Source organism: Lithobates pipiens, unplaced genomic scaffold (genome assembly GCF_037356315.1).
Source record: "Lithobates pipiens isolate NorthernLeopardFrog02 unplaced genomic scaffold, aLitPip1_a1.2 Scaffold_22, whole genome shotgun sequence".
Classification (NCBI taxonomy): Eukaryota; Metazoa; Chordata; class Amphibia; order Anura; family Ranidae; genus Lithobates; species Lithobates pipiens.
Window position 1 is genome coordinate 235,118,470 of NW_027507784.1, and position 72,089 is coordinate 235,190,558.

Consider the following 72,089-nt stretch of genomic DNA (forward strand, 5'->3'; position numbering starts at 1 on the left):
TGGGTACTAATGAAAATGTGGAGCGGCATGAGAATCCTCAATATATGGATCGTTTGTTCCTGATTGGCAAAGTGTTTGGTGAAGGCGAGAAGCTGTCAGTGGTTTGAGATCATAAACGCTCCTTGTGCTTTTACCGTCTGGTAAGCGCATTTATTTGTCGGTGGCTGGGCACAGTAGTGACAAGGAAGTTTGGAATCATTGTGGTGTGATCGCTCTTCTTTCCTCAATAACATAAACTCTCCATGGACTTTTTCTTGTAGTTTTGATCTATTGATTTGTTTTTTATTTGGCGCAGCTCCTTTTTTCCATTTTTTGTCTATTTCCATGTGTGTGTATCCCACAGTGGAGCAGTAGCCTTACATCTTTTGAATATTCATCTGTAAAAAAAAATTTCAATTATTTGTGTTTGTCTTTAAGATTAAGTTTTTATTTATTCATCTAAAAATACTTTTTCTTATTTGATAAGTAGGAAAAAAAACATTTGGGTCTCAGCGCGGTTTTATTTCTTTTGCTACTTTAACGTGGTGATGAGCCTCTGCCTGCTGATATAAGGGGACAGCCAAGCCAGCAGACGGTGGGTCCATCATCCGGAGATAATTCCTGAAATCATCAGGATTATTCTCCCGGATCTCACGAAGCAAAGCCATGTGCGAGAACTGGTCACACTGGAGCAACAAATTTTTGGTCCACGAACTCCTCCTCACCCTGTTCATGGACCGGGCTTGTGTCAAAGCTAAAAGCCCAACACCAAGCCCCTGCACAGCACAAACTCTATTACGAGTACGTACACGAAACATGGCTTAAAACGGTCGGCTGGTCAGAACGGACAACAGAAGGCACCGATAAACAGCAAGGCCTGAAAGAACGAACTGAAAACCAGAAACAAGCGTACAATAAGCACTGAAAATCAAAGTGTACTATATACCAAGATATAGTCCACAATGACCAACAAATGCTAACTAACTACACGCACTGATAAGCAGATACGCACCAACAAGCACAAACTGAACAGCAGTAATGATCTGAAGCATAAATCTGAAAAGAGCAAATCGTCTCTAACCAAACTTCTACTAACACACGATAAACACGAGATCAGCAGAAGGAGCCCAAAGGGTGCCGTACATGGTGCTGAACTTCCCTTTTCTAGTCCCGTTGTACGCGGCTTACGTCACCGCATTCTTGGCAACCGGAAATTCCGACAACTTTGTCCAACCGTGTGTATGCAACACCACTTCCGGACCACTTCTGGACTAAATCCGTCGGAATTTATTTTGTTGTCGGAATATCCGACCGTGTGTGCAAGGGCTAAGTCAACCAATACCAATACTCTATCTGCTGACTTTGCCAAACCCATACAATCTATACCTACCTCTTTTGTGCTCATATTTGTGGATGAATTCACCATAGCATATAGTGCAAGGACCCGCCTGAACACTTTTAAATGGTACTGTTTAAAGTGGTGTTCTCCTACTATCTTGATAGGTAATTGCAGAATGTAAAAATATGCTTCAATTTGGACAGTGTGTATTCATATTTTTGTATTATGACACTTCTTACCTGTCCAGTGGGTTGCCAATAGTGTAAGTAAGGAGGGGCTGGCCAAAGTAAAACACATTATTTATGCATTCATCTTTCAATGACGTGGAGAGGGTTACCTGTCCAAAACATCTCCCCCCACCTTAAAATTTTTACAATGGGCCATCAGAGTGGGTGACAACGAACGGGACTCTGGAGCATGTACTGAAATGAGGCCGAAAAATACCTGGGGCCGTCCGAACGAATCGATGCACGGGGATGCGACCGGATTCGAACTGAACGTACTATGTGACAATGAAATGTTTCCCATGATAGAGCTACGAATCGGAGAGGACGCAACCTGCGACCGTCAACGAACGGGCTCTAGAGCATGTACCAAAATGAGGCCAACGCAACTGGGACACGTCGATCGAACCTGTGCGTTTTGAGAAAAGCGACTGGTTTCGATTCGAACGTAATAGGTGAGGTGAAATGACTCCCATGACAGAGACCCGGGTCATTTTAACAACGAGCGGGCTCTGGAGCATGTACCGAAATGAGGCTGAGCAAGTAGGGGCACACCAGAACGAAACGGCGCATTTAGCGGATGCGACTGGATTCGAATCGGAGCGCCGTGCGTGACAGAAATGAGTGAAATGATGAAATGACCTACGTGAGCCAGCTATGGCAGAGGTACGAGTCGTTGTGCCGTGAGACACGACTGGCAACGATTTTGACTGTGGAACACGGTAACGAGACTATATAACAAGTACTAAAACAGTGCAGTTTTTTCCTACCAGCAATATCTACCGAAATGACGCCCGTGAAATGAAGGGTGCTGCAAAATTAGAGCGTATTGAGTGATAACAACCGGTATCATAACGAACGATTCGATATTTCAGGTTTTAACGACACTAAAAATAGTACAGGAAGGTCAATCGAGACCCTTACCTGCGGCAGTCGAGCTGGCGACGTTGTACAGAGCCGGCGACGTTGTACAAAACGAACGGGAAAGAAAACCACGAGAGAGACGTTTGTCAGAATGGAAACGAAACACGAGCCGTCGGCCTAGTGACGTAGTGACGCGCACCGGAAACCGACAAAGACCACAGGCGAGCGGGCTGGTTAAATACCCTCCGGGCTCCTCCCATAAATTCAGGCCACCATACTGGCCTTCCTACATATATATATATATATATATATATATATATATATGATATACAAAACAAAAAATACATCATATATAAAGTGAATAAGAATACCCTAAATAGGGCATAAATTCGTGAACCCAATTCCCTTAGCTATGCTAACCATATGCACCATATGCACACATATTATAATTACCCCCATATAAATAAATGCAGCAAAAAAGACCCAGGGTATAGCGGGTAAAGGGATTTTCAATTTAAGTTCCAAGCCCTGGTCTGATTCGGAAAAGCAGATTCTCGATAAGGGTTTGAAATTTGCACCCCCAAGGGGGCTAAATAAATTCCATACCTTTATGGATATACATAGATTTGTAAGGAAACTTAATATAAAGAGATATATGATTAACAACTCAGGATCAGATATAAGAAATGGAAACATTAGGAATACCAATGAAGATAATGGGGAAGACAATAGGACCACTGAGGTTGTCCACTCAGGGCTTGCGAATGTTTCCCTTTTTAATCCTCCAGGAACACTCGCACCTTCATTGCGAGTGTTCAGAGATTTGGTTCTGAAAGATTTGGATCTTTTAGAAAGTAAAAAGGTTAGAATGAACAAAACATTACAGGAAGGCCTAGAGTCTCTCTGTGACAGGAGAGATCTGGTCATCAGGCCCGCCGATAAAGGGGAGGGGGGGGCTATTGTTGTGTTAGATAGAGTGGAAATGAAGAGAATTGTTAGTGATCAGGACAGTTATATTGTTCTACCTTCTGACTCAAAGATCCAATATGTTAATAAATTGGAAAAAATAGTTATGGAGGGGTACACAGCAGGGATTCTTAATACTAAGGAAAGGTTATATTTGATTCCAAAAGCCCCACGCACTCCTGTGCTATACTATTTGCCTAAAGGGCATAAGGATCCTGGCTGCCCCCCGGGACGCCCTATAGTAAGTGGAATTGATTCCATCACATCCCGGGTGGGCAGATATATTGATTTCTACTTAGAGCCCCTTGTGGGTAAGATGCCCTCTTTTATTAAAGACTCCAGGCACGTGATTAACATTTTGGCTGGGATTTCTGCTAAACCGGGTGTATGGATGGTAACAGCAGATGTTGCCTCCTTGTACATGGTTATTCCACATGAATTGGGTATGGAAGCTATCCAGGGATATTTGGATCATGATTCTAATCTCCCTGAGGAACAAATAGTTTTCCTTATGACTTTACTTAGATTTGCAGCTTCCCATAACTACTTCAGGTTTAATCAAAAAATGTATAGACAGGTTAGGGGAGTGGCTATGGAAGCCAAATATGCCCTGAGCCTGGCAAATTTGTTTATGGCCAGGTGGGAGGAGGATGTCATCTATGCCCAGGAGGTCCCACAGTTGGTCCTATGGGCAAGATACATAGATGACATCCTTCTCCTTTGGGAAGGTAATTTGTGTGATCTTTCTAACTTTTTACAATCCCTTAATAACAACCAGAGGGGTATTCAACTGAACTATGAGATGAGTCAGGTCAGAATTAATTTTCTTGACCTGAACATCTCTGTAAAAGATGGGGTTTTTGTGACCTCTACCTTCTTTAAAGAGACAGACAGAAATTCTTTTATCCCTACAGATAGTTGTCATCATGTCCCCTGGCTCAGAGCAGTTCCGAAAAGCCAATATATGCGGCTGAGGCGTAACTGCTCTGACCCAGGGGAATTCTGTATTCAAGCAGATGCCCTTACTTCTAGATTTTTGGAAAAAGGGTACGAACGGGATTTTTTGGCCACTACCTTGGAAAGTGTCCTTAACCTTGACAGAGCAGATTTGCTGAGGGAAAGGGGCCCCAAAAATGATGATGACTTTCGAGAGAATGTTCCTTTTGTCACCACTTATTCCTTACAACATAGGAGTGTAAAACATTTGGTGGACAAACATTGGCATGTTGTCACGGGTGATGCTGTGTTGGGGACATCTTACCGGTTAGGCCTAAAGTGATCTTTAGGGGTGTCCCTTCTTTGAGACACCAACTGGCTCCCAATGTAATTGATCTGCCTAAGATGGGGAAGGGCTTCTTCGATCAATTAACTGGATATTATAGGTGTGGAAAATGTAGGGTTTGTTCTCTCAATATTTGTATTCAGAGGCGTACCACCGTATTTACTTCTACAGTAACACGAAGGGAACACACTATCAAACCCTGCATTACCTGTTCTACGAAGGGCGTCGTTTACATGCTGCAGTGCCCGTGTGGGCTGCAGTATGTGGGACAAACCAAGCGGCCCTTACAGGTGCGGTTGAATGAGCACATTACAAATATACTTATAGGGTTCCCCAATCGCTCGGTATCTAAACATTATTTGCTCAAATATAATAAAGATCCTTCAAAAACTATTTTTGGGCATAGACAAATTTAAACCACACTGGCGAGGAAGCTCACTGGTTAGAGAAATATCTAAATCTGAAATGTCCTGGATTCATAGTTTGAAATCCTATGTTCCCTACGGACTTAATATAGACACAGATGTGAACGCATTTATAGATAATTCCTAGGTTTATTTATTTATTTATTTATCTATTTGTTAAATTTTTTCTGGTATTAATTTATGTATTTGATTTGTTCTATTTTTATGAGTATTGTATCTTGTAAACTTCTTCTGAGACATGGAGGTTGGCTTTTTTCAGTAGAGGCCCATTTTCAAAATTTTGGGGGGTTTTGGACAAAATAGATGATCCAGTAAATCTATTTTTCATTTATATATTTTTCTTCTTATTATTATTATATTTATTTTTTTTTTTTTTTTTTTTTTATTTATTTATTTTTTTTTATACAAATAGTTCACAATTTTTTGGGGTCTTTTCGGTTTGCTGCTAAAAATGAGATCTATTGGATGGTACTATTTTGGTTAATGGTTATCACAAGTTTATTTATATGGGGGGTAATTATAATATGTGTGCATATGGTTAGCATAGCATATCTAAGGGAATTGGGTTCACGAATTTATGCCCTATTTAGGGTATTCTTATTCACTTTATATATGATGTATTTTTTGTTTTGTATATCATATATATAAACATGTGAAATATAGAAATAATTAAATTTTTTTAATCACAAGTTTTTTTTGGGTTCAGTATAGCTTTAAGATTAGTTTTGTATATTTATTACATTTTTTGACACATAGGGATTAATAGGTAGATATGAGGGTAACATTAGTATTATATCATCATTATCGTTTATGGGATATAATATAAATATAATAGGTTAGAAAATATATATATATATTTTTTGGTCCCTCTAATTAAATTTTAGGTGCTAACATTTGTGGAACAGTCTGGGGAGAGACATCCGCGTTATAACATTCTTCTCATTTTGCCCTCATAATATGTTGGGAGATATAGTTGTTTTACCCACAACTAAGATGTCTTTATCTGCCGGACCTCTATGTCTCAGAACGAGGTCTGGCCCTATTTAATGGTGGTGCATTGCGGTGGGCCCGTTCCCCATTGAAAACGTCACGTATGATGAAACGCATATGAGAGGGCACGCTGTGACGTCATCACGTGTTACGAGAGGAAGACGGGCTCTCGTTTTGCCGGCCGGCTTGTTTTTATGTGCGAATACTCTTGGTTTTATGTAAGTGCATTTCTATTATAATTAAACGAGTACTGAAGTATTTTACACTATGGGAAGCTTCTTTCTTTCTATATTCTGAACGTGCATTTTGGGTACTAATGAAAATGTGGAGCGGCATGAGAATCCTCAATATATGGATCGTTTGTTCCTGATTGGCAAAGTGTTTGGTGAAGGCGAGAAGCTGTCAGTGGTTTGAGATCATAAACGCTCCTTGTGCTTTTACCGTCTGGTAAGCGCATTTATTTGTCGGTGGCTGGGCACAGTAGTGACAAGGAAGTTTGGAATCATTGTGGTGTGATCGCTCTTCTTTCCTCAATAACATAAACTCTCCATGGACTTTTTCTTGTAGTTTTGATCTATTGATTTGTTTTTTATTTGGCGCAGCTCCTTTTTTCCATTTTTTGTCTATTTCCATGTGTGTGTATCCCACAGTGGAGCAGTAGCCTTACATCTTTTGAATATTCATCTGTAAAAAAAAATTTCAATTATTTGTGTTTGTCTTTAAGATTAAGTTTTTATTTATTCATCTAAAAATACTTTTTCTTATTTGATAAGTAGGAAAAAAAACATTTGGGTCTCAGCGCGGTTTTATTTCTTTTGCTACTTTAACGTGGTGATGAGCCTCTGCCTGCTGATATAAGGGGACAGCCAAGCCAGCAGACGGTGGGTCCATCATCCGGAGATAATTCCTGAAATCATCAGGATTATTCTCCCGGATCTCACGAAGCAAAGCCATGTGCGAGAACTGGTCACACTGGAGCAACAAATTTTTGGTCCACGAACTCCTCCTCACCCTGTTCATGGACCGGGCTTGTGTCAAAGCTAAAAGCCCAACACCAAGCCCCTGCACAGCACAAACTCTATTACGAGTACGTACACGAAACATGGCTTAAAACGGTCGGCTGGTCAGAACGGACAACAGAAGGCACCGATAAACAGCAAGGCCTGAAAGAACGAACTGAAAACCAGAAACAAGCGTACAATAAGCACTGAAAATCAAAGTGTACTATATACCAAGATATAGTCCACAATGACCAACAAATGCTAACTAACTACACGCACTGATAAGCAGATACGCACCAACAAGCACAAACTGAACAGCAGTAATGATCTGAAGCATAAATCTGAAAAGAGCAAATCGTCTCTAACCAAACTTCTACTAACACACGATAAACACGAGATCAGCAGAAGGAGCCCAAAGGGTGCCGTACATGGTGCTGAACTTCCCTTTTCTAGTCCCGTTGTACGCGGCTTACGTCACCGCATTCTTGGCAACCGGAAATTCCGACAACTTTGTCCAACCGTGTGTATGCAACACCACTTCCGGACCACTTCTGGACTAAATCCGTCGGAATTTATTTTGTTGTCGGAATATCCGACCGTGTGTGCAAGGGCTAAGTCAACCAATACCAATACTCTATCTGCTGACTTTGCCAAACCCATACAATCTATACCTACCTCTTTTGTGCTCATATTTGTGGATGAATTCACCATAGCATATAGTGCAAGGACCCGCCTGAACACTTTTAAATGGTACTGTTTAAAGTGGTGTTCTCCTACTATCTTGATAGGTAATTGCAGAATGTAAAAATATGCTTCAATTTGGACAGTGTGTATTCATATTTTTGTATTATGACACTTCTTACCTGTCCAGTGGGTTGCCAATAGTGTAAGTAAGGAGGGGCTGGCCAAAGTAAAACACATTATTTATGCATTCATCTTTCAATGACGTGGAGAGGGTTACCTGTCCAAAACATCTCCCCCCACCTTAAAATTTTTACAATGGGCCATCAGAGTGGGTGACAACGAACGGGACTCTGGAGCATGTACTGAAATGAGGCCGAAAAATACCTGGGGCCGTCCGAACGAATCGATGCACGGGGATGCGACCGGATTCGAACTGAACGTACTATGTGACAATGAAATGTTTCCCATGATAGAGCTACGAATCGGAGAGGACGCAACCTGCGACCGTCAACGAACGGGCTCTAGAGCATGTACCAAAATGAGGCCAACGCAACTGGGACACGTCGATCGAACCTGTGCGTTTTGAGAAAAGCGACTGGTTTCGATTCGAACGTAATAGGTGAGGTGAAATGACTCCCATGACAGAGACCCGGGTCGTTTTAACAACGAGCGGGCTCTGGAGCATGTACCGAAATGAGGCTGAGCAAGTAGGGGCACACCAGAACGAAACGGCGCATTTAGCGGATGCGACTGGATTCGAATCGGAGCGCCGTGCGTGACAGAAATGAGTGAAATGATGAAATGACCTACGTGAGCCAGCTATGGCAGAGGTACGAGTCGTTGTGCCGTGAGACACGACTGGCAACGATTTTGACTGTGGAACACGGTAACGAGACTATATAACAAGTACTAAAACAGTGCAGTTTTTTCCTACCAGCAATATCTACCGAAATGACGCCCGTGAAATGAAGGGTGCTGCAAAATTAGAGCGTATTGAGTGATAACAACCGGTATCATAACGAACGATTCGATATTTCAGGTTTTAACGACACTAAAAATAGTACAGGAAGGTCAATCGAGACCCTTACCTGCGGCAGTCGAGCTGGCGACGTTGTACAGAGCCGGCGACGTTGTACAAAACGAACGGGAAAGAAAACCACGAGAGAGACGTTTGTCAGAATGGAAACGAAACACGAGCCGTCGGCCTAGTGACGTAGTGACGCGCACCGGAAACCGACAAAGACCACAGGCGAGCGGGCTGGTTAAATACCCTCCGGGCTCCTCCCATAAATTCAGGCCACCATACTGGCCTTCCTACATATATATATATATATATATATATATATATATATGATATACAAAACAAAAAATACATCATATATAAAGTGAATAAGAATACCCTAAATAGGGCATAAATTCGTGAACCCAATTCCCTTAGCTATGCTAACCATATGCACCATATGCACACATATTATAATTACCCCCATATAAATAAATGCAGCAAAAAAGACCCAGGGTATAGCGGGTAAAGGGATTTTCAATTTAAGTTCCAAGCCCTGGTCTGATTCGGAAAAGCAGATTCTCGATAAGGGTTTGAAATTTGCACCCCCAAGGGGGCTAAATAAATTCCATACCTTTATGGATATACATAGATTTGTAAGGAAACTTAATATAAAGAGATATATGATTAACAACTCAGGATCAGATATAAGAAATGGAAACATTAGGAATACCAATGAAGATAATGGGGAAGACAATAGGACCACTGAGGTTGTCCACTCAGGGCTTGCGAATGTTTCCCTTTTTAATCCTCCAGGAACACTCGCACCTTCATTGCGAGTGTTCAGAGATTTGGTTCTGAAAGATTTGGATCTTTTAGAAAGTAAAAAGGTTAGAATGAACAAAACATTACAGGAAGGCCTAGAGTCTCTCTGTGACAGGAGAGATCTGGTCATCAGGCCCGCCGATAAAGGGGAGGGGGGGGCTATTGTTGTGTTAGATAGAGTGGAAATGAAGAGAATTGTTAGTGATCAGGACAGTTATATTGTTCTACCTTCTGACTCAAAGATCCAATATGTTAATAAATTGGAAAAAATAGTTATGGAGGGGTACACAGCAGGGATTCTTAATACTAAGGAAAGGTTATATTTGATTCCAAAAGCCCCACGCACTCCTGTGCTATACTATTTGCCTAAAGGGCATAAGGATCCTGGCTGCCCCCCGGGACGCCCTATAGTAAGTGGAATTGATTCCATCACATCCCGGGTGGGCAGATATATTGATTTCTACTTAGAGCCCCTTGTGGGTAAGATGCCCTCTTTTATTAAAGACTCCAGGCACGTGATTAACATTTTGGCTGGGATTTCTGCTAAACCGGGTGTATGGATGGTAACAGCAGATGTTGCCTCCTTGTACATGGTTATTCCACATGAATTGGGTATGGAAGCTATCCAGGGATATTTGGATCATGATTCTAATCTCCCTGAGGAACAAATAGTTTTCCTTATGACTTTACTTAGATTTGCAGCTTCCCATAACTACTTCAGGTTTAATCAAAAAATGTATAGACAGGTTAGGGGAGTGGCTATGGAAGCCAAATATGCCCTGAGCCTGGCAAATTTGTTTATGGCCAGGTGGGAGGAGGATGTCATCTATGCCCAGGAGGTCCCACAGTTGGTCCTATGGGCAAGATACATAGATGACATCCTTCTCCTTTGGGAAGGTAATTTGTGTGATCTTTCTAACTTTTTACAATCCCTTAATAACAACCAGAGGGGTATTCAACTGAACTATGAGATGAGTCAGGTCAGAATTAATTTTCTTGACCTGAACATCTCTGTAAAAGATGGGGTTTTTGTGACCTCTACCTTCTTTAAAGAGACAGACAGAAATTCTTTTATCCCTACAGATAGTTGTCATCATGTCCCCTGGCTCAGAGCAGTTCCGAAAAGCCAATATATGCGGCTGAGGCGTAACTGCTCTGACCCAGGGGAATTCTGTATTCAAGCAGATGCCCTTACTTCTAGATTTTTGGAAAAAGGGTACGAACGGGATTTTTTGGCCACTACCTTGGAAAGTGTCCTTAACCTTGACAGAGCAGATTTGCTGAGGGAAAGGGGCCCCAAAAATGATGATGACTTTCGAGAGAATGTTCCTTTTGTCACCACTTATTCCTTACAACATAGGAGTGTAAAACATTTGGTGGACAAACATTGGCATGTTGTCACGGGTGATGCTGTGTTGGGGACATCTTACCGGTTAGGCCTAAAGTGATCTTTAGGGGTGTCCCTTCTTTGAGACACCAACTGGCTCCCAATGTAATTGATCTGCCTAAGATGGGGAAGGGCTTCTTCGATCAATTAACTGGATATTATAGGTGTGGAAAATGTAGGGTTTGTTCTCTCAATATTTGTATTCAGAGGCGTACCACCGTATTTACTTCTACAGTAACACGAAGGGAACACACTATCAAACCCTGCATTACCTGTTCTACGAAGGGCGTCGTTTACATGCTGCAGTGCCCGTGTGGGCTGCAGTATGTGGGACAAACCAAGCGGCCCTTACAGGTGCGGTTGAATGAGCACATTACAAATATACTTATAGGGTTCCCCAATCGCTCGGTATCTAAACATTATTTGCTCAAATATAATAAAGATCCTTCAAAAACTATTTTTGGGCATAGACAAATTTAAACCACACTGGCGAGGAAGCTCACTGGTTAGAGAAATATCTAAATCTGAAATGTCCTGGATTCATAGTTTGAAATCCTATGTTCCCTACGGACTTAATATAGACACAGATGTGAACGCATTTATAGATAATTCCTAGGTTTATTTATTTATTTATTTATCTATTTGTTAAATTTTTTCTGGTATTAATTTATGTATTTGATTTGTTCTATTTTTATGAGTATTGTATCTTGTAAACTTCTTCTGAGACATGGAGGTTGGCTTTTTTCAGTAGAGGCCCATTTTCAAAATTTTGGGGGGTTTTGGACAAAATAGATGATCCAGTAAATCTATTTTTCATTTATATATTTTTCTTCTTATTATTATTATTATTATTTTTTTTTTTTTTTATATACAAATAGTTCACAATTTTTTGGGGTCTTTTCGGTTTGCTGCTAAAAATGAGATCTATTGGATGGTACTATTTTGGTTAATGGTTATCACAAGTTTATTTATATGGGGGGTAATTATAATATGTGTGCATATGGTTAGCATAGCATATCTAAGGGAATTGGGTTCACGAATTTATGCCCTATTTAGGGTATTCTTATTCACTTTATATATGATGTATTTTTTGTTTTGTATATCATATATATAAACATGTGAAATATAGAAATAATTCAATTTTTTTAATCACAAGTTTTTTTTGGGTTCAGTATAGCTTTAAGATTAGTTTTGTATATTTATTACATTTTTTGACACATAGGGATTAATAGGTAGATATGAGGGTAACATTAGTATTATATCATCATTATCGTTTATGGGATATAATATAAATATAATAGGTTAGAAAATATATATATATATTTTTTGGTCCCTCTAATTAAATTTTAGGTGCTAACATTTGTGGAACAGTCTGGGGAGAGACATCCGCGTTATAACATTCTTCTCATTTTGCCCTCATAATATGTTGGGAGATATAGTTGTTTTACCCACAACTAAGATGTCTTTATCTGCCGGACCTCTATGTCTCAGAACGAGGTCTGGCCCTATTTAATGGTGGTGCGTTGCGGTGGGCCCGTTCCCCATTGAAAACGTCACATATGATGAAACGCATATGAGAGGGCACGCTGTGACGTCATCACGTGTTACGAGAGGAAGACGGGCTCTCGTTTTGCCGGCCGGCTTGTTTTTATGTGCGAATACTCTTGGTTTTATGTAAGTGCATTTCTATTATAATTAAACGAGTACTGAAGTATTTTACACTATGGGAAGCTTCTTTCTTTCTATATTCTGAACGTGCATTTTGGGTACTAATGAAAATGTGGAGCGGCATGAGAATCCTCAATATATGGATCGTTTGTTCCTGATTGGCAAAGTGTTTGGTGAAGGCGAGAAGCTGTCAGTGGTTTGAGATCATAAACGCTCCTTGTGCTTTTACCGTCTGGTAAGCGCATTTATTTGTCGGTGGCTGGGCACAGTAGTGACAAGGAAGTTTGGAATCATTGTGGTGTGATCGCTCTTCTTTCCTCAATAACATAAACTCTCCATGGACTTTTTCTTGTAGTTTTGATCTATTGATTTGTTTTTTATTTGGCGCAGCTCCTTTTTTCCATTTTTTGTCTATTTCCATGTGTGTGTATCCCACAGTGGAGCAGTAGCCTTACATCTTTTGAATATTCATCTGTAAAAAAAAATTTCAATTATTTGTGTTTGTCTTTAAGATTAAGTTTTTATTTATTCATCTAAAAATACTTTTTCTTATTTGATAAGTAGGAAAAAAAACATTTGGGTCTCAGCGCGGTTTTATTTCTTTTGCTACTTTAACGTGGTGATGAGCCTCTGCCTGCTGATATAAGGGGACAGCCAAGCCAGCAGACGGTGGGTCCATCATCCGGAGATAATTCCTGAAATCATCAGGATTATTCTCCCGGATCTCACGAAGCAAAGCCATGTGCGAGAACTGGTCACACTGGAGCAACAAATTTTTGGTCCACGAACTCCTCCTCACCCTGTTCATGGACCGGGCTTGTGTCAAAGCTAAAAGCCCAACACCAAGCCCCTGCACAGCACAAACTCTATGACGAGTACGTACACGAAACATGGCTTAAAACGGTCGGCTGGTCAGAACGGACAACAGAAGGCACCGATAAACAGCAAGGCCTGAAAGAACGAACTGAAAACCAGAAACAAGCGTACAATAAGCACTGAAAATCAAAGTGTACTATATACCAAGATATAGTCCACAATGACCAACAAATGCTAACTAACTACACGCACTGATAAGCAGATACGCACCAACAAGCACAAACTGAACAGCAGTAATGATCTGAAGCATAAATCTGAAAAGAGCAAATCGTCTCTAACCAAACTTCTACTAACACACGATAAACACGAGATCAGCAGAAGGAGCCCAAAGGGTGCCGTACATGGTGCTGAACTTCCCTTTTCTAGTCCCGTTGTACGCGGCTTACGTCACCGCATTCTTGGCAACCGGAAATTCCGACAACTTTGTCCAACCGTGTGTATGCAACACCACTTCCGGACCACTTCCGGACTAAATCCGTCGGAATTTATTTTGTTGTCGGAATATCCGACCGTGTGTGCAAGGGCTAAGTCAACCAATACCAATACTCTATCTGCTGACTTTGCCAAACCCATACAATCTATACCTACCTCTTTTGTGCTCATATTTGTGGATGAATTCACCATAGCATATAGTGCAAGGACCCGCCTGAACACTTTTAAATGGTACTGTTTAAAGTGGTGTTCTCCTACTATCTTGATAGGTAATTGCAGAATGTAAAAATATGCTTCAATTTGGACAGTGTGTATTCATATTTTTGTATTATGACACTTCTTACCTGTCCAGTGGGTTGCCAATAGTGTAAGTAAGGAGGGGCTGGCCAAAGTAAAACACATTATTTATGCATTCATCTTTCAATGACGTGGAGAGGGTTACCTGTCCAAAACATCTCCCCCCACCTTAAAATTTTTACAATGGGCCATCAGAGTGGGTGACAACGAACGGGACTCTGGAGCATGTACTGAAATGAGGCCGAAAAATACCTGGGGCCGTCCGAACGAATCGATGCACGGGGATGCGACCGGATTCGAACTGAACGTACTATGTGACAATGAAATGTTTCCCATGATAGAGCTACGAATCGGAGAGGACGCAACCTGCGACCGTCAACGAACGGGCTCTAGAGCATGTACCGAAATGAGGCCAACGCAACTGGGACACGTCGATCGAACCTGTGCGTTTTGAGAAAAGCGACTGGTTTCGATTCGAACGTAATAGGTGAGGTGAAATGACTCCCATGACAGAGACCCGGGTCGTTTTAACAACGAGCGGGCTCTGGAGCATGTACCGAAATGAGGCCGAGCAAGTAGGGGCACACCAGAACGAAACGGCGCATTTAGCGGATGCGACTGGATTAGAATCGGAGCGCCGTGCGTGACAGAAATGAGTGAAATGATGAAATGACCTACGTGAGCCAGCTATGGCAGAGGTACGAGTCGTTGTGCCGTGAGACACGACTGGCAACGATTTTGACTGTGGAACACGGTAACGAGACTATATAACAAGTACTAAAACAGTGCAGTTTTTTCCTACCAGCAATATCTACCGAAATGACGCCCGTAAAATGAAGGGTGCTGCAAAATTAGAGCGTATTGAGTGATAACAACCGGTATCATAACGAACGATTCGATATTTCAGGTTTTAACGACACTAAAAATAGTACAGGAAGGTCAATCGAGACCCTTACCTGCGGCAGTCGAGCTGGCGACGTTGTACAGAGCCGGCGACGTTGTACAAAACGAACGGGAAAGAAAACCACGAGAGAGACGTTTGTCAGAATGGAAACGAAACACGAGCCGTCGGCCTAGTGACGTAGTGACGCGCACCGGAAACCGACAAAGACCACAGGCGAGCGGGCTGGTTAAATACCCTCCGGGCTCCTCCCATAAATTCAGGCCACCATACTGGCCTTCCTACATATATATATATATATATATATATATATATATATATATGATATACAAAACAAAAAATACATCATATATAAAGTGAATAAGAATACCCTAAATAGGGCATAAATTCGTGAACCCAATTCCCTTAGCTATGCTAACCATATGCACCATATGCACACATATTATAATTACCCCCATATAAATAAATGCAGCAAAAAAGACCCAGGGTATAGCGGGTAAAGGGATTTTCAATTTAAGTTCCAAGCCCTTGTCTGATTCGGAAAAGCAGATTCTCGATAAGGGTTTGAAATTTGCACCCCCAAGGGGGCTAAATAAATTCCATACCTTTATGGATATACATAGATTTGTAAGGAAACTTAATATAAAGAGATATATGATTAACAACTCAGGATCAGATATAAGAAATGGAAACATTAGGAATACCAATGAAGATAATAGGGAAGACAATAGGACCACTGAGGTTGTCCACTCAGGGCTTGCGAATGTTTCCCTTTTTAATCCTCCAGGAACACTCGCACCTTCATTGCGAGTGTTCAGAGATTTGGTTCTGAAAGATTTGGATCTTTTAGAAAGTAAAAAGGTTAGAATGAACAAAACATTACAGGAAGGCCTAGAGTCTCTCTGTGACAGGAGAGATCTGGTCATCAGGCCCGCCGATAAAGGGGGGGGGGGCTATTGTTGTGTTAGATAGAGTGGAAATGAAGAGAATTGTTAGTGATCAGGACAGTTATATTGTTCTACCTTCTGACTCAAAGATCCAATATGTTAATAAATTGGAAAAAATAGTTATGGAGGGGTACACAGCAGGGATTCTTAATACTAAGGAAAGGTTATATTTGATTCCAAAAGCCCCACGCACTCCTGTGCTATACTATTTGCCTAAAGGGCATAAGGATCCTGGCTGCCCCCCGGGACGCCCTATAGTAAGTGGAATTGATTCCATCACATCCCGGGTGGGCAGATATATTGATTTCTACTTAGAGCCCCTTGTGGGTAAGATGCCCTCTTTTATTAAAGACTCCAGGCACGTGATTAACATTTTGGCTGGGATTTCTGCTAAACCGGGTGTATGGATGGTAACAGCAGATGTTGCCTCCTTGTACATGGTTATTCCACATGAATTGGGTATGGAAGCTATCCAGGGATATTTGGATCATGATTCTAATCTCCCTGAGGAACAAATAGTTTTCCTTATGACTTTACTTAGATTTGCAGCTTCCCATAACTACTTCAGGTTTAATCAAAAAATTTATAGACAGGTTAGGGGAGTGGCTATGGAAGCCAAATATGCCCTGAGCCTGGCAAATTTGTTTATGGCCAGGTGGGAGGAGGATGTCATCTATGCCCAGGAGGTCCCACAGTTGGTCCTATGGGCAAGATACATAGATGACATCCTTCTCCTTTGGGAAGGTAATTTGTGTGATCTTTCTAACTTTTTACAATCCCTTAATAACAACCAGAGGGGTATTCAACTGAACTATGAGATGAGTCAGGTCAGAATTAATTTTCTTGACCTGAACATCTCTGTAAAAGATGGGGTTTTTGTGACCTCTACCTTCTTTAAAGAGACAGACAGAAATTCTTTTATCCCTACAGATAGTTGTCATCATGTCCCCTGGCTCAGAGCAGTTCCGAAAAGCCAATATATGCGGCTGAGGCGTAACTGCTCTGACCCAGGGGAATTCTGTATTCAAGCAGATGCCCTTACTTCTAGATTTTTGGAAAAAGGGTACGAACGGGATTTTTTGGCCACTACCTTGGAAAGTGTCCTTAACCTTGACAGAGCAGATTTGCTGAGGGAAAGGGGCCCCAAAAATGATGATGACTTTCGAGAGAATGTTCCTTTTGTCACCACTTATTCCTTACAACATAGGAGTGTAAAACATTTGGTGGACAAACATTGGCATGTTGTCACGGGTGATGCTGTGTTGGGGACATCTTACCGGTTAGGCCTAAAGTGATCTTTAGGGGTGTCCCTTCTTTGAGACACCAACTGGCTCCCAATGTAATTGATCTGCCTAAGATGGGGAAGGGCTTCTTCGATCAATTAACTGGATATTATAGGTGTGGAAAATGTAGGGTTTGTTCTCTCAATATTTGTATTCAGAGGCGTACCACCGTATTTACTTCTACAGTAACACGAAGGGAACACACTATCAAACCCTGCATTACCTGTTCTACGAAGGGCGTCGTTTACATGCTGCAGTGCCCGTGTGGGCTGCAGTATGTGGGACAAACCAAGCGGCCCTTACAGGTGCGGTTGAATGAGCACATTACAAATATACTTATAGGGTTCCCCAATCGCTCGGTATCTAAACATTATTTGCTCAAATATAATAAAGATCCTTCAAAAACTATTTTTGGGCATAGACAAATTTAAACCACACTGGCGAGGAAGCTCACTGGTTAGAGAAATATCTAAATCTGAAATGTCCTGGATTCATAGTTTGAAATCCTATGTTCCCTACGGACTTAATATAGACACAGATGTGAACGCATTTATAGATAATTCCTAGGTTTATTTATTTATTTATTTATCTATTTGTTAAATTTTTTCTGGTATTAATTTATGTATTTGATTTGTTCTATTTTTATGAGTATTGTATCTTGTAAACTTCTTCTGAGACATGGAGGTTGGCTTTTTTCAGTAGAGGCCCATTTTCAAAATTTTGGGGGGTTTTGGACAAAATAGATGATCCAGTAAATCTATTTTTCATTTATATATTTTTCTTCTTCTTATTATTATTTTTTTTTTTTTTTTTTTATACAAATAGTTCACAATTTTTTGGGGTCTTTTCGGTTTGCTGCTAAAAATGAGATCTATTGGATGGTACTATTTTGGTTAATGGTTATCACAAGTTTATTTATATGGGGGGTAATTATAATATGTGTGCATATGGTTAGCATAGCATATCTAAGGGAATTGGGTTCACGAATTTATGCCCTATTTAGGGTATTCTTATTCACTTTATATATGATGTACCGTATATACTCGAGTATAGGCCGACCCGAGTATAAGCCGAGGCCCCCAATTTACCCCCAAAAAACTGGGAAACCTATTGACTCGTGTATAAGCCGAGGGTGAGATATGCCTGTCCATCCCTGTGTGTGTCCGTCCATCCCTGTGTGTCCGTCCATCCCTGTGTGTCCGTCCATCCCTGTGTGTGTGTCCATCCATCCATCCCTGTGTGTGTGTCCATCCATCCATCCCTGTGTGTGTGTCCATCCATCCATCCCTGTGTGTGTGTGTGTGCGTCCATCCATCCATCCATCCCTGTGTGTGTGTGTGTGTGTGTGTGTGTGTGTGTGTCCATCCATCCATCCATCCCTGTGTGTGTGTGTGTGTCCATCCATCCATCCATCCCTGTGTGTGTGTGTGTGTCCATCCATCCATCCCTCCCTGTGTGTGTGTGTGTGTGTGTGTCCATCCATCCGTGTGTGTGTGTGTGTGTGTGTGTGTGTGTGTGTGTGTGTGTGTGTGTCCGTGCAGCCTTGTGTGTCCAGCCTACCTGTGTCCCGAGCCTCCGTCCGGTCCCGTCCCGAGCCTCCGTGTCGTCCCGTCCCGAGCCTCCGTGTCGTCCCGTCCCGAGCCTCCGTGTCGTCCCGTCCCGAGCCTCCGTGTCGTCCCATGCCAGGATCGCCGCTCTTCGTCGGCGCCCTGGCGGCCATTCCCCTGTTCAAAAGCCGCGCCTCCGCCTCCGCCTGTGATAGGCGGAACACTCAATTTCCCAGCAGTCTGTGTTCCGCCTATCACGGACATCGTCTCATCCTCGTCCGTAGTACGAGGATGAGCCGATGTCCGTGATAGGCGGAACACTGACTGCTGGGAAATTGAGTGTTCCGCCTATCACAGGCGGAGGCGGAGGCGGAGGCGCGGCTTTTGAAAGGTAGAATGGCCGCTGTCTGTCTGCTCGACACGCTGTTCGGGCAGTCAGACAGCGGTGACTCGAGTATAAGCCGAGGGGGGCACTTTCAGCCTCAAAAAAGAGGCTGAAAATCTCGGCTTATACTCGAGTATATACGGTATTTTTTGTTTTGTATATCATATATATAAACATGTGAAATATAGAAATAATTAAATTTTTTTAATCACAAGTTTTTTTTGGGTTCAGTATAGCTTTAAGATTAGTTTTGTATATTTATTACATTTTTTGACACATAGGGATTAATAGGTAGATATGAGGGTAACATTAGTATTATATCATCATTATCGTTTATGGGATATAATATAAATATAATAGGTTAGAAAATATATATATATATTTTTTGGTCCCTCTAATTAAATTTTAGGTGCTAACATTTGTGGAACAGTCTGGGGAGAGACATCCGCGTTATAACATTCTTCTCATTTTGCCCTCATAATATGTTGGGAGATATAGTTGTTTTACCCACAACTAAGATGTCTTTATCTGCCGGACCTCTATGTCTCAGAACGAGGTCTGGCCCTATTTAATGGTGGTGCGTTGCGGTGGGCCCGTTCCCCATTGAAAACGTCACATATGATGAAACGCATATGAGAGGGCACGCTGTGACGTCATCACGTGTTACGAGAGGAAGACGGGCTCTCGTTTTGCCGGCCGGCTTGTTTTTATGTGCGAATACTCTTGGTTTTATGTAAGTGCATTTCTATTATAATTAAACGAGTACTGAAGTATTTTACACTATGGGAAGCTTCTTTCTTTCTATATTCTGAACGTGCATTTTGGGTACTAATGAAAATGTGGAGCGGCATGAGAATCCTCAATATATGGATCGTTTGTTCCTGATTGGCAAAGTGTTTGGTGAAGGCGAGAAGCTGTCAGTGGTTTGAGATCATAAACGCTCCTTGTGCTTTTACCGTCTGGTAAGCGCATTTATTTGTCGGTGGCTGGGCACAGTAGTGACAAGGAAGTTTGGAATCATTGTGGTGTGATCGCTCTTCTTTCCTCAATAACATAAACTCTCCATGGACTTTTTCTTGTAGTTTTGATCTATTGATTTGTTTTTTATTTGGCGCAGCTCCTTTTTTCCATTTTTTGTCTATTTCCATGTGTGTGTATCCCACAGTGGAGCAGTAGCCTTACATCTTTTGAATATTCATCTGTAAAAAAAAATTTCAATTATTTGTGTTTGTCTTTAAGATTAAGTTTTTATTTATTCATCTAAAAATACTTTTTCTTATTTGATAAGTAGGAAAAAAAACATTTGGGTCTCAGCGCGGTTTTATTTCTTTTGCTACTTTAACGTGGTGATGAGCCTCTGCCTGCTGATATAAGGGGACAGCCAAGCCAGCAGACGGTGGGTCCATCATCCGGAGATAATTCCTGAAATCATCAGGATTATTCTCCCGGATCTCACGAAGCAAAGCCATGTGCGAGAACTGGTCACACTGGAGCAACAAATTTTTGGTCCACGAACTCCTCCTCACCCTGTTCATGGACCGGGCTTGTGTCAAAGCTAAAAGCCCAACACCAAGCCCCTGCACAGCACAAACTCTATGACGAGTACGTACACGAAACATGGCTTAAAACGGTCGGCTGGTCAGAACGGACAACAGAAGGCACCGATAAACAGCAAGGCCTGAAAGAACGAACTGAAAACCAGAAACAAGCGTACAATAAGCACTGAAAATCAAAGTGTACTATATACCAAGATATAGTCCACAATGACCAACAAATGCTAACTAACTACACGCACTGATAAGCAGATACGCACCAACAAGCACAAACTGAACAGCAGTAATGATCTGAAGCATAAATCTGAAAAGAGCAAATCGTCTCTAACCAAACTTCTACTAACACACGATAAACACGAGATCAGCAGAAGGAGCCCAAAGGGTGCCGTACATGGTGCTGAACTTCCCTTTTCTAGTCCCGTTGTACGCGGCTTACGTCACCGCATTCTTGGCAACCGGAAATTCCGACAACTTTGTCCAACCGTGTGTATGCAACACCACTTCCGGACCACTTCCGGACTAAATCCGTCGGAATTTATTTTGTTGTCGGAATATCCGACCGTGTGTGCAAGGGCTAAGTCAACCAATACCAATACTCTATCTGCTGACTTTGCCAAACCCATACAATCTATACCTACCTCTTTTGTGCTCATATTTGTGGATGAATTCACCATAGCATATAGTGCAAGGACCTGCCTGAACACTTTTAAATGGTACTGTTTAAAGTGGTGTTCTCCTACTATCTTGATAGGTAATTGCAGAATGTAAAAATATGCTTCAATTTGGACAGTGTGTATTCATATTTTTGTATTATGACACTTCTTACCTGTCCAGTGGGTTGCCAATAGTGTAAGTAAGGAGGGGCTGGCCAAAGTAAAACACATTATTTATGCATTCATCTTTCAATGACGTGGAGAGGGTTACCTGTCCAAAACATCTCCCCCCACCTTAAAATTTTTACAATGGGCCATCAGAGTGGGTGAATAATCTGATAAGTGGGCCTTATATTTTTTACTTTAAATACTCCTTAAAATAAATGTTCTACTTATGTTGGCCAAGAATGTTTGTGTCTAATCTACTTGCAATGATATGTGCAAAAGTACTAATTTGTTTTTTTCTTGCTTGACTCCACAGTTTCCTTCAAACCCACAGGCACGGCAGACTGTGGCATCCCAGTTTGCCCAGCAGGGGTACTTTCCTAACTGCGGAGGGGCAATCGATGGGAAGCACGTCCACTTCGTCCCACCCCCCAACTCGGGGTCATACTATTATTATTATTATTATTACTATTATTAGAGGTTTAATACTATTGTGCTGTTGGCAGTGGTGTCGTCGACATAGGAGTTCTTGTATGTGGAAATAGGGAAAAATGGATGGATTTCAGATGGTGGAGTCATCACCAAGACGGAGTTCTTCCGTCTTCTCCAGAATGGTGGCTTGGGCTTGCCACACCTGGAAGACAACGTGGCTGGTCTCCCGTTTGTGTTCATCGCTGATGAAGCATTTAGGCTGGGTGATCACCTGATGCGGTTGTTCCCCATGAGGACCCTCACCCCGGATCAGAGGATTTTTATTTATCGGCTGGCCAAAGCCAGAAGAGTCATGGAGAATGCATTTGGAATAATGGCCAGCCGGTTCCACCTATTTCTGACAGCGATCCATATGGTGGAATATAAACTGAATCATATTGTCCTTGCCTGTTGCATTCTCCACAATTTCCTACGGAAAAATGCTATAAACTATGTGGCCTCATTTGGGACTGAGGCCGGCGTACAAAATACAAATTCAACTACCTTGACCACACTTGAACCAGGCCATCCTGGCTTGCCCCCCCAAAGTGCCCACAAAGTTAGACAGAAGTATGTAGAGTACTTTGCGGGTAGGGGGGCCATTGTGTGTGCCAGCCAATGTGTGAAACATTTTTAAAATATTTTTTTGGGTATAAACTGAACTAATATTTCATTTGATTTACCGTTTGTGTTTCTTTTGGCTGTCTCCTAGTTTCTCCAATGTGTTTTTTTTTCTCTTTTCTTTAATAGTGCAAACGTAATTTCTTTGATACATGAGGTGACAATCTCTTCTTCAGCTAACTATTATCTTGTGGGTCTGCTACACATACACACACATTCTTTTTGTTGTTAATGTATGTAATGCATTAATGATACAAATAATCATCCTTTTCAGTTCCATGAATTAATTGCTTTGCGTCCCTAAAGTGGGGTGATTGGAGCACATTTTAGAGCACTGTGGGGGTTATTTACTAAAGGCAACTCCATTTTGCACTACAGGTGCACTGAAAGTGCACTTGTAGTGCAAAATGGATTTGCCTTTGGTAAATACCCCCATTGTCACTGTAAACTATACAAACTTACTCCAAAAACTGGTATTGAGCATTGAAGAAGAAGCCACACATGGTTGAGTACAAAACATTTTACTCTGTGCACATTCCCATGTGTGTTAGAAAAGGTTTTTTTAACAAACCAATATCTTTGGTGTATAACATTTTATATTTGACAGTAGAAATATCTTTTTTTAGGTTAAACGGGCATGTTTAAAACCATCACACAACTCAGGAACTTACAAAGTTCAACTTTGATAAATTGAAGGCAATATCAGACATCAGTATGTACAAACTGTGTTGATCTTGCCTTCATCAGATGGGGTGATCTCACCCATGTAAAAGCCAACTTTTGAAGATGTACAGAAATTGTGACTCAAAAATTTGGATTTCCTGACAGGCTCCATGGCAGCATACGTGTGGGTTAGCCCCGCCTCCATAATTACCCAATAGGACCCCTACTCCCATAAATCTTTGCTCCATGCTGCTATCCGTATTCCTTTTTTGTCCTCCTCCATAGAACAGGTGGCAGCAGTGTTTATGTGTTTTTTCTACCTGTGTCTCTTTCATGTGTGCCCAGCTGGTTCTTGTGCATAGGCGCTGACGATTCCTCGTTCCAGCAGCCTTTCTCCGCCTGTTTCCGGGTCCAGCGCTGCGTTCTGCGCATGCGCGGACCCAATCCAAAGCGAGGCTTAATTCCCGCGCAAGCGCGCAGGCATCTCACGTCTGACGTCGCTGATGACGTCATAAGCGCCATATTTAAAACACAGTGAGAGCTGTCAGAGCCTGGGAATGATTGCAGGAGATTCAGCGACTTCCCGGGGGCCATTTTCTGATTGGTGTAAGGTAGGTTATGGTCTGCTCTGATGTATTGATGCTCCTGTGTTTTGTTTGGCTGCTTATGAGGGTCTATTGTTGTTACAGTCAGCGATCTTTAGTCATGGATGCCTCACTGCCCACTAGTGGCCTGCCCGCTTGTAACAGGTATGTACATGGCTGGATTGCTGTGTATATGTGGAGTATTCTTTAGCATTTGATACCAGTTGGTCTCTATCTTTTTCTCTCTTTTGTACATTTCTTTATAGCCCTTCTAGGTCCGAACCGCAGTACAGTGCGCATAGTCGCAGTGGATCGTCAAAATCGCACCACCGTAAATCATCGTCAAAATCTGGTTACCATAGGTCTTCCAGATCTGAACAACGCAGGGGTCACTCGCACTCAAGCAGAGGACCAGATAATTCATGTTGGGGCTGTAAGATGCCCATTCCATCAGACAAATTGCTCTGTGATCATTGCTTTTCTAAAGCCGCAGATGAAAGAGATGGTGCAGATCAACCCGTGGAGTCTATGGTGAGAAGGGACAGCACAGTGGTGTAGTGGTTAGCACTCTCACCTAGCAGTAAAAAGGGTCGCTGGTTCAAATCCCAACCACGGCACTACCTGCCTGGAGTTTGCATGTTCTCCCTGTGCCTGCATGGGTTTCCTCCGGGTACTCCGGTTTCTTCCCACACTCCAAAGACATGCAGGTAGGTTAATTGGCTTCTGTGCAAAATTGGCCCTAGTATATGAATGGGGACCTTAGATTGTGGGCTCTTTGAGGGTAGAGACCAATGTGAGTGTGCAATGTACAGGGATATGGGTAGACACTCACTCAGGTTGAACTGGATGGACTGGTGTCTTTATTCAACCTTACTAACTATGAAACTATGAAGGGTGGTAAAGGAATCCTTGCAGCAGAGGGAAGTTCATCACTCTATGGAATCCCCTTCAGACCCATTGTGTCCTTCAGGAGGTGAAGGGCTATTATAAGAGACTGGGGAATCTTCTCAACCAAGCCACCACTCTGTTCTCTTGTCTGACAGCGATTCGGATCCAGAGGATCCAGGAGTAGGATTTGATTATGCTTTAGAACCTGCTCTAGTCAAGGCAGTGAAAGAAGCTTTAAAATGGGAAGAATCTACTACTTCCCCCCTCCCCAAACAAAGAAAGTTTTTCAAACAACTCAAAAAGGAACGGCAATATTTTCCTTTCCTATCTGAATTGGGAGAAATCATTACTGAAGGGTGGAGCAAGATTGATAGGAAGAGCTCCATGCAATCGAAAGTGTTTAAACTGTACCCCTTTAAGGAGGATGATGTGAAGCACCTTGAATCAGCTTCTCTGGTAGATGCAGCACTTATGCGTTTAGTCAAATACCTGACTCTCCCTTTGGAAGACACGGTATCTTTCAAAGATCCGTTAGAGAGAAGAATTGACTCAGATCTGAAAATAATTTATCTGACTTCCAGGGATGGCTTGTAAACCAACTTTGGCATTAGCCACAGTTTCAAAGGCTATTGAAACCTGGGCCGACAATGTTGAAGAGTTCTTGAGAGGTATCTCGGTGAATACGGCTAAAGATTCTCCCATTCAGGAGATCAGAATAGCATCAGCCTTTCTGGGGGAGGCATCTATTGACATCACCCGCCTACTGTCTCGGGCTATGTTGGCAGCAGTTTCGGCAAGCCGTGCTTTGTGGCTCCGTCCTTGGTTGGCGGATCCAACATCTAAGCAGGCATGGTGTCGTATTCCATTTGAGGGAACCTCCTTATTTGGTAATAAACTAGATAGCGCCATATCCCGGGCCATGGGTGGGAGGTCTGGGTTCCTCCCTCAAGACAGACGTCTTCAAAACCAAAAACGTCTTCTTCCAAGAAGGCAGACCTCGGATCGCGCTAGGGAAGCGCGCAGTTATAGACCCCGCCGGGAGTTCTCTAGATTTTGGAGGTCCAGACAATCCTCCCTTAAGAAAACCTCAAAAGGGGGTTCTGCAGGTAACCAAGATTCTACTAAATCTTTTTGAAATTGGGCCCGCTCAAACATGTCAGATGGGGGCTCATCTTCTTCACTACCGGCATGTTTGGGCAGCCTCAATTCAAGATTATTGGACCGTCAAGACGGTTTCCTCAGGTCACAAGTGGACTTTCATCAACACTCCGAGGTTAAGGTTCATTCCCACAACAATTCCAGGCTCAGAGGAAAAGAAACAGGTCCTATTGACCTACGTAAGTTGTTTACTGGATCAAGGCACGGCCGTACCCGTGCCGGAAGACGAACGTGGCGAGGGCATGTATTCACCTCTGTTTATGGTTCAGAAAAGAAATGGCACATGGAGGCCGGTGATAGATTTGACCCACCTCAATTCCTTTATTCGCAAAGAAAAGTTCAAGATGGAATCTCTTCTTACGATCCAACAGTCTGTGCATCTGGGGGATTGGTTAATCTCAATCGATTTGAAGGACGCATACTTCCACGTGCCAGTGGCAAGGGATTTCCAGCAGTTTCTCCATTTTGCAGTTGGCGAGCAACACCTACAGTTTAACTGTCTCCCATTCGGGTTAACAACATCTCCTCGGGTCTTCTCCAAGGTTCTCCTAGCTGTAGTAGCTCTTCTCCGAGTCAAAGGAGTTCGTCTCCATCATTATCTGGACGATTTGCTCCTACTATCTCAGGACAGAGACCAGATTCTGGAGCACAAGAGTTTAGTCATATCCACTCTGCAGGCGTTTGGTTGGCTCCTGAACCTGGAGAAGAGCCCTCTGGTTCCAACTCAAGTCATTGTGTTTCTAGGGGCTCAGTTCGACACATTAAAAGGCACTATCTCCCTGCCGGAGGAAAAAATCAGTGTGATTCGAGACAGGATTCACATGGCTTGGGAGTCATCTCATCTTTCGGCTCTACAATGGTTAAAGGTGATTGGCACAATGACAGCCACCATCCCTATGGTGAAGTGGGCCCAGTGGCACACTCGTCCCTTCCAGAAGGGGTTTCTGCAACAGTGGGACTCCCTCCAGTTCCTGTAATCCTGCAGTTTCTTCGAAGGAAAGAGGAGAGAAGGTGGAGATCATTGCGATAATACCATTCTGGCCCAACAGGCCTTGGTTTCCTCTGCTGTTGCTCCTCAGCTATCAGGATCCAGTTCCCCTGCCTCTCAGGCCAGATCTACTGTCCCAGGGCACACTATTACACCCGTGCCCATCCTGTCTACACCTCAGGGCGTGATTCTTGAGAGGGGAAGGCTAGAAGCTCTGGGTTGCCCAAAAGAAGCGATTCCAACACTCCTTAGTGCCAGACGGAAGAGTACCAATAAAGTATACGAACGCATATGGGCCAGGTTTATGGTCCACATGTCTTCTAGGTCAAATTCATATAATTCTCCAGCAGTCCAAGATATTTTGTCCTTCCTTCAGTCAGGGTTAGACTTGTCTCTGGCAGTTAGTTCATTAAGAATACAAGTTTCAGCCATTTCAGCCTTTACAGGAGTTTCGTGGGCAAATCATACCTTAATACGACAATTCTTTAAAGCAGTCATCAGGCTTAGGCCTCAAAAAAGGCCCAGGTTTCCCAAATGGGACCTTCCCTTAGTACTGGACTTTCTTTCTGATCTTGGAAGAAGTATGGACGCTCCCCTGTCTTTAGGAGATCTCACTATCAAGACTGTGTTTTTGGTGGCAATAACTTCAGCCAAAAGAGTGTCGGAAATTAGGAATCTTGGGTCTGTGTAACCATTTCTAACCTTCTTTCCGGACAGAGTGGTCCTGATCCCTATGCTTGGGTCAAATCGGCTACGTCAATATTTAATGAAAATCAGGGATTGTTCTACCTACGTTTAGTATGTCAGACAACCAAGAGATTCACCCTTTGGATGTTGGTCGCACGTTGAAGCAATATTTGGATGCTACAGCTCCGTTCAGACGAACAGACTTTCTTTTTGTTTTTCTCCATGGCAAAAATAAAGGGATGCGAGCATCAGTTAGATAAATCTCATCTTGGGTGGTCCAAGCGATTCAAAGGGCATACAAGGCAAAGGGCCTGGTTCCTCCTGAGGCAGTGACGGCTCATTCGACTCGGGGTATCTCGACCTCTTGGGCAGCAGTTCGACATGTCACACTAGAAGTTATCTGTAGAGCGGCTTCCTGGTCTTCAACTAATACTTTTGTTTCCCATTATTGTGTGGAGCCAGCTGCGCTTTCTTCTGTTAATTTTAGTTTACAAGTATTGTCAGTGGACAATGAAAAATAAAATTCTGGTTTCTTTGCTCAACATTTTTAGCCCACCCGGGTGTGTTTGGCGAGTTATTTCCCACACGTATGCTGCCATTGAGCCTGTCAGGAAAATTGAAAATTTATATCAGATACTTACCGTAATTTTCCTTTCCTGATAGGCTCCATGGCAGCAGGAGTTCCCTCCCAAATGTTGGAGTAGGCTAGTTACGGAACACGGATAGCAGCATGTGCTAGCTCCCATCATGGGGGATCAATGGACGTGTTTTCGGGGGTGCAACCCCTTCCTCTCATCTACTTTAGTTTCGAGGAAGGGGTTGTACCCACAAAACGTGTACATTGATATCCCGTGATGGCAGATAGCACATATTGACACACTGTCTGCATCTTCAAAATTTGGCTTTCAAATTACTTTATAACGTTTTTAAAATAAAAAAATCTAACGACAAACTGTAAAGTATTTTGGGTGTTTTAGATTCTTCCTAAAACATCAATGATGTTGTTGAGTCTTTTTTCTTTTTTTAACATACATTTTTTTTATTTAGTTAACAGAACATAAAATAACAAATAAAGACATTAAGAAAAGTATAACAGGATTCACACTGTAATGGAAATTTGTAGGTTCTGTATATAATTGTATTCTATTTTATATGTATTGCACAATGCCCTCACTGTGCACACAGCACTAACAATGTTTTCAGTACATGTTTTGCATTCTTTCAAGTCATGATTAGAATTAGCCTGCCTATGTAATGCCCCTTGTTACCATAAACGTACAATTTGTAATATTAATGTGATACCTACGTAATCATGTGTATAAAAGACTTCAAATGCGTCATAATAAAGGAGAACGGTTATCTGGAAAGATGCTGAGCGTATCTTTTGTGTCTGTTCCCTACTGCAGTAGTTATTAATTTGGAACCACTAGTCAATATGAGGATAGGAGTTGCCTATCATCAAATTATCCATTTCAGGTGGCGAAGCCAGCCCAGAGGGGTTATCAGGTGACCCTGGGTATCCGAAACGAGGAGCTTGAGACGATCCGGGAATTTCTGATAATCAGCCGGCTGAGGTAAGCCTTTTGCTTACATTTGAGTTATCAGACTTCCTTAATCGGTAAGGCATTTTCGGGACAAAGGGTACCTATTTTACTCCCCTTAATTGAACTGTATTGATTGGTGGTTATATGTTATGTTGTCACTGTCTACTGTCTATCAAAGTGTTATAGAGAAAGAATAGTGCTGTTCACAGGTATATGTAGTACATCTGCTAGTTAAAGTAGTTTAGAGGCAAAAGGGTATAGGCACACGTAGAGAAGACTGGCCAGTCATTATGGGCATTAAATTAAGTAAGGGAATGACGGGTAAGAGACCCTCAAAAATGCCCAGCGCAAGAGGAGCGCTATATATGAACCAAAGGTGCGGTTCTGCCTATACTGAGCCCCTAGATCAGTGATGGCGAACCTTGGCACCCCAGATGTTTTGGAACTACATTTCCCATGATGCTCAACTACACTGCAGAGTGCCAGAGCATCATGGGAAATGTAGTTCCAAAACATCTGGGGTGCCAAGGTTCGCCATCACTGCCCTAGATTAATGGTTAAAGTGGACAGGGATCCAAAAAGGGTAACTGGGTTACCACCAAAGTCCACAGGGACAAAGAATCATGCAGAGTATACAGCTAGAGAAACAGCTATTTATGTGAGCAGGATGGATCAAGAGTGACATTAACACTAGACAGAAAGGGACTTTTTGATGTTAAGTTGTGGGCTGAATTTGGGGTCAGGCACCACAACTAGTAAAGTCAAGAAACAGTAATGAGAGTTAAAACAGAATGCTTTATATGTTGTCAGAGAGGGAAGATGGGATGAGCACTATGGCTGCCCGTCTGATCATAGAAGCTACAGTATGTGAAGTATGGAATTACAATACATTGGATGCAAAGGATATCAGAACAAAATAAAGAAAGCAGAAATTTAAGCAAGGAAGTATTAAAAAGCGTTAAAATAAAGTGAGAGAATGATAGGCATGTGTTGTGTACAAATGGGAATAATGTAAGCGATTTTAGAGATATATTTGAGTATGTTTGTGAATGCTGGAACCTTTAGTTCTATCTCTTGTGTCATGTACGCAGATGTGACCCCCTCCTTTGTGCTCTCCTGAAAGAATGTGGCTGGCATGAGAGGTTGGTGATAAGCTGGAAGGACACCATGTCAATTTCAGTTTTTTAGACAAAACATTTATAACAAAATGTGCCCGGTTAACGAATCTAATGATAAACAATGTGATCACAATTATTTTTGAATCTGTTTTCCAAACATGGTAAAATGAAGGTTACATTTAACTGTGCCTTACACAATTTGAATATCCTTTGATAGTGGAAACGGTGCATTAAAAAAAAAAAAAAAAGAGAGGAATTTAGTAAAATGAAGTAATAAGTCCCCCTTTTTCTGTGCATATATATTAGTGTGTGATATTTTTTATATAGAGAGAAAAAGGAAAAATAGATAATAGTAAAATTTAACACATGTTTAATAATTACAAAAAAGACAAAATACAAAATATCATAAATAAAATCATAATACACCCCAGATTAACATATACAGGTACTCATAACAGAGTTCAATTCTGGTGGCGTATAGGGAAGGTTCCTCTACTAGTTTCGCGGATCATCCGCTTCTTCAGGAGGATGTCTATATAAATGAATAATATACAATTCATTAACAGTCAACAAATTAATATAGATAAAGAAATAGAACATTATTCAGCCAATGATTATATAAAAGTAAGAATAAGGGAAATATGGGGACATTTACTCACCCAGAGGGTCAGAGAAAGGGAAGATAAAAAACAAACTTCGGGTAGGTGGGCCCCTTTTATATTCCCCCTCCGGCGGGCATGGGGGATGGAATGCGTATGGCACTAGTAGATATAAAGTATTTAACTCAATTAGCGGAGAGGAAAAAAAAAAAAAAGGACACACAGCACCACTCCCTACCGTCAAATAACAGTAAGAGCTTACCGGTCACAGAGTATGCAGATATTTGTGGTAACCAAAGTGAGTTATCACACAAAATTTGATGGTATAAGCAGTTAGTGAAAGCAGTTAATGAGACTAGAGGTGATTCAGCATGTTGGATAAAGGTAAGGTATCACTGTGACTGAATCAAAAAATTTGAAAGAAAGGAAAAATATATATATTCCTTTTCTATAGCGGTAGCACATATTTAAACAATCTAGATAGAGTAAACATATTACCTGGCAAATGTGTATAAACAGGGTAAAGCCACCCATCCTATACCATTGCCTGTTCAGTAATTTGACCCGGAAAATGGTTCACCTTCTTGGTTATAAATAAGGCACCGATGTGTCTACATCAGAAATAAAGAGAGACCAGGGAAAGGTATATATGGCCAACTATCCCATATAGTGGTCACCAATATTTGTAAAGATCCAGATAGTGTTCAAAAACATATTACCTGACAATAGCAGATAACTGAAACAGAATCGCCGGTCCTACGCCAACACCAGCCCAAACACAGCGGTCTAAACAGACCACTGCTTTATGGGATCCCCAACGAACGTTCCATCAGGCGTGCCTGCCGGCGAGAATGTCGGCGGCGTCTGACGTCACACCGTCAGCCCCTCCACACTGCGCAGATGCAGCGTAGAGTAACGCCGCACCAGAAGTGCGCAGGAAGGAACAAATAGACAGCGGAAACTCCGGTGTCACTGTCCCAGAACCTGCAAGCCATGGGGGAAGGAAAAAACCGCCCCAAGCCAGGGGGAGCACATGTCCGCCGGAGGGGAAGATACCAAACAGGGATTACACCAACAAATACATAACAGGAGGGAAGTTACACCAGGAAAAAAAAAAGGGGGGGGAGGAGGAAAAACATTTTTTTTTTCTCTAATAGGTCTGGGCAAGGAAAAGTCCCACAATATACAGCAAAGGTTTTAATAACAATTAATATATTTATCATTGATTCAATAGTACAGACATGGTATTACAATAGCATATCTGAATAATCTAAGGCAATGTACATGTAATAATGAAAAGGAAGGGGAAAAATTCCCAAAGAAGAATATTGGAAGGAAAAAAAAAAAAAAGGAAAAAATTCAACCATACTGTCTAAAGGAAATGTTTGTAGGAAATTGTCTTATTAAGTCCGGGAGGATGGGTGGCATTGAGACGTTCGATCCAGAGGGTTTCTCTCTGAAGGATCGCTCGGTCCCAATCCCCACCTCTTGGATTTGGGGGATCACCTCTAATACGTAGAACTGGACAACGGAAGTGTCAAATCGGTGGTAGATACCAACATGTCTCCCAATTGTTGTAAGTTTTCAATTTCCTGAGTAATAGAGGTGATCTCCAATGCGTTGTCTGAATTCACAAATTGTTTTGCCAATATAAAATGCTTTGTATTGGCAAACCATCATATATACGATACCCCTAGTACCACAGTTAGAAAAGGTATGTGGCCGAAATAATTCACCATTAGGTAACGTGAATTTATTTCCTTCCATAATCCATGGACAACGGGGACAGTCATTACATTTATATGTACCTCGAGTAGTATGTGATATCAGATTTTGCGGAGTATAGTGACTTTTTGTTAGGTGGTCTCGTAGAGACCGGGCTCTGCGAAATACCACTTCTGGTGTAGAACGTACAAGCTTGGTTAATATATGATGGTCCGTAAGGAAATGCCAGTTTTTTCTTAGAATATCTGGGAGGATTGAATGATGGGCAGAATAGGTAGTAATAAATCTAACAGAATCCTTATCTGTAGTTTTAGGTCGTTGGTGCAATAACATATTACGGGAGCGTGAGGTTACTTTAATAAATGCTTTTCTCAGGCACGTCGAGGAATAACCCCTCAATAAGAGACGGTTCCGTAACGCATCAGCTTGTAGTTTAAAGTCTGTATCCAAGGTACAATTTCTACGTAAGCGCAAATATTGCGCAAAAGGAATACTGCCTATTAAGGGTTCTGGGTGAGCGCTGGTAGTGTACAGAAGGGTATTTCCTGCCGTAGGTTTTCGGAAAAGGTCTGTATAGAGGGTACCATCAGGACGTTTGATGATAAGCAGATCCAAAAAAGAAATTCGTTCATAATAAAAATTAAATGTAAATTTCAAATTCAGGTGATTATTGCCCAATGCCTGTATAAATTGTAACAGTCTTTCCTTTGTTCCTGTCCAAACTAAAAAAAGGTCATCCAAATAACGATACCAAACAAAGTGTCTTCTAAAAAAGGAGCCAGATGATCACAAGAATAGACATATCTCTCCCAGCCACCCAGGTATAGGTTCGCATATGCAGGTGCACACGAAGTGCCCATAGCGACGCCTTGGGCCTGTAAATAATATTGGTTATTAAATAGAAAGAAATTATTTTTAAGGATAAATTCCAGCGGAGATGAGATTAATTTATTAAAAGGCCATGTATTTAGATCTTGTTCATCTAGGAAGGATCCAGCCGTCTTGTGGGGGATATTCGAGTACAAAGCCTCAATATCTATCGCCACGAGGAGGGCGTCCGGAGGGATCTTGTTCATCTAGGAAGGATCCAGCCGTCCGGATGCCCAACTCGTGGGGGATATTCGAGTACAAAGCCTCGATATCTATCGCCACAAGGAGGGCATCCGGAGGGATCTGGATCCCAGCCAGGTGTTGTAGCAAGTCTGTGGTATCCTTAATATAAGACGGTAAACTTCGTACATGGGGCATTAAATAGGCATCCACCAGTTTACTAGCGCTATCAGTTAAGGAACCCATTCCTGAAACAATTGGTCTACCTGGGGGGGATTGCAGGTTTTTGTGTGTTTTAGGGAGGGTATAGAAAATAGGAACAATCGGAAATTTGGGGACCAGGAACTCCAAAGTGTCCTTGTCAATGAGGCCCAAATTGTGGGCCTCAGTGCAAAGGACACAGAGTTCCTGATGGAATAACATAGTAACAGACTGGTCAATTGGTTGATACCGGGTACTGTTATTCAAGATGGCCATACACATAGTTTGATATTGGTTATGTGTCATAAGGACGATATTTCCACCTTTATCAGATGGTTTCACAACTAAGTCTGTGTGACTTTGTAAGAATCTAAGTGCCCGAGACTGTCGATGATCTAGGTTAGGGCTAACTTTATGCCATTGTTGCCTTATAAGGTCTTTAATGGTAGCTTGGAGAAAGGCCCAAATGGCAGGGCATGTCGTAAGGTCGGGAAACCTACGGGAGCGTAGTCTGAACTTTTTAGGAGTGGATTCTAATCGATTAGCAGTAGTAGGTTGAGATGAATAAGGGGTTTGGGAAGAAAAAGAAGGGGGGTCCTCTGTCTCACCCTCATCATAAAGGAGCATCAAGTCCCATAGTGCCCTAAATTCGGCCATAGTAAAGTGCTTAGTGCTCTCAGTAAGTTGGCGTTCAAGATTTAAGTTTGTATGATCCTTGTCAAACATAAATTTAAAAGTGAGATTCCGTGCAAAGAGATATAAGTCCTTAATAGTTTCAGTGATTTTCAATCTATCTAAAGGGCAAAAACCCAAACCTAAATGGAGTACTGATAATTCATCCTTCGAAAAGGAATATGGAGTGAGGTTCACAATGTTGTGGTCGGTGTCGGATTGGGGGTATGTGGAGGGATTGATATAGGTTTGAGGATACAGGAATCCAGATTCGCTTGTTGTTTCTTGAGATCTAAAAAAATTTGATCTTCATTTATCTTTGTATATTTATTAGTCATCAGTGAAGAATTTAAAACTTTAGGAATAGTGCCATGTAATGTGGATTGAGCGACAGCTCCCTCTACAGGTAGAGGGGTGTCACTAGGTGCTGGTGTAACCAATGTGCGTGTAGTTTTTGATGTCTTAGAGGACTTTTTATCTTTTTTAATATTCACTGGTGGGGTACCTCCAGCATAACGTAATCTTTTACAGAACTAGTTGGTCATAAGGTTAACCTCAGTTCTTAAATTACTTTGCATTGAGTAAGCTGATGAGTGAGGAATCTGATTCAATTTCCATAGTTGGATTTATAGGTGTATTACCTTGAAAAAAGGGGGGCTTCCTCCCTGTATTTTTACCTGACCATTGGTAAGCATAACCTTCACCAAATGCAGCTTTATCTTTACCAAATTTTATCTGTTTCTTGACAATGATAGTTTGGTTTAATGCTTCCAAACGGGTTTTCAATTCTATCCACTTGTGTTCAAATAATGGATTATCTTTTAAATGTAGATAGTCCCGATTCAGGCATTCAATTTCTTTGTCTAATAGAATCATGTCAGAGTTGTATTGTTCAATTAAAGCCCTCATTAGCTCCAAGCTGCAGTTGGTCAAGATGGCTTCCCAGGTTTTCTTAAATTCACATGAAGGGTTTTTAATAGTAGGGAAAATTTGATTGCGTAAACCCATAGGGCAAATATGGTCCGTGACATACATTTTAAAATATTCAATGTGCCAATGTAAATGAGACTTACGTTTCAGTAGGCCATATTGTTTATAAAAGTATGTTTTTAAGTCATCATCGATTTTGTATTCACTCAAGCAAGTAGTTTTTAGGTTCGACATAAAACTCACCCACTCTGTATTCAAAGAATCCATAACAAAAAAAAAAAAAGGGGAAGAAGGGAAAGAAAAAGAACCAATATTATTACTTCTATTGACCCCTTTAGATATACAAAATTATTGAAATATCTTTGTACCACAAAATATTAACATTTAAAAATAAGAGGCACTCAGTTGTTCACCGATAGGGTTCCCCATCAACCTATCAGTAGAACCTATAGGGGTGTATTATCCACCCTATCAGAATTGGAAAATTTGAGAGTATAGCCTCAGGTAAATATAAACAGAATATAATGTACCATCATCCACAAAGTTTTAAGAGAATGGAATTTTTGGTATGGGGGTATTGAGATAGCCATTCACGCTAGCTTTTTATACTCAACCCAGACCAATGATTGGTGTTTGGACTATACCGGTATATATAGAGAGAAAAAGGAAAAATAGATAATAGTAAAATTTAACACGTTTAATAATTACAAAAAAGACAAAATACAAAATATCATAAATAAAATCATAATACACCCCAGATTAACATATACAGGTACTCATAACAGAGTTCAATTCTGGTGGCGTATAGGGAAGGTTCCTCTACTAGTTTTGCGGATCATCCGCTTCTTCAGGAGGATGTCTATATAAATGAATAATATACAATTCATTAACAGTCAACAAATTAATATAGATAAAGAAATAGAACATTATTCAGCCAATAATTGTATAAAAGTAAGAAAAAGGGAAATATGGGAACATTTACTCACCCAGAGGGTCAGAGAAAGGGAAGATAAAAAACAAACTTCGGGTAGGTGGGCCCCTTTTATATTCCCCCTCCGGCGGGCATGGGGGATGGAATGCGTATGGCACTAGTAGAAATAAAGTATTTAACTCAATTAGCGGAGAGAAAAAAAAAAAAAGGACACTCCCTACCGTCAAATAACAGTAAGAGCTTATCGGTCACAGAGTATGCAGATATTTGTGGCAACCAAAGTGAGTTATCACACAAAATTCGATGGTATAAGCAGTTAGTGAAAGCAGTTAATGAGACTGCAGGTGATTCAGCATGTTGGATAAAGGTAAGGTATCACTGCGTCTGAATCAAAAAATTAGAAAGAAAGGAAAAATATATATATTCCTTTTCTATAGCGATAGCACATATTTAAACAATCTAGATAGAGTAAACATATTACCTGGCAAATGTGTATAAACAGGGTAAAGCCACCCGTCCTATACCATTGCCTGTTCAGTAATTTGGACCTGTAAATAGTTCACCATCTTGGTTATAAATAAGGCACCGATGTGTCTACATCAGAAATAAAGAGAGACCAGGGAAAGGTATATATGGCCAACTATCCCATATAGTGGTCACCAATATTTGTAAAGATCCAGATGGCCAATATTTGTAAAGATCCAGATAGTATTCAAAAACATATTACCTGACAATAGCAGATAACTGAAACAGAATCACCGCTCCTACGCCAACGCCAGCCCAAACACAGCGGTCTAAATAGACCGCTGCTTTATGGGATCCCCAACGAACGTTCCGTCAGGCGTGCCCTCCGGCGAGAACGTCGGCGGCGTCTGACGTCACGCCGTCAGCCCCTCCACACTGCGCAGATGCGTCGTAGGGTAACGCCGCACCGGAAGTGCGTAGGAAGGAACAAATAGACAGCGGAAACAGGATAGCTCGGTCCCAATCCCCACCTCTTGGATTTGGGGGGATCACCTCTAATACGTAGAACTGGACAACGGAAGTGTCAAATCGGTGGTAGAGACCAACATGTCTCCCAATTGTTGTAAGTTTTCAATTTCCTGAGTAATAGAGGTGATCTCCAATGCGTTGTCTGAATTCACAAATTGCTTTGCCAATATAAAATGCTTTGCATTGGCAAACCATCATATATACGATACCCCTAGTACCACAGTTAGAAAAGGTACGCGGCAGAAATAATTCACCATTAGGTAACGTGAATTTATTTCCTTTCATAATCCATGGACAACGGGGACAGTCATTACATTTATATGTACCTCGAGTAGTATGTGATATCAGATTTTGTGGAGTATAGTGACTTTTTGTTAGGTGGTCTCGTAGAGACCGGGCTCTGCGAAATAACACTTCTGGTGTAGAACGTACAAGCTTGGTTAATATATGATGGTCCGTAAGGAAATGCCAGTTTTTTTCTTAGAATATCTCGGAGGATTGAATGATGGGCAGAATACATAGTAATAAATCTAACAAAATCCTTATCTGGGTTGAGTATAAAAAGCTAGCGTGAACGGCTATCTCAATACCCCCATACCAAAAATTCCATTCTCTTAAAACTTTGTGGATGATGGTACATTATATTCTGTTTATATTTACCTGAGGCTATACTCTCAAATTTTCCAGTGTGTGATATTGAAATTATCATATGAGTATTAATTTCTAATATGAGTTTAACAATTTTATTAATAAATATAGATATATTGAAACTGGTTTAGACAACCTTTGGTTGGAAATGAAATCAAGGTTAATGGGGAAATTGGTAAAAATTGAATTAGTTTAGATTAAGATAACAATTTTGTAATTTTACATTTATTGAGTGGAAAGAAAAAAAAAAAGATTAAGATGAGGTTGTTAATTTGAATACAGCTGCAATAATGTTTAACAAAGCCAAGATGGATGGGATACATAAGGAAGTTTTTCTACAGAAATGAAATCTTAAAGACTGATAATAACTTATTGTGTGGTCCATGATGTGAGAGTAATAATAACGTTTAAATATAACAGACCCATCACATCAAGTCCATACACCCTGTTAGGATAGCTGCTGCCTGCAGCCAGTTGGTTTATAGTTTTTGATGGCCAAGTGCTTTCTGGTCCGTCATACATATTGTTGGTCCTTTTGTTTTTATGTATTTTTATTTTTGAAATCCAAAGCAGAATGTGTGGATTGTGAAATGGTGTGCCCCTTTTCCTTGTAAGTGCAGTGGGTATAAGTAGAAGAATATTTTGGATTTATGGACATCTCTGCATGACTGCAGGGTATTCTCATCATTTATTATAATATTGCTAGGAAAAAGTTGTATTTTTGAAACATGAAACTGGAGTTCTTACACAAACAGCATGATAGAAAACAAGCCATTGTTATAGTCATGCAAGCTGGACCCAGTAATCAAGAGCTGTAGCTTTATGCAAAGTTGCTATTAGACAAAGTTACAGATATTATTTTGGTTGAATATTTAATTTTTAATAGTCCGACATTCTGCACAGCAAATATATAAGCTAAGTGTTTGTCTAATGAAAGGTTCAAAATATGAATTTGTTTTGTGTGTTTATGTATGAATCTAACAATGAAAAATGCATACATTTGAATCCAGCCACCTTATTGCCTCTATTGGAGGAGGCTGGAGACAAAGAAAAAGCACATGTGTTAAATTGATGACGTAGGAATCAGCTGCTGTGAGCCCAGTGCAGGACACATTCCCTGGAGACCCGAGTATTTACTTTTTTGTAGTGATTCCTGGTTTTATACCGAGGATGAAGTTTATCACCCAGAAATATTCCCTGTATTCAGAGTCATTGGATCCTTATTACCCCGCTCAAGAAGCAGAGCTCCATGCTTTAGAAAAGCCTGTGAGCTATAAAAAGAGTATATATTTATATAGATAGTCGAGATATAGAGAGCTTTTGGTTCCATTTGAAGGGCCAGAAGTTTGTTTTTACTTCGGCAGGTAAACCAATCAAGCACGCTAAGTTAATTTAATCGGCTGTTTTCAGCCTTCCAGGTTCTTGCTGAGGTTGCCATACTAACAGTAAAACTCACATATGGAAGCAGACCAGGTGACTCTAAGGATGCTGCATTTACAGCCCCGGACACTTGCTGGGTCTGTGCAACTCACAGATTCCACCCTAGTTCTTGCCCAGTATAGCTGGGATTAATAATTCAACTTTAAGGACCCCAGAACGAGAAGCACAAGTGGTCCACAGAGGGCAACTTCTTACGAAACAAGACTTTGGAAAGGGTGATCATTTATGTTTGCCAGACACTCTTTTCCCTTCAGCTTGACACGTGGACCATGTCATCAGTCACAAGTAGTTATGGCTGCCTTAGTAAATGAGCGTGGGATAGAGCCAGGGTTCTTCACAGTTGTTTTTATAACATACCACTTCTTGTTTTACCTGTTACCAAAGGTGTTACCAAAAGCTGAACATCCCTTCCAGAGATAACAAAAAGATATATCCAGATGCCCAAGTCAGGATCTTACGAGCATGTATTTTGTTTGTATGGACATTTATGGATGTCCAGTGGCAAATGCTACTGCAAAGGCCACAGTAAAAAGGTGTTCTCAGAAGTAGTTTTTAAGTGCAGAGGGCAGAATCTACAGAGAGTAACAGAGGAAATCATTTTTATAGGAGAGTCCTTACTAGAAGTTTTGAGGCTTTATTTTTACACCCACTACTGTCTACAATGTAGCGGACAAAGTAGAGTAAGAAACTAGAAAACGTTTGCGTGAATGTTTTATTATATTTTATCAAGCCCCTAAGTGGATGTTGGACTCTCTCCCTTTGGAATTTGGTTTGGGAGTGTGTTACGCACTTGCTTATATTTTGTATCAGCAGCTGAAGTCCTCCATTCGGATATCACAGAGAATGTTGCTGATCTTTTAAGGTTTTTGACAAACTTATTTATGTGTTTTCTCCCCAATTCCAGATCTTAAAAGTTTGGAAGGATCTAAAACTAAAGCCAGGTGACTTGGGGATTGTTAAGAGACAATTATATATAAGGAAATGTTTGGAGACTCAATACAGAATCTATTTCATGTACAGTTTTGCAAAACTTGAAGGAAAAGTCACCTGGATCCACACTAGACAAAATTACTAAATTAAAGAAATCTCTGTGTTTGATTTGTTTCCCTCTTGCAATCACAGTCTAGGGTACTTTTTGATTCAATTACTTTAATTGTAAGGGATAGATATATATTTGAAAAGTAGTTTAGCCATGTTGAAGTCATATCTGTCTTTTGTACCTCTTCCATTTTATGTAGAATTGTCTGTGTTTACATATGCTGATAAGTCAGCATACCAGCAATTAAGCTAGAAGGCCATTCTGGCCACAGGCAGTACTCTGTAAATATGTCTTATCAATCATTTGTTTTTCACAGTGAAAAGGCATTTTGTAATGAAAAAAGCTGCTCAGCTATTATTTTCTCCACAATGGAGTTTTTACCTCTTTGGTCAGGACTACCTCCACCTAAGCGTGTGGAGGTTCCAGGTTAAAGGTGATAGCAGGTATGGTTAGTGATCAAAATATTGATCAAAAGAGAGGAGACTATAATGGAAATTTGTAGGTTCTGTATATAATTGTATTCTATAGGTTCTGTATATAATTGTATTCTATTTTATATGTATTGCACAATGCCCTCACTGTGCACATGGCACTAACAATGTTTTCAGTACATGTTTTGCATTCTTTCAAGTCATGATTAGAATTAGACTGCCTATGTAACACCCCTTGTTACCATAAACGTACAATTTGTAATATTAATGTGATACCTACGTAATCATGTGTATAAAAGCCTTCAAATGCGTCATAATAAAGGAGAATGGTTATTTGGAAAGATGCTGAACGTATCTTTTGTGTCTGTTCCCTACTGCAGTAGTTATTAATTTGGAACCACTAATCAATATGAGGATAGGAGTTGCCTATCATCAAAATATCCATTTCAACACCATTACAGTTACATAGTATAGCGAATGCGAATGCCTTTTTGATAAATACATTAAGTCAGTATAATAATCGTGAATTGTGACAGACCTAGCCAGGACACAGGCTTTTTGAGAGGACTGAATGCGAGCCTCTTGCCGACTGATTATGGGCCTTGGATTTTAAGGGGCACAGGGTGAATGAGAACCCCACTATAATCTGTGCTAGTCAGATTCAATGCTGTATATATGTATATATAATGTGTGTTGCCTCATGCTGTTGGGACACACACTGTCAGATGTTAATGTCATGAACTCCAGCAACCTGTCTGTTGTCTTGTATAATGTAAATGAGTCTAGTCTGGCTTGTAAGAGTATTCCACACATTGTTGTTTGTGCTAATTAACCCTATGTTGGTGTTTATGGTAATTAGTGATGGACGAACTTCCGACGGGACGTTTCGCGAACGCGAAACGCGAACGGACACAAACGTTCGCGAAAACGACCGTTCGCCGCGGGCTCCATTGACTTCAATGGGAGGCGAATTTCGCAAACCTTTAGGTCGAATTTGCGGCCACGGGGTAATTATTAGGGGGTAGCACGTAGTCCCACCACCTGGACAATAGCATAATACATGTATGAGGTGAATTTGGGATCGATAACTACAAGCATTTTTTTTTTATTTGGGAAATTGTTCTGACAATTCAGGACTATGGAGCTAATGAAGGCAATGGAGGAGAGGGAAGGTCAGGGACCAGGGTAGGCAAACAAGAGGGTGCAGGAGATACAGAGCACTGACAGCAGCACCGTAATACAGAGCACTGACATCAGCACCGTGACATACAGCGCTGACAGCAGCTCCGTGACATACAGCGCTGACAGCAGCTCCGTGACATACAGCGCTGACAGCAGCTCCGTGACATACAGCGCTGACAGCAGCTCCGTGACATACAGCGCTGACAGCAGCTCCGTGACATACAGCGCTGACAGCAGCACCGTGACATACAGCGCTGACAGCAGCTCCGTGACATACAGCGCTGACAGCAGCTCCGTGACATACAGCGCTGACAGCAGCTCCGTGACATACAGCACTGACAGCAGCTCCGTGACATACAGCGCTGACAGCAGCTCCGTGACATACAGCGCTGACAGCAGCACCGTGACATACAGCGCTGACAGCAGCTCCGTGACATACAGCGCTGACAGCAGCTCCGTGACATACAGCGCTGACAGCAGCTCCGTGACATACAGCACTGACAGCAGCTCCGTGACATACAGCGCTGACAGCAGCTCCGTGACATACAGCGCTGACAGCAGCACCGTGACATACAGCGCTGACAGCAGCTCCGTGACATACAGCGCTGACAGCAGCTCCGTGACATACAGCGCTGACAGCAGCTCCGTGACATACAGCGCTGACAGCAGCTCCGTGACATACAGCGCTGACAGCAGCTCCGTGACATACAGCGCTGACAGCAGCTCCGTGACATACAGCGCTGACAGCAGCTCCGTGACATACAGCGCTGACAGCAGCTCCGTGACATACAGCGCTGACAGCAGCACCGTAAGCAGCCCCAGGAGGAAGTCAGCACAGCACAGGGATGGTGTGATCCCCTCATAATAAGAACCCCCAGGAGGAAGTCAGCACAGCACAGGGATGGTGGGAGCCCCTCATAATAAGAACCCCCAGGAGGAAGTCAGCACAGCACAGGGATGGTGGGAGCCCCTCATAATAAGAACACCCAGGAGGAAGTCAGCACAGCACAGGGATGGTGGGAACCCCTCATAATAAGCAGCCCCAGTAGAAATATGACACCGCTCAACCTCTTCAAAGAGGAGGGTAGGGGCATATAGTACGGTGTGCTTTTTTGGGTCAGGGAAGTGAGCCAAATGAATTAAGAAGGTCTGTGTGCTTGATTCCAAAAATTGTTTATAGACATATACATGGTCTACTGATCACATGTGTTGAATTCCTCCGAGATCCATGCCTCATTCATTTTTAGAAATGTGAGGTAGTTAACACTGTCGTGAGCTAGGCGAGTACGCTTATCGGTCACAATCCCCCCTGCTGCGCTGAACGTCCTTTCGGACAGGACACTGGATGAGGGGCAAGCCAACAGTTCGATTGCAAATTGGGCAAGCTCTGGCCAGAGGTCAAGCCTGCCCACCCAGTAGTCTAGGGGTTCATCACTCCTCAGAGCGTCCACATCGGCCGTTAACCCAATGTAGTCGGACACCTGACGGTCTAGGCGTTCCCTGATGCTGGATCCGGATGACACCTGTCGATGGGTCGGCTGAAAGAATGACCTCATATCCGAAGTCACCAACACATCTTCAAACCGGCCTCTTCTTGCAGGCGCTGTTGGATTGGTACCCGCAAATCCTTCTCTGGGAATGGGAATTGCTCCTCTGCCAGCGCACGCAAAAGCAGAATGCAGCATTTCTCGAAGCAAGGCCTGGAAGTGCTGCATTCTGACAGCCCTCTGCGACGGCGGTAACATTTCCGCCATTTTGTGTTTGTACCGGGGATCTAAGTACGTTGCCACCCAGTACTGGTCCTTGACCCTCATGCTTTTTATACGGGGGTCCCTATTAAAACACTGGAGCATGAAGGCCCCCATTTGCACTCAAGCGGAAGGTATGTGGTGGTGGTGGTGTTGTTGGTGGTAGTGTCTTTGGGGGTGCACATAGCAGAGAGTGAAGAAGAGGGTGCAGATCGAGAGGATGAGGAGGGTGCAGAAGAATAAGGCTGAGTGAGCCACTCAACCAAGTCTGGTGCGTCCTTTAAAGTAATTGAACGCACCTTCTGCAACTTCCCACTTTGGCTCAAGGCTGTTGCTCCTGCCCTACCCCTACCACCCCTGCGGAAGGGCCTGCCTCTTCCTCTGCCTGTCATTTTTTAAATCACCCTGTGACAAAACTCTTAGTCCCTATACCGCTGAAGGACTGCTGCAGTATAGGGCAGCGGTCAGCAGTAGTGCACGTCAACCCTATGTATTGTGGACCGATAGCGGTCCTTACAGAACAGCAGACTGTACTGCACTCAGGCCTATGTACCGTAGCACCCTATACCAAGTTACCAGTCCTTATAAAAACTTTTGTGGACCAAGCAGGTTGTGTGTTAGTGATTAGCAGACTGTACGTCAGTCCCTATACCAATGAAGGACTGCTGCAGTATAGGGCAGCGGTCAGCAGTAGTGCACGGCAACCCTATGTATTGTGGACCGATAGCGGTCCTTACAGAACAGCAGACTGTACTGCACTCAGGCCTATGTACCGTAGCACCCTATACCAAGTTACCAGTCCTTATAAGAACTTTTGTGGACCAAGCAGGTTGTGTGTTAGTGTTTAGCAGACTGTGCGTCAGTCCCTATACCGCTGAAGGACTGCTGCAGTATAGGGCAGCGGTCAGCAGTAGTGCACGGCAACCCTATGTATTGTGGACCGATAGCGGTCCTTACAGAACAGCAGACTGTAACGCACTCAGGCCTATGTACCGTAGCACCCTATACCAAGTTACCAGTCCTTATAAGAACTTTTGTGGACCAAGCAGGTTGTGTGTTAGTGATTAGCAGACTGTACGTCAGTCCCTATACCGCTGAAGGACTGCTGCAGTATAGGGCAGCGGTCAGCAGTAGTGCACGGCAACCCTATGTATTGTGGACCGATAGCGGTCCTTACAGAACAGCAGACTGTAACGCACTCAGGCCTATGTACCGTAGCACCCTATACCAAGTTACCAGTCCTTATAAGAACTTTTGTGGACCAAGCAGGTTGTGTGTTAGTGATTAGCAGACTGTACGTCAGTCCCTATACCGCTGAAGGACTGCTGCAGTATAGGGCAGCGGTCAGCAGTAGTGCACGGCAACCCTATGTATTGTGGACCGATAGCGGTCCTTACAGAACAGCAGACTGTAACGCACTCAGGCCTATGTACCGTAGCACCCTATACCAAGTTACCAGTCCTTATAAGAACTTTTGTGGACCAAGCAGGTTGTGTGTTAGTGATTAGCAGACTGTACGTCAGTCCCTATACCAATGAAGGACTGCTGCAGTATAGGGCAGCGGTCAGCAGTAGTGCACGGCAACCCTATGTATTGTGGACCGATAGCGGTCCTTACAGAACAGCAGACTGTACTGCACTCAGGCCTATGTACCGTAGCACCCTATACCAAGTTACCAGTCCTTATAAGAACTTTTGTGGACCAAGCAGGTTGTGTGTTAGTGATTAGCAGACTGTACGTCAGTCCCTATACCAATGAAGGACTGCTGCAGTATAGGGCAGCGGTCAGCAGTAGTGCACGGCAACCCTATGTATTGTGGACCGATAGCGGTCCTTACAGAACAGCAGACTGTAACGCACTCAGGCCTATGTACCGTAGCACCCTATACCAAGTTACCAGTCCTTATAAGAACTTTTGTGGACCAAGCAGGTTGTGTGTTAGTGATTAGCAGACTGTACGTCAGTCCCTATACCGCTGAAGGACTGCTGCAGTATAGGGCAGCGGTCAGCAGTAGTGCACGGCAACCCTATGTATTGTGGACCGATAGCGGTCCTTACAGAACAGCAGACTGTAACGCACTCAGGCCTATGTACCGTAGCACCCTATACCAAGTTACCAGTCCTTATAAGAACTTTTGTGGACCAAGCAGGTTGTGTGTTAGTGATTAGCAGACTGTACGTCAGTCCCTATACCGCTGAAGGACTGCTGCAGTATAGGGCAGCGGTCAGCAGTAGTGCACGGCAACCCTATGTATTGTGGACCGATAGCGGTCCTTACAGAACAGCAGACTGTAACGCACTCAGGCCTATGTACCGTAGCACCCTATACCAAGTTACCAGTCCTTATAAGAACTTTTGTGGACCAAGCAGGTTGTGTGTTAGTGATTAGCAGACTGTACGTCAGTCCCTATACCAATGAAGGACTGCTGCAGTATAGGGCAGCGGTCAGCAGTAGTGCACGGCAACCCTATGTATTGTGGACCGATAGCGGTCCTTACAGAACAGCAGACTGTACTGCACTCAGGCCTATGTACCGTAGCACCCTATACCAAGTTACCAGTCCTTATAAGAACTTTTGTGGACCAAGCAGGTTGTGTGTTAGTGATTAGCAGACTGTACGTCAGTCCCTATACCAATGAAGGACTGCTGCAGTATAGGGCAGCGGTCAGCAGTAGTGCACGGCAACCCTATGTATTGTGGACCGATAGCGGTCCTTACAGAACAGCAGACTGTAACGCACTCAGGCCTATGTACCGTAGCACCCTATACCAAGTTACCAGTCCTTATAAGAACTTTTGTGGACCAAGCAGGTTGTGTGTTAGTGATTAGCAGACTGTACGTCAGTCCCTATACCAATGAAGGACTGCTGCAGTATAGGGCAGCGGTCAGCAGTAGTGCACGGCAACCCTATGTATTGTGGACCGATAGCGGTCCTTACAGAACAGCAGACTGTAACGCACTCAGGCCTATGTACCGTAGCACCCTATACCAAGTTACCAGTCCTTATAAGAACTTTTGTGGACCAAGCAGGTTGTGTGTTAGTGATTAGCAGACTGTACGTCAGTCCCTATACCAATGAAGGACTGCTGCAGTATAGGGCAGCGGTCAGCAGTAGTGCACGGCAACCCTATGTATTGTGGACCGATAGCGGTCCTTACAGAACAGCAGACTGTAACGCACTCAGGCCTATGTACCGTAGCACCCTATACCAAGTTACCAGTCCTTATAAGAACTTTTGTGGACCAAGCAGGTTGTGTATTAGTGTTTAGCAGACTGTGCGTCAGTCCCTATACCGCTGAAGGACTGCTGCAGTATAGGGCAGCGGTCAGCAGTAGTGCACGGCAACCCTATGTATTGTGGACCGATAGCAGTCCTTACAGAACAGCAGACTGTACTGCACTCAGGCCTATGTACCGTAGCACCCTATACCAAGTTACCAGTCCTTATAAGAACTTTTGTGGACCAAGCAGGTTGTGTGTTAGTGTTTAGCAGACTGTGCGTCAGTCCCTATACCGCTGAAGGACTGCTGCAGTATAGGGCAGCGGTCAGCAGTAGTGCACGTCAACCCTATGTATTGTGGACCGATAGCGGTCCTTACAGAACAGCAGACTGTAACGCACTCAGGCCTATGTACCGTAGCACCCTATACCAAGTTACCAGTCCTTATAAGAACTTTTGTGGACCAAGCAGGTTGTGTATTAGTGTTTAGCAGACTGTGCGTCAGTCCCTATACCGCTGAAGGACTGCTGCAGTATAGGGCAGCGGTCAGCAGTAGTGCACGGCAACCCTATCTATTGTGGACCGATAGCGGTCCTTACAGAACAGCAGACTGTACTGCACTCAGGCCTATGTACCGTAGCACCCTATACCAAGTTACCAGTCCTTATAAGAACTTTTGTGGACCAAGCAGGTTGTGTATTAGTGTTTAGCAGACTGTGCGTCAGTCCCTATACCGCTGAAGGACTGCTGCAGTATAGGGCAGCGGTCAGCAGTAGTGCACGGCAACCCTATCTATTGTGGACCGATAGCGGTCCTTACAGAACAGCAGACTGTACCGCACCCAAGCCTATGTACCGTAGCACCCTAGACAGACCAAGTTACCAGTCCTGATAAAGAGCTTTGTGGAACAAGTGAGTTGTGAATGATTAGCAGACTGCAGCAGAAGGGCAGCAGTCAAGTATAATATTCTTTCTATATTTGGAAGAAAGAATATTATACGTGTACAAGCCTATTACCGTACCACTGATACCAGTCCTGAAAAGAACCTTTGTGGAACTAATAGTAACAGCAAGTCTTTAAAATTATCCTCACTGCCTGACACACTGCTTCCTGCCTGTCCCTATACAAATTGGCAAAAAAGAGTAGGCTGGAACGATTAGCTGGAACAGCTCTTTTGTGGACCTGATAGTAACAGCTAATGATGATGATGATGATGATGATGAAGAAAGACTAATCTGGCTGAGCTGTCCCTAAAATAGCAGCATACAGCGCTCTGTCCCTTTATCTAAACTGACATAAGAAACTCAGGCTGCTGACCTAACACCTATACCAGTCCTGAAAAGAACTTTTGTGTACCAAATAGCTAGCGTTTTCTCTGTCCCTACTCCACACAGGATCCTTTCCCTACAGTGACAGAAGAAAGAATGTAAAATGGCCACCGGATCGGGTGTATTTATAGGTTAGGGGGAATGTCCAAGTGTCCATGAGCTGTCATGTCTCAATTGGTTGTCCTGTAACACATGATAAACGTGTCACGAAAGGTTAAAGTTCTTGTATACATTAAACACGTAAGTCCGCCGGGGCGAACGACGGAAAAAGGCGTTCGAACCCGCGGACGGCGAAAGTCGGAAATTCGCCGCGAAACGACCGCCGGGCGAACCGTTCGGCCATCACTAATGGTAATGTGTATTGAATTGTTAGTGAGCTAGTCCATGTTGAGCAGCTAAGCAAGTGTCGTCTTGTTTTGTGCTTGTGAGCGGTTGGAATATCTGATATCTATATTCAGGCTGGGAGGAAGTGGTATATGACGAAAGCACTCAATCGGAGTGTGGGATTGGATCCGTCACATGAATAATTCTTCAAATTCATATCTTTAAATTCAGTTTCTAGCTAGTAAACCTCCAAGAATAAACCTGTTCACCCCTAGGGGAGCAAACTGTGAACAGGTCTATTCTAATACGAATAAACAAAAGAGAGAACAGTATGTCGTCTAGTATAGCAATGTATTCTAGCGAGTCAAACCAATCAGGAAATGAAAGTAGCATAAGCCTCTACAAGGAATAAGCGATACCAACAGGCTACCTAGTGGTAGTTAAGACTGAGAATACACGTCTTTCAGTACTGTAGATGCTTTAGGATGTATGATCCATACATGCCAGTGCTTCTTAAAGTGAATTAAGTTATAATTTTCTAAGTGCTAACAGTAATTCATAGTACGCCTGGGTGTTGACATCACACAGGTTAGGGGCCTCAATTGATTTCCACGTCTTTGTTATGGTAAGTCTAGCTGCTATAAGAATATTCGGGTCAGTTTTGAAGACCAATTGCTATAGCAGTTGCAGGACTACCACTAACCAGCAGGATAGGAACACAGGCAGTCACCCTGGCAGATGATACAGGCTCACCTGAGGTGCGGAGTCCTAACCGGTTTTCACCAGAGCTCCAGATGGTGGAGATGGATTTAGCTGCGTGTTAATACCAGGTTGCGGTCCTCAGGATCGCCCCATCAGGAGGTGAGCAAGCCGGGGTTCAGTAGCGGATGAGCAGGTAAGGATCAACCAGAAGCATGGTCAGTAAGCAAGCCAAAAGGTCGTTAACGAGTAGTTGCAGGTTGGGATCAGGCAGAAGTGTAGTCGTGGAACAAGCCAAGGGTCGATAACGAGCAGTAGCAAATATAAGCTGCAGCAGGGAAGACAGGAGCGAGATAGAGGCTGGAGATAGCACAATATTCTGGCAAGGAGGAAGTGCAGAGACATGGCTTATATCAGGAAGTTCATGGGAGAAGCAAAGAGTTCAAGGTTCAGCTGACATCAAGGTACAAGGCAGGGTTGTCTAAAGGATCTGACAAGGCACTGTCCAGCATCTCAGATAGCTCAGAGAGAAGATTCATTGGCAGACACAGCTGAGGTCCTGGGTTCAAGTCCAGGTCCTGACAGTACTCCTCTCCTCCCAGGATGTCCACTGGACGTCTTAGGGCCTGGTTTGTGAGGGAATCTCTGGTGGAATTCTCTTGTTAATCTAGGAGCATGAACATTCTGCTCAGGCTCCCAAGAATTTTCTTCTGGCCCATATCCTTCCCATTGAACCAGATATTGCAATTTGTTCCTATAGATCCTGGAATCAAAAATTTTCTCCACCACATATTCTTCTTCACCCTGTACCTTAACAGGTGGAGGGGGTGGAAGAATTCTTCCCGAAAAAGTATTTTCGTGAAAAGGTTTGAGTAGCGATATGTGAAACACAGGGTGAATCTTCATACTGGCTGGAAGTTTTAGTCGAAAGGCGACTGGGTTGATCTGGGCCGAGATCTGGAAAGGTCCCACAAACCTTTGTCCCAACTTTGCAGATGGAACATGAACCTTCAGATTTTTAGTAGAACTTGATCACCCACATGAAAGGTAGGAAGTGCTCTGCGATGTCTATCTGCAGCCTTTTTGTAACTTTCCTGAGCTTCCCTCAAAGTCTTGATCAATTTATCCTGGATCTCCTGTAAAGTAGTTAATCTGTTGGTAACAGCTGGAATCGGAGTTGAGATAGGGAGATCAGGGATAAAAGCTGGATGATGCCTGGTATTTAGGAAAAAAGGGGTCTGAGAGGTGGAGCTATGTTTAAAATTGTTATAAGCAAACTCCGCTGTAGGAAGATAGTCCACCCAGTCATCCTGAAGATAATTAACAAAACATCGAAGGTACTGCTCTAACGTTTAATTGGTCCGCTCAGTCTGACCATTAGACTGAGGATGAAAAGCAGAAGATAGATTAATTGTTACTTCTAGAGCTGAGCAAAAGCTTTTCCAAAATTTTGAAGTGAATTGTACTCCTCTGTCAGAAACGACATCTTCTGGAATTCCATGTAGTCTAAAGATTTCTCAAACCATCAACTCCGCAGTTTGTTCTGCAGAGGGTACCCCCTTGACCGGTATAAAGTGAGCCATCTTCGTGAAGTGGTCAATAACAACCAAGATGGTGGTCATTTCTTTAGAGGGGGGGTAAATCGACTACAAAGTCCATAGAAATTGATCCCTATGGTCTTGATGGGACAGGGAGTGACTGGAGCAACCCCAAAGGAGAAGCTCGGGGTGTCTTATTGCGAGCACAGACCAGGCACGAGGCTACATAACCTTTGATATCTCTTTTGTACCCAGGCCACCAAAAGGAACGGGATAAAAGTTCCTCTGTCTTAGAAACTCCAAAATGTCCAGCAAGTTTGGAGTCATGAACCAACTTGAGGACTTCAACCCGAGCAACTTCAGGTACATAGAGGCGATGTGCTTGAGTCAAGAAGCCATTGGTCTGATGGTCTCATGATGGTCAGCCTCAAACTGGGTTACCAGAGGAACTGTTTTATGGGTAACAGGTCCTGAGGATAAGGGTGAACCATCAACCGTCTCCATCTCAATAGGAGCAGATGTATTTCTGGCTTGAATGTTATTGCGGTGGGCAAACTCTATGTCCATAAAGTTTCCTCCAGCCCCAGAGTCCAGCATAGCAGAGCAGGGGATTTCACGGCCCTCAGAAATAAGCTTAATAGGGATGACAAAATGAGACAGTGGAGAATTTACTTTATTTTCTTTGAGAATCAATGGGGAGATAGACTGGGTAATAAAGTTGATTTGTTCAGGCAGGATCACATCACTCGCTGCAATTGTTCTTCTAACCTTGTTAGGACAGTTAACTGCGTAATGCCCAGAGTCTCCACAATATAGACAGAGATTCTCCGAACGTCTTCTTTCTTTCTCCTGAAAAGAAATGAATCTCTTAATTGTATCAACCTTCATAGGTTCAGCTGTGTCAGAATCTGGAGAAACTCTTGGATCCTTCTGAACAAATTGACTAGCAGGGAAACGCATGCCACCATTACTTCCAAACATTCCCAGCCTCTCCTTCCTCCTTTCTGTAAGCCTCTGATCAACTCGGATACATAGTTGGATGAAGGCTTCAAGATCATTAGGGGTCTCTACTCTGGCAAGCTCATCTTTTACCTGTTCAGAAAGCCCTTGGCGGAACTGACTTTTTTTGTGCTGCTGGGTTCCAAGTGGTATCTGCCATCCAGCGTCTGAATTCAGCTGTGTATTCAGCAACAGAGCGTTTACCCTGTCGTAAACTATGCAACTTTTCTTCAGCCATAGAGCAGCGGTTGGGATCATCAAAAACTTGATTCATTGCATCCTCGAAAGTCTGGAAATTATTCAGCATGGCACTGTCTTGTTCGATATAGGGGGAGGCCCAGGCTAGAGCTTCCCCAGTCAGGAGGTTGATAACAAACATTACCTTCTGTCTTTCAGAAATGAATGCAGTGGGTTGCATTTGGAAATAGATGCGACACTGGTTAAGAAAACCTCTGTAATGGTAACGGTCGCTATTAAACTTGGGTGGGTGAGGCATATGTGCGTTAGTATCATCTCGGGAATGTAGATCCAGCAATTGTTTTGTCAGAGCACGGATCTCTTCGTGCTGCTCCTTCACCACACTTTCCAGTAGGGAGAATTTATCTTGGTAAGTGACACCGAACTCCTGCAGCTCTGCAATTTGCTGCCTGAAAGGAGCCATGGCATTTGCTATAGCGGCCACCATGTTTTGGGCCAGAATATTCTGTCACGATCAGGGGTCAGGCTCGAAGACCAATTGCTATAGCAGTTGCAGGACTACCACTAACCAGCAGGATAGGAACACAGGCAGTCACCCTGGAAGATGACACAGGCTCACCTGAGGTGCGGAGTCTAAGTACTAACCGGTTTTCACCAGAGCTCCAGATGGTGAAGATGGATTTAGCTGTGTGTTAGTACCAGGTCGCGGTCCTCAGGATCGCCCCACCAGGAGGTGAGCAAGCCGGGGTTCAGTAGCGGATGAGCAGGTAAGGATCAAACAGAAGCGTGGTCAGTAAGCAAGCCAAAAGGTCGTTAACGAGTAGTTGCAGGTTGGGATCAGGCAGAAGCATAGTCGTGGAACAAGCCAAGTTTTGATAACGAGCGGCAGCAGGGAAGACAGGAGCGAGATACAGGCTGGAGATAGCACAATATTCTGGCAAGGAGGATGTGCAGAGACATGGCTTATATCAGGAAGTTCATGGGAGGAGCAAAGAGTTCAAGGTTCAGCTGAAATCAAGGTACAAGGCAGGGTTGTCTAAAGGATCTGACAAGGCACTGTCCAGCATCTCAGCTCAGAGAGAAGATTCATTGGCAGACACAGCTGAGGTCCTGAGTTCAAGTTCAGGTCCTGACAGAAGGTGTATGTAAAAGTTAAAGCCCTCAGCAAGCCATTTGTTCATCTAGAGTTGGCCTCTATAGTAGTCAATGGCTCTGAGTGGTATAGGTATCTTTTGTAAATGCCCTAGAGCATGGAAGTTTGAGACAAGAAACTTCCATGCTAACAGGATAGCTTTAATGGAAAGCAATTTAGGAACTATGACCTTAGGGAATATCATGTAAGCCACTGATAGGGCAAATAAATAATTTCCCTTGGTTATTTCCCTTTCAATGGATAGCTACAGCTTATCGTCATTTGGTAAGAACCAGTATTTCATTTGATCCAAAAGTGTTGCGTAATAGTATTTATGCATATCAGGTAAGTTCATACCCCCTTTGTTTTTATAAGATGTTAAAATAGAGAAAGCTACCCTTGTTTTTTTGTTATTCCAGACCAGATTTCTCAATTTAGTATTTAGAATATTGAAAAAGCTTGAAGGTATTGGTTATGGCTCTAAAAAGGTAGAGTATTTTGGGCAGTGTTTGCATTTTAAATGCTGCAATTTTCCTATCCAGGATAGGTATGTTTGTTTAATATTTTGAAAATCTTTCGAAATGAAGTCTAATAACTTAGGAAAATTAGCTGGATATAGTTTTTTTGTGGGAAATGTAAGGTTGATACCTTGAAGGGCGCTGAATCTCGGCAGGTACGGCAACAGATTAAAAGATCTGCAGGCTAGGGCAAACATGTAAATATACAAAGCTGCTTGCAGAGATGTTCTGACTGATGTAAAGATAAGGGACATACTAAAAGGAATGACAGAATGGAATGCCCATAGACTTTAACAGGGGGATGGAATGCCCATAGAGAATAATGGAACAAAGTGGAATGCCCATAGAGAATAATGGAAAAAAAATTCAGTTTGTGACAGACTCTTTTGACATATAATTTTTTTTTTTTTAAAGACCTACTTTTAAATATCAGTGGCCATGTTTAATATTGAGATTAGATGGGATTAATGTTGTTTTTTATGGCATAACAAAGGTAAATGACAGAGTGGAATGCCCATAGAGTATAATGGGAAGTCAAATATAAACTCATTTGCAGGCAAATCTGAGTGACATAGCAACTTATCCTTTACCACAGCTGTTCCTCATGTAGAGTAGCAGATTGTAAAATTGAGATTATTTGGGATTACAGCTGTTTTATATTGAATTACAAACATATGACAGGGTGGAATGCCCATAGAGTATAATGGGAAGCAAGATGTGTCCTGGAGTCAAAACCATTGGTCATATCAGATCAATCTTTAGCAGACATGCTCTCTATGTCCAGTGGTGATGTCCAAAATTCACATTAAATTGGATTATTATTGGTTTCTATGGAATAACAGATAAATAATAGAAAGGAATGCCCATAGAGTATAATGGGAAGCAAGGTGTGACCTGGAGTCAGAACCATTGGTCATATCAGATCAATCTTTAGCAGACATACTCTCTATGTCCAGTGGTGATGCCCAAAATTCACATTAAGTGGGATTATTATTGGTTTCTATGGAATGACATACATATGACAGAGTGGAATGCCCATAGAGAATAATGGGAAGCAAGGTGTGACCTGGAGTCAGAACCATTGGTCATATCACATCAGTCTTTAGCAGACATACTCTCTATGTCCAGTGGTGATGCCCAAAATTCAGATTAAGTGGGATTATTATTGGTTTCTATGGAATGACATACATATGACAGAGTGGAATGCCCATAGAGTATAATGGGAAGCAAGGTGTGACCTGGAGTCAGAACCATTGGTCATATCAGATCAATCTTTAGCAGACATATTCTATATGTTTGTTAGTGATGTCCAAATTAGACATTAAGTGGGATTATTATTGTTTTCTATGGAATGACAGATAAATAATAAAAAGGAATGCCCATAGAGTATCGTGGGAAGCAAGGTGTGACCTGGAGTCAGAACCATTGGTCATATCACATCAATTTTTAGCAGACATACCCTCTATGTCCAGTGGTGATGTCCAAAATTCACATTAAGTGGGATTATTATTGGTTTCTATGGAATGACAGATAAATAATAGAAAGGAATGCCCATAGAGTATCATGGGGAGAATGATGTGACCTGGAGTCAAAACCATTGGTCATATCAGATCAGTCTTTAGCAGCCATACTCTCTATGTCCAGTGGTGATGTCCAAAATTCACATTAAGTGGGATTATTATTGGTTTCTATGGAATGACATACATATGACAGAGTGGAATGCCCATAGAGTATAATGGGAAGCAAGGTGTGACCTGGAGTCAGAACCATTGGTCATATCAGATCAGTCTTTAGCAGACATACTTTCTATGTCCAGTGGTGATGTCCAAAATTTAGATTAAGTGGGATTATTATTGGTTTCTATGGAATGACAGATAAATAATAGAAAGGAATGCCCATAGAGTATCATGGGGAGAATGATGTGACCTGGAGTCAAAACCATTGGTCATATCAGATCAGTCTTTAGCAGACATACTCTCTATGTCCAGTGGTGATGTCCAAAATTCAGATTAAGTGGGCTTATTATTGGTTTCTATGGAATGACATACATATGACAGAGTGGAATGCCCATAGAGTATAATGGGGACCAAGATGTGACCTAGACTCAGAACCATTGGTCATATCAGATCAATCTTTAGCAGACATGTTCTATATGTTTGTTAGTGATGTCCAAATTAGACATTAAGTGGGATTATTATTGTTTTCTATGGAATGACAGATAAATAATAAAAAGAAATGCCCATAGAGTATCATGGGGAGCAAGATGTGACCTGGAGTCAGAACCATTGGTCATATCAGATCAATCTTTAGCAGACATACTCTCTATGTCCAGTGGTGATGTCCAAAATTCAGATTAAGTGGGATTATTATTGGTTTCTATGGAATGACATACATATGACAGAGTAGAATGCCCATAGAGTATAATGGGAAGCAAGGTGTGACCTGGAGTCAGAACCATTGGTCATATCACATCAATTTTTAGCAGACATACCCTCTATGTCCAGTGGTGATGTCCAAAATTCAGATTAGGTGGGATTATTATTGGTTTCTATGGAATGACATACATATGACAGAGTGGAATGCCCATAGAGTATAATGGGAAGCAAGGTGTGACCTGGAGTCAGAACCATTGGTCATATCACATCAGTCTTTAGCAGACATACTCTCTATGTCCAGTGGTGATGTCCAAAATTCAGATTAAGTGGGATTATTATTGGTTTCTATGGAATGACATACATATGACAGAGTGGAATGCCCATAGAGTATAATGGGAAGCAAGGTGTGACCTGGAGTCAGAACCATTGGTCATATCACATCAATTTTTAGCAGACATACCCTCTATGTCCAGTGGTGATGTCCAAAATTCAGATTAAGTGGGATTATTATTGGTTTCTATGGAATGACATACATATGACAGAGTAGAATGCCCATAGAGTATAATGGGAAGCAAGGTGTGACCTGGAGTCAGAACCATTGGTCATATCACATCAATTTTTAGCAGACATACCCTCTATGTCCAATGGTTATGTCCAAAATTCACATTAAGTGGGATTATTATTGATTTCTATGGAATGACATACATATGACAGAGTGGAATGCCCATAGAGTATAATGGGAAGCAAGGTGTGACCTGGAGTCAAAACCATTGGTCATATCACATCAGTCTTTAGCAGACATACTCAACATAGAAACCAATAATAATCCCACTTAATCTGAATTTTGCACATCACCACTGGACATAGAGGGTATGTCTGCTAAAAATTGATGTGATATGACCAATGGTTCTGACTCCAGGTCACACCTTGCTTCCCATTATACTTTATGGGCATTCCACTCTGCCATATGTATGTCATTCCATATAAACCAATAATAATCCCACTTAATCTGAATTTTGGACATCACCACTGGACATAGAGAGTATGTCTGCTAAAGACTGATGTGATATGACCAATGGTTTTGACTCCAGGGGACATCATTCTCCCCATGATACTCTATGGGCTTTCCTTTCTATTACTTATCTGTCATTCCATAGAAACCAATAATAATCCCACTTAATCTGAATTTTGGACATCACCACTGGACATAGAGGGTATGTCTGCTAAAAATTGATGTGATATGACCAATGGTTCTGACTCTAGGTCACACCTTGCTTCCCATTATACTCTATGGGCATTCCACTCTGTCATATGTATGTCATTCCATAGAAACCAATAATAATCCCACTTAATCAGAATTTTGGACATCACCACTGGACATAGAGAGTATGTCTACTAAAGATTGATCTGATATGACCAATGGTTTTGACTCCAGGTCACATCTTGCTCCCCATGATACTCTATGGGCATTCCTTTCTATTATTTATCTGTCATTCCATAGAAAACAATAATAATCTCACTTAATGTCTAATTTGGACATCACTAACAAACATATAGAATATGTCTGCTAAAGATTGATCTGATATGACCAGTGGTTCTGACTCCAGGTCACACCTTGCTTCCCATTATACTCTATGGGCATTCAACTCTGTCATATGTATGTCATTCCATAGAAACCAATAATAATCCCACTTAATGTGAATTTTGGACATCACCACTGGACATAGAGAGTATGTCTGCTAAAGACTGATCTGATATGACCAATGGTTTTGACTCCAGGTCACATCATTCTCCCCATGATACTCTATGGGCTTTCCTTTCTATTATTTATCTGTCATTCCATAGAAACCAATAATAATCCCACTTAATCTGAATTTTGGACATCGCCACTGGACATAGAGGGTATGTCTGCGAAAAATTGATGTGATATGACCAATGGTTCTGACTCCAGGTCACACCTTGCTTCCCATTATACTCTATGGGCATTCCACTCTGTCATATGTATGTCATTCCATAGAAACCAATAATAATCCCACTTAATGTGAATTTTGGACATCACCACTGGACATAGAGAGTATGTCTGCTAAAGATTGATCTGATATGACCAATGGTTCTGACTCCAGGTCACACCTTGCTTCCCATTATACTCTATGGGCATTCCACCCTGTCGTATGTTTGTAATTCAATATAAAACAGCTGTAATCCCAAATAATCTCAATCTTACAATCTGCTACTCTACATGAGGAACAGCTGTGGTAAAGGATAAATTGTTATGTCACTCAGATTTGCCTGCAAATGAGTTTATATTTTACTTCCCATTATACTCTAAGGGCATTCCACTCTGTCATTTACCTTTGTTATGCCATAAAAAACAACATTAATCCCATCTAATCTCAATATTAAACATGGCCACTGATATTTAAAAGTAGGTCTTTAAAAAAAAAAAACATTTATATGTCAAAAGAGTCTGTCACAAACTGAATTTTTTTTCCATTATTCTCTATGGGTATTCCACTTTTTTCCATTATTCTCTATGGGCATTCCATCTCCCTGTTAAAGTCTATGGGCATTCCATTCTGACATTCCTTTTAGTATGTCCCAAAGATAAGACCTGGCGGGGGCGTGACCGGGCGAGGATGGGAGAGTGAGTGAGTGAGACTGGCGTCCTTTCACCTCCCTGTCTCCTACTTGCACTGTGAAGCCCGAGACCTGTGCAGCAGCAGTGATTCAGAGGATCTGTCTGTCAGGCTGAAGCTGAGCGGCAGGCTGAGTGAGGATAAGATCGGCGGGGAATGTGGGGTAAGGTGTAATCCGACGTGGACCAGCAGAGCTGTGTTGGAGGGTGGCTGCAGGTGTGAGAGACTTCAGCTAACCCCCCGAATCCCCCCTCCCCCCTCTCCCCTGTCCAAATCACGGCCAGCCAGCTGACAGAGCAGGATCCTACAGCGGACCCAATAGCGGTGAAGTGAAGGGGGAAAGTGAAAGATCCCCCATGCTAATACTAGTGGAGGTGTGAATGATATCTCCCTCCACATTCTGGCTTAATCAGATGGCAGGCAATTAAAATAAGTTTCTGTGGAAGACGCTGTGTAAATGGCTATCTGGATGTCTCCCCTCCCTCTTTCTTCTCCTATATCTGCAATACAGGATGGCAGGAGCTGAGTAATCTTCACCTACGAATCGCTGAAGAGGGACATCTTGGATGGGTGAGAGACAACCAATGTGTTTTTTCATATGAAAAGAAAGGATAAAGATTATTCTTTTACTGGGCATTTGTGAAGTAAGGAATTGGGACTGTACATTTGAACCAATTGTTTCCTCCCTTTCCCTCCCTCCCTACTGCCACCGAATCAGCATTAATTAAATATCTTCTGTGCAACCCCAAATAGGGTTAGTAAAAAAAAGTGGAGGTACTGAAACAGCTGCATACCTTATACATTTATATCCTGATTTAATACCATGCCATCACAGCGTACTACAAAGGCAAGCCAAGTGGCAGCAAAACTAGAAAAACATGCTCATAATCCAGGCCAGGTATCAGGCCAGACCCCCCCTAAAAATACCCCACAAGGTCAACTGGCACAATCTAACCGGAAAACTGGGGCCACATGGGCAAGGAAAAGTCAAGGACAGAATCAAGCCCCAATGTTAACGGAGGTGGGAGAGTTAGTGAGGGGAACCAAAGGATGGGTGGCTGAGGTGGCTTTGGGGTTAACATCTGGGGTAGAGGCCTCAGAGGACCCTGAGCCATCACTAAAGGAGGTGCTGCAGGCAGTCAACTCCTGTAAGGTCTCCCTGAATGAAATGACTGTTAAACTTAAAACAATCCAGGAAGAGCTTTCCTTTGTCAGGCATGACTTACAAAAAGTCCAGGAGAGGACCACAGCCTTGGAAGGGAGAGTGGGCTTGGTGGAGGATGACCTGGCCCCCCTCAAACGGGAGATGGGAGCTATAAAAGAGCAGCTGACTAAACATAGTAAAATGTATTAAATTGAAAATAGGATGAGAAGAAAGAGAATGTACGGATAGTAGGACTCCCGGAACATAGTGAAGTTGCAGACCCTGCTGCCTTCTTAGAAAAGTGGTTTAGAGATACATTTGGACAGGAGTCCTTTACACCATTTTTTGCAGTTGAGAGAGCGAACAGAGTTCCAACTAGGCCCTCCCAGTCTGGAGCTCCTCCAAGACCTCTCTTGGCAGAAATACTATACTATAAGGACAAAGTGAATATAACACGCAAAGCCAGAGAAAAGGGCAATATACTCTACAATGGCACTAGGGTGTCTATATATCCAGACTTCTCACAACACCTTCAAAATAAGAGAACCAAATTTGGGGAAGTAAAACGCAAATTACGTCAAGCAAATTTAACATATGCATTATTTTATGCAGCAAGATTACGGTTAACTGCTCTTGGGGGAACTATATTTTTTGATACTCCCGAGGGGGTAGAGGAGTGGTTGGTAACCCATAATGAGAGAGTCTAGAAGAATTGGACTGTTTCACTTGGGTCTTTTTTGGGGGTCAATTTGAATGAATATAGGTTATGATATAACACTAGGGAGAGGGAGGAGGAGAGAGAAGCGACCTATAATTTTTTTTTCTTCTTTTTTCACCCTCTGTTTTTTTTGTGTGCTTCTCTCTCCTCCTTCTATTTTGAAGGAGTCGGGGGTGGGGGTAAGGTGTATGGAAAGAGGGGAACAAAAAGCATGGTACCCCCTTTTTTTTAATGGGTACAGCAAAATGTTCTAGTCTTTTACATCATGTTTGTTTTTTTTTTCTATTAGGGTTTTTGGGAGGGAGGGGGAAGGGATGATATCAAAAAGTTTCACATCGATCATAGGTGATTGTAGGTCACAGTAGAAGGCTCCCGGCCGAGCCTAGTAAGATAATGAGAGAGGAATATAAGAGAAGTGGATAGTGTGATTGGATTGTTTTTTATGTAAGGTACGCAAGGCACAGTATGTATGTAAGGTTTAAGGAAGAATGGAAGAAGTATATCCAAGACAAAGTTTTCCACAAGTTGCACTCGATCACTAAGATATCACAGGTAAAAAGTATGAGTAAAAGATGGAATGACCTAATGAGCAAAGGAATGCTACACAATGTCTCAAGATTTATAAGAAATTTGAGCACTAATGACTAAAGGTACACTTTTAAAAAGAAAAAGTATCACTTTATGTTCATGTAATGTTAGAGGACCCAGGGAAAAAAGCAGCAGTTTTGTCAACTGCAAAAATACACGGGGCCACACTTCTATGTTTGCAGGAGCCACATCTCACTAATGTTTGCATACCTCACTTGGGGTTGGGAGAGTTTCGCTCAAAGTTCCATTCGTTTCACACTTCTTTCTCTAGAGGCATGAGTATTTTGATTAAAACAGGGGTTACGTTTAATTGCATGCAGAGTAGGATTGACGAACAAGGGTGGTATATTTTTGTATACTGTAAGATAGAGAATAGAGCACTTGTATTGGCTGAATGTGTATATATCACCTCCTTTTAGCATTGAGATCCTTCATGACTTAGTGGAGTTTGTACTGGACAAGTCGGGAGTTCCAGTATTAGTTGTGGGAAATTTCAATATGGTCATCGACCAGACAATAGATAGGCTCCCCCATGGGATACAACAGGCAGGCATAACGGATGGCTGACTGTGCCCGTTTTTTGGAGAGGTGGGTCTGAAGGATATCTGGAGATTACGGAATCCGAAGTCCCGGAGCTACTCATGCTTCTCCAGTACACACTCAACATTATTAAGGATCGATTTTATGCTTGGGAATGATGAGGCGATCACTATGGTAAACAACTTAAATTATATGCCAAGAGGTCTGTCGGACCACTCACCAATGATATCATTATTGGAAGTAGGAGAGGGAAATTTCCTTCAGGAGTGGAAAATTAGTCCCTCCTGGTTAGAACTTATGGGTGAACCATAGGAGGTACTAACAGCCTTAAGAGAATGTGTGGAGTTGAATAGCGGTACAGCTTTGAAGGGGGTAGTCTGGGATATGCTGAAGGCCTTTCTTCGAGGCTTATTGATTCAGCAAGTGTCAAAAATAAAAATAAAATCTAAGTGCCGGTTCACACAGGGGCGACACCACTTGCAACGCGACTCACCAAGGCGATCTGCACACAACTTCAGCGGCGACTTACAAAATGACTTCTTATAGAAGTCAATGCAAGTCACCTGAAGTCGCCCCAAAAATAGTACAGGAACCTTTTTCTAAGTCAGAGCAACTTGACTCGCTCCTATCAGAATGGTTCCATAGTACAGAACGGAGCGCGACTTGTCAGGCGGCTAAGTCGCCTCACAAGTCACTCCTGTGTGAACCGGGACTAAGGAAGGGGAAGAACTGTCAGCAGAGTGACATTAGCAGAGAAACAATATATTAATGACCCGACACCTGGGAACCTTGGGACCTGGATAGAGACACAACAGAATTACCGCCTAATACTGCTAGGAAAAGCAGAGCATAAACAAATTTTTCAAAAACATTTAGCTTTCTGGGAGCGGGAAAGTGTAGGTTGGATGTTGGCCCACATAGTTAGAATAAACTCACCATCATCAGTGGTACCAATGATTACCATTAGTGAGGGTAGGACATCTATGTACATAGGACCAATTTTTGTTAAATGGGTGAAGTTGTTGTATAGGTCACCTTAGGTCACCTGAGGTGTGGCTAAGAGTGAACAATGAGCAATCTGCTAATTTTCGATTATTGAGGAGGGTGAGACAGGGGTTCCCTTTGTCCCCCCTTTTCTTCGCCCTCACGATCGAACTTCTGGCTGTGTCTCTTAGATCCTCCCCAGGGATAAAAGGTTATAAAAGAGGTTTGGAAGAAGGAAAAGTCATTCTATTTGCGGATGATCTCCTCTTACTTCTTTGAGATGTGCATAACTCGTTAAAAGAAACTGAAAATGTGTAAAATCAGACATTTCGGCCGTTTATCTGGATTAAGGATAAATTGGGAGAAATCCATTATACTGCCAGTTGACCCTTTAGATAGCCCTTTACCTCAAGAGGCTGAACGCTACAAATAATGAGTCAAATAAAATATCTTGGCATAAATATCTCCAGAGATCCTAAACAATATGTAGCAGACAACCTTGTCCCATTATTACCTAAATTTAAGGGTAAAATTTAAATTTGGAAAAAACTCCCCCTATCTGCAGCAGGGCGCTGCAATTTAATCAAAATGATACTCCTACCACAACTTTTGTATATCCTGCACAACTCCCCAGCATGGATTGGGATTGTGGATAAGTCAAGATATATAATTATCATGTTCTTGAGTGGAGAGGCCAACCTTGAAGGAAAAAAGATAGAATCTCATAGAACGTATGAGTAATTTTTAAAATCCCATTGAAAAAAATAATAATAAGGAGACAAAAATAGAAACAATCATAAAAATTGAACGTTGAAGAAAAACTTTGAGTCGCCATGCAACTGTAGGGTGCACCAATGTGCACTTACTTATAGATGGTGGGAAATTTACCATTTTCTTCCGAGGTAAAAGTTCCCCTGAGAACAGATAGGTTTGAGGGTTTAGCAATATAATGCCACGTACACACGTAGCCGACTATCTGGCAGACTTAGTCCGGTGGACTTTCTGAATGGGCTACTTGCCCACACACGGCACTTTTTCAGCGGACTAATACGGCGTACTAAGTCCACCGGATTATCTGCCGTACTTTTGAAATGAACGGACTCGCCCACACACGTGGAGGAAAGTCCGCTCATTTTGAGCGCGTCTCCAGGTAGGCGGGGCCCGCGAAGGATACGTCGCTGGCCCCACCACCTGGTATGGACTTAAAGGGGAACCCCAACGCTGAAAAAAATCCCCGCGACGTGCGGCGACTTATATAGGGACATCACCGGATGATGTCCCCGCCTATTATGATGTCACAGTCCCAGCATCCTCTGGGACTGTGACACCATAATGGGTGGGGACATCATCCGGTGATGTCCCTATATAAGTCGCCGCACGTCGCGTCCGTGCCATTGTGAGCGGAGGATCCGACGAGGCAACATCTGAAGAGAAGAACAGAAGGCGGCGACGACAGCGGCGACAGAAGACCTGTAAAAAGAGCTAGAAGAAGGTGCGGTGGCCCGGCAGAAGAACCGAAGAGGGGGACAAGACCCCCAAAGTCGGAAGAAGAGGGCGGCGGTGAGGAAGAAAGCCGGGCTCCTCCGCTAGTAAAAGAGCTAGCAGAAGATAGCGGAGGAGTCCGGCGAGAAGACCACCGAAGACGGAAGACCCCCGAAGACGGAAGACCCCCGGAGCTGTGCAATAAACTATTTTATCTTGTGTGTTGTGTTTTTTTTTACTTTATTTTACAGGTGAATGGGTAGGGGTACATTGTACCCCATACTCATTCACATAGGGTGGGGGGCCGGTATCCGGGGGCTCCCGGATTCCGATAAGCCCCCCGCCCGCAGACCCTGACAACTAACGGCCAGGGTTGTCGGGAAGAGGCCATTGTCCTCATCAACATGGGGACAAGGTGCTTTGGGGTGGGGGGGCCGCGCGGCCCCCCCTTCTCCAAGGCACCCCCCATGTTGAGGGCATGCGGCCTGGTACGGCTCAGGAGGTGGGACCGCTCGCTCGTCCCCCCCCTTTCCTGGCTGGCCGGGTAGCATGCTTGGACAAGGGTCTGATGTGGACCTGAGTGGGACCCCCACACCGTTTTTTTTTTTTTTTTTTTTTGGCGTTGGGGTTGCCCTTTAAGTCCATACCAGGTGACGGGGCCAGCGACGCATCCTTCGTGGGTCTCGCCTACGTGCTCAAAATGAGCGGACTTTTCTCCGGGCGGGAAAAGTCCGCTCATTTCAAAAGTACGGCAGACTGGCATACGCACGGCCGGATTGTCCGCCGAAATGCAAGTCGGGCGGGAAGATTGGAGTGCAAAACTACTTTCTAAGTCCACCGTACTTTCGGGTCAAAAAAATCCGCCGGAGGCTACACATGGGGGGATTGTCTGGTGGACTTGAGTTTGCCAGACTTTTCCACCCGATTGTTTGATCGTGTGTACGCGGCATAAGCAGTGAACCGTAGTAATCCAGTGAGTTTAGGCATTACCAAGTTGTTCTTCTTGTGCAATTTATACTGCAGATAATTTTCTCTGAGAGTTATCTTCATCCATAGGGAGCAACCCCCATTTCCCCAACAACTTCAGGCTGTCATCCAGTGTATGGATATTGTAGGAAACATCATTACGATCAATGATCAATTTGGTGGGGAAACCCCATCTATACTGGAGATTATGATTAGGCAGTAACCTAGTAATGGAATTCAGGTTTTTCAGTGACAATAAAGTTGCTTGTGAAAGGTCTGATTCGATAAAAAAATACCTGCATATGGATCAGGTAGTGGGGCATGTTGTTTTGCGCTTTGCATCAGGAGATCTTTAATATGATAGAAATGAATTCTTGCAATAACATCTCTTGGGAGTTTTTCTGGTATATGCAAAGGTTTTGGCAATCGATGAGCCCTGTCAATTGTCGGCTCCTGTTGCAGGATTTTGGTGAGTAGGTTAGACATCATTTTTTTCAAAAATCCCTGTAATTCTATATTTTTGACAGTTTCTGGGATCCCTCTGAATTTGATATTATTGAGTCTGGATCTGTCCTCGATTTCTGACACTTTCAACTTAAGTTGCCTCAATTCTTCTATTAGCTCAAAATGGGAGTCAGCGACATCCTCCATTTTATTTTCCATGTCATCAATTCTTACTCCTAGACCTTCTATTGTCACATTAGTTTTGTGCATGTATGACTGTACATCTTGTTGATTCGCTCCTCTCAGGGACAGAAGCATTTTTTTGATATCTGTATCAAGTATAGGCTGTCCAGATGTGGGGAAGGCAATCAGTTTATCAGCACAGGGATTATTAACAGATGGCTGGTCATAATCAGGCAGTGAACTACTGGTATGTTCACCTGAGGGGGAAATCCTTCTTCTTTGTCTCTGAGGTCCAATAATTTCCTCCCCCATGTCAGGGTCAGACACAGATCTGCCGTTTTCAGTGTTACCAAGCTCACTGTCTCTGTCACTGAGGCATGCTGGCTGCCGTTCAGCGCCAGAGTGCTGAGGTAAAGCTGTGCCATTTTTCCCTCACAGGATCACTATAGTGCTTCTTAAATGACCCCAATTTCGAGTCCTCCATGGTCTTTCCTTTTCCCCATTGTGACATGCTATTACTCCAGATATTCCAGTATCTTTTTGTGCCCTCAATACCTCTTTTAGTTGCCGTGTGCTGCTTCAGGGAAAGTCAGTGCTGCAGAGCTCACCTAGATAGCAGCCATCTTCCTCCACTGCCGGCCACGCCCCCTGTTGAGCCTTTTTTTTTCAACATCATTGATGTTTTCCTTTATCTTCTCTAATTCCCGATTGCACACCATGCTCACCCCGATGAGGATTTTTGCACTTGCACTGGTGAAATTAGTTTCTTCATCCACATCACCTAAAAATAAAAATAAAAACACCATGTATTATAAATATGCAGGCATTCATCTATTCCCTGAAGCTGTGGTCTCAGACACTGACCTATTGTGGTCACTATTTCACCCACTTACTGAATCTCTCCTCCCTCCACATCTTCTTCAGGGTGTGTGGAGATTTCCCCTTCTTTAGGAGGTGTGGTGTTCTTGGTGTCATCAGATCCCCCGAGTCTTTTCTCCCCTATGTGAATAAAAAAATAAGTTATAATTAGCATACAGATATTTGAGGCAAGAAATAGGAATATGAAACATTGCTTGGATGTATCTGCACGTACGTTGGAAGTAGTGGGGGGGGGGGGGGCGGGTCAACTTTTGCATCGGGGCCCACAAGCTTCAAGCTATGCCTCTGGTTAGATGTGTTCTGACTGATCTGAAGAAGGGTGTGAACATGAAAGCACAAAACGGAAATCTCTGTCTGAACGATCTTTGAAATATTTTTGTCTGAATGACTTTTTGATATGTATCTTTTCTCGGAAACAATTGAAAAATAAATGAACGATTTTTAAGTGCAGCAATATTTGAACTTTATTTGTATATATGAGGTCATGGGAAGACCTGTTTGCTGGCACTAACTTCAGACTGGGTGTGGTTCTCCTCCACACTATAACATATCTCCTATCTATCTATCTATCTATCTATCTATCTATCTATCTATCTATCTATCTATCTATCTATCTATATATATAATCTCCAAATCCAAGCTCATCTCTTCACCACACACAAACATAGAGGCAAGAGAATTTTTGTTGGGCAGTATATTAATGCTCGGACAAACACACTTAGACCGAATTTTAAAGAATGTCAGGCAAAATGGTCGGCCCTCACGCATGTTCACTTTATCAAATCTGGCCCTCTATAAAACAAGTTTGGACACCCCTGTCTACACTGAATGCAGTGTGTATATATGTATATATGTATATATGTATATATATATATGTATGTATGTATATATATATATATATATATATATATATATATATATATATGTACATACATACACTGCCCGCAAGCCACTAACTGCATAATCTAGCTCAAGTTAGCTCCGTCCACTCCAACACACTATATACGGCCGCTGTGTAAGCAGCTTTATATAGTGTGGGGCATGGACTTGAGCCATGATTGGCTAAAGGCACCCTGCCATTGACCAATCATGTGCCCTCGCAGCAGAGCATGCTTAGGCCAATCATCAGACGTCAATGCATTGCTATCTTACAGTGCATTATGCCATGAATGCCCCATATTTTCGGTATTCGCCAAACGGGACCATTGAAATCAATGATCTTTTTAGCTATATGTTATAGGAGAATTATTGACAATCGCTATAAGCTGAAATACTTCCTTTTGATTCCCAATAAAATTGGAGTTTCTGTCCTTTAATTCTCTGTAATGGCACCTGTGCTTAAGGTATCATCATCCATGTATTTACGTACACGTTTCAGTTATGATGTAAGTAAGAATATACGTGTACCGGGGGGTAGAAGGCGCTATCAAAGATTCAATTATTAGCAAATATCCAGCAGCTGCCTACATTTTATGGTTAATGTTTAAGATGAGTTGTTGGTTGTTGTTTAGAAAAAGCCTTTTAATGCATTAGCTAATGTTATTGACAGATGAAGGTCTGCTGGTATGCAAATGATAGGAACTGACACAAAACCTTAGGGCTAAAATTTCCTCATGCCAACAAATCAAACCCAGCACTTTCTCCTCTCTATCTGTATACAAATAACACTTAACACAACTTTGATATGACAAGGTGGTCCCTCTGGTAACACTGCTCTGAGCATCCTTTTCCATTCTTATTTTGTTTAATCAGGCCTATTCCACCCCTTAAATAAACTGGGCTGTCCTTCCAAAATAAGAAAACATAGAATCTATTTCTCCAGTCATTGCTATAACAGATTTTGCCTTTTTTCCTTCCATTCTTGAGATTTATATTTAGCAATGGTAATGCTGTAGTGAATCACATGTATCCATGAAGATATTTTTACTTTCATAGCAATAAGGCCGCGTACACACGGGCGGATTGTCTGTCCAACTTAGTCCGCTGAACTGTGTTTCAGCGGACAATCCGCTCGTGTGTGGGCTTCAGCGGACTTTTTCAGCGGACTGTCTGACGAACAAAGTCTTAGGCCGCGTACACACGCGCGGACTGTTCGCCCAACTTTGTCCGTCCAACAGTTTCGGCAAACAGTCCGCTCAAACTTAGCATGGACGGACATGGCCACACACGACGGACGAACAGTTTGCTGAAACCGTGCGCGATGACGTGAACGGCACGTACGACGGGACGAAAAATACGACGTCCTATACACTGCATTATAGCTTTCGGCGTGAAAATCCTTTCTGAGCATGCGCGCAACTTTGTTTGACGAACAAGCCTACACACGGGCGGACTGTTCGCTCAAACAAGGTTTCAGCGGACAGTTTTTCGGAATTTCCGAAAAACCTTGTCCGTCCAACTGTCCGCTGAAACTGTCCGCTGAAAGCCCACACACGAGCGGACTGTCCGCCCAAACACTGTTCAGCGGACAAAGTTGGGCGAACAGTCCGCCCGTGTGTACGCGGCCTTACGGAATTTCCGAAATTTTGTCCGTTCAAACTTGGTTTTGTCCGTCCAAACTTGGTTTCAGCGGACAGTCCGCTCGTGTGTAGGCAAGTTGGACGGACTAAGTATGGCGCATGCTCAGAAAGGATTTACACGGCCGAAGGTTGCATTGCAGTGTATAGGACGTTGTTTTTCTAGTCCCGTCGTACGTGCTGTACACGTCATCGCGCACGCTTTCAGCGGACTGTCTGCTCATCGTGTGTGGTCAAGTCCGTTCATGCAAATTTTGAACGGACTGTCTGTCGGATTGTCTGACGAACTTAGTTGGGCAGACAATCCGCCCGTGTGTACGCGGCCTAAGAGTTTGTATGTTTTTTTTTTTTTTTTTTTTTTTACAGGCGCTCATTTGCTTATAAGATGCAAATGATCATTTTGGTGATCACCCCACTTTGTTGTGCAGCAGAGGCCAGGGATTTTACAGATAAAAAGTATGTTACCTCTGATACAAATATTGTTACTGCTTAAAGTGAGTACAGAGGTTCCCTGAAAATAACGACTTTGTTGTGTTGTTGCTGGGGTCTTCAGTTAAATTAAAGTCTACCACAGTGTGCCCAAGGATGAAGATAAACTGTTTCATGTTGTTAGTAACACTAATACAAAACTAATACGAAAAAATAGCTGCATCTCAAAATTGTGAGACATACACAAAACAGTAAATATAAGCAAAAGAAAAGGCTGCGCAAAATAATACAAAATAAAACAGAGAGTGATACACCAAAAGTGAGCTGAGTACCATAAAAAGCAAAATAAACCATAGTGTGAATCAGTATAACAAAGGTTTATTAAAAATACAATTGCACTTACACGGAACTGCAGATAAAAACAGCAATTTTTCTATGGATGTTTTTGTAGCGGCGACACTTTGGACAAAGTGTCCGCTATGTACAAATTTAGTTTTTCCTCAGCACAGTAAAGGGGTTCTGAGGGCTGATTGTGTATGTTTAACTTTGACATCAGTTTGGCTGGGCTGTGTTAGAGTTCTGCCTGGTCATGTGTACAGTTGGGTGCACATGACAGGCCCAGAACCAGGCCTGGTTGGACGCTTTAGGTATCAGCCTTCCCCAGAACCAATCAGACCGCGCTGAGGAGTCTGGGGAAGGGTACTTAAGATGTTGAAGTCACGTGGTCGGGGTTCGTTCGTGAGGCCAGAGCTGCCTGTTCCTGAGTCTGGACCGGGTAGCCCCGCCAGGGGTTCCGGTCACGGGAGCTTGTGCCGCCCCGCAACATGGTCCGTTTGCTTAGCCCCATTAGACCTGCACGGTCTGGGGTAAGGATCCATCTGTTTCCGAGTCTCGGAATCGGCTGGTCCGAGGCGCAGTAACTGAAGGAGGATTCAAGACGTCCGGGTGTGCTCTCAACTTAGAGGGGCACCGCAGCTCGTGTAAGCGACTGGGGGAGGACTCTTCGGAGGAGGGCCAACAAGCTGGCATCCCAAGAAGTGCCTGGTTGCTAGGTTGTTAAGGACACTAACGAATCCACACTTTTCTAGTACTGCCAAGGAGACAGAGAACATTCCAGATACTGAGGAAAGGTTCCTATTCACTTTCGGTTGCAAGTTTATTCAAGGTCAGAGACTTTGCAAGTTCTGAATTAAAGTGCTGACTGCCATAATCTCTGACTGGAGATTTGTTCAGCTTTGAAGTGCCCAACTGCGAGTGCCTACTCTCTGGGTTGTATTAGAGACTTTCTAATGATTAGCAGTTCAAGGTGCCTGAGTTTCTTCACCCTTGCCCTCTGTTCCCATACGAGACTGTGTTTCTTGGATGTTATCCCTGCAAATAAAAACCTTTCCTAAAGGACTTTTATGGTGTCAGCGTCCAAAGCTGTTGGGTACTAACCCTGGGAACCCCTAGACATGGAAGAACAAGCCAAGCGTAGGTAACCGGTATGGCCACTACGCTTTTATCTGCATTTCCGTGTAAGTGCAATTCTATTTTTAATAACCCTTTGTTATACTGATTTACACTATGGTGAGCCTCTTTCCATTTTCTGGGTCTCTGATTGTTGCCTGCCCCATATATATATACGTTGAATTGAGATATCCTGGCTTGCCTTTGGTGTAATCACAGAAGGGTGCTGCTGCTGGATTGATGTCTGGACATCAACCAATTATACAGGCTCACTGAAGCTTGCCCTCCGATAAGCGTGCATTTTATGTGGTGGTGGATCACATCAGAGAGTGGTGTCTGTGTATCAAGGAGTTTATATTCACCTTCACTGTTAATTACTGGATCATTATTATTGGACTAATACTCACTGAGGACTGTTCATATATATTTTCTTTTTTTTACATTTTATGGTATTCCGATCACTTTTGTTGCATCACATGTATTCACGCACTGTTTTATTTTTATTATTTTGCGCAGCCTTTTCTTTTCCTTATGCTTACATTGTACCAAGCTGGATCACAATACAGATCACTAATAGACTTGAGAGCACATTTGAGTTTGTGTAGGGGGAAATACAATTTATAAACTACATATTTGTAGTATACTAGTTGCTGCCCGCCCACAGTGAAATGAAGGTGGGAATATTGTAATCAGTGCCCTGATTACAATATAGTGCCAACAGTGTCACCAATCAGTGCCCACCACTGCCCACAAGTGCCACCAATCAGTGGCCATCAATGTCACCTATCAGACTGCCCATCAATGTCACCCATCAGTGC